Below are 72,089 nucleotides of genomic sequence, written 5' to 3' on the forward strand. Positions count from 1 at the left end.
TGGTTATAATTTTAGAGATTCCTTTTGGGAAAAATGTCCTCAGTGCTTCTCTTAAGGATGAAACCTACCCCTAAGGAGAAGTCTACCGGTGCTGGTAAAAAAATAAATTTTCAATAATTGGGTTTTTTAAACACACACACACACACATACTTAGGATCTCTGAGATTAATAACATTTGTATGTATTTTATTTTCTCATTATTGGTGTTTGTGTCTTTCAGATATTTTTCTTCTGTGAATCATGCATGTTATGAAAAAAAATGTGTACGCATGTAGATCAAGAAATGACATAGGTTAAATGGACATACAGAGCCAAGTAAGTAGCAAAATATGTCTGACAACCTCAAGTTTTGTGCTTGCTGTTCAGAACTTCAGCAGTCATTTGTCAGGATTAGCATTCTGATGGAATCCAAGGAACACAGCTAATCTCATAGTCACTATAAAGTAGCTGTGTGTCTTCAAGTCATTTCTAGCCCATGGTGGTCCTAAGACAAAACTATCATGGGACTTCTTGGCAAAAGTTTGCCTTTGCTTTCCTGTGTGGCTGAGAGTGATTTGCCCAATGCCACCCAGTGAGTTTTTATAGCTAAGCAGGGATTCCAACCCTGGCCTCCCAGAGTCCCAGTCACAGTACACTAAATGCTGTGAAGTAGTCGCAAAACGTCAAAGAGTAGTTCAGATAATGGTCAAATAGATGAAGCTTCAGGCTGTCACTATTTTCCGCAGCCTTATACTGGCTGTTAGTTGTTAGTTGGGACTCAATCATATGAAAACATCTGAAAGAAACAGGATGTTCTGATTTTAGTTGAGAATTCAAATACATTCCTTCCAAAAACTTATGTAATTATCTTTCATTTGTTTCCATGAACTAGCTGTCAGAACAGCCCTTCATTAATTACGTTGAGGAAAGCTGTTTTTCTCCCCAGTGCAAGAGTTGTCATCTCTTTTTTCCAGCCAAGCAAAGGGAGAAAATTGTGGAGAAGGGGAGTCAAAAGCAAATGATTTTTTTTCTGACAAGTCGTGCTATTTTTTGCCATGCCCATTTTTTAAAAGTAATCACACAAATCAGATGAAGAAAAGGGACATATTCTACTACATACATATAGAGACAGATTTGTAAGCCTAGGGGCTGGAGTGTGTGGCAGTTTCAAACAAATAGCGGATGTATAACAAAGAGATGATAGAAAGGGGGATTACTGTAGACAGGAACTAGGATTTTGCTGCCAATTATGTGTACACAAAGGCTCCTCTCTGGCAAGTGATCGAAGGTAAAGGTTTACATCCATTTCCTCATTAGTATTGTCAGAGGAAGGAACTGGCTACCTGCATAGCAAATAGAAAACACACCTCAGGACTTCATTTGCAAGCAACACAAAGGCACAGTCAACTCCATACCCTCATCAGAACCTTCCCAGAGCCCTTAATTACTGTTTGGAAACTTCAGCTGTGGTCAAATTTGCCAATCCATTTCCAAAGCTATAGGGGATGGAGATACGTTGCTGTTCAAAACAAACAACCTTTATTCTTCCCCCGTGTCGGGTTCCATCTGCTGCGTTTTCAGAACACATCATCTGGATCCTATCAGGATGAAATCTCATCAAAAGAAGATGAAAAATGGACTGTAGACATCGGGATGGGAGCAGAGAGGTCTAGGAAGTAGGCAGAAGGTTTGGTTCATATATAGTCTCACTTATCCAAGATAAACGGGCTGGCAGAACATTGAATAAGTGAAATTCTTGGATAATAAGGAGGGATTAAGGAAAAAGCCTATTAAACATAAAACTACATTATGATTTTTAAAATTAAGCACCCAAACATCATGTTTTACAAGAAATTGACAGAAAAAGCAGTTCAATACACAGTAATGTTATGTAGTAATTACTGTATTTATGAATTTAGCAACAAAACATTGCAACATTTACTACAAAAACAATGACTACTAAAAGGCAGACTGCCTTGGATAATACAGAACCTTGGATAAGTGAGACTCTACCGTACCAGTAAATCAGATTGTTCCAATTACGAACAATTGAGAATCTAGCCAGTCACATTCCCTTCTTTCCCTAGATCCACTCTCCTGTTACCTGCAGACACATATCTTTCTCTTTTCAAAGCAAGAAAATCTCTAAACAAAACAAACAATGTCAACTTAAGGAAGAAGCATCACCCCATGTTCTGTGGGATGCTGAAGATATTTCTCAAATCAGACACAGAGTATTCAAGGCTCAGCTCTATATCTCAGCTACCACCAGGATTGGGTTTTTTTGGGTTTTTTTGCCTCCCTTAGTTAGTAATCCCCTTAGTAAATAAGTTGCTACAACAAGAACCCCTCATGTTCCAACAATCCTCAGCCATGGCATGCCATTTACCTGTTTCTTGGCATTCTGCCTGACATCAGCCAGAGCACCGCCACACTAAGGGAGATGAGAGAGGAAAAAGGAAAAGCTCTTTTCTGCCCCCTCTCATCTCTCTCAGTTTGATGGCACTCTGGCTGATGTCAGGCAGAATGCCGAGGACATGGTAGATGGCATGTCACGGCTGGGGACCATTGTGACACAGGGAATGTGAGATAGCGGTGAAGACAGTTGGGCCACTTCCTAGCCAGAGCCATTTACAATTGTCTTCACTGACTTTGCTGCATTGAGGTCAGGATTTGAGCTTTCCCCTGACTTAGCTTAACCTGGGGGAAGGCTGCATTAAGGAGGCTTGGGTTAACCTGGCTCTGCCCCAAGTGGCATTTAGATTTATTTAGTTTTTATTGTCTCCTTGTTTTATTTTGTAATGGATATTATTTACTGTATTGTTTATTGTATTGTGTTGTGCTGTTCTTTTATATGCTGTTTACATTGTATTGTTTTGGGCGCGGCCCCATGTAAGCCGCCCCGAGTCCCCATTGGGGAGATGGTAGCGGGGTATAAATAAAGTTTTTTTATTATTATTATTATTATTGACACAACGATGTTGTATGACACAGCAAACAAGATAGACATGCTGGATTTCGTTTCACAAAACCACAAGTCGAACACTTCCCAAGTGTCTAGGACTGTGTGATGTATTTTCGGATGATGCGTGCAGATCCCAGCAGGGTGGCCTTTTGCAGTTGGCAGATCGTAATTTTGTCAATGTCTATTGTTTCCAAATGCCGGCTGAGATCTTTTGGCACGGCACCCAATGTGCCCATCACCACCGGGACCACCTGCACTGGTTTCTGCCAGAGTCTTTGAAGTTCAATCTTGAGGTCCTGATAGCGGCTGAGTTTTTCCTGTTGTTTTTCATCAATGCGACTGTCACCTGGGATGGCGACATCAATTATCCAAACCTTGTTCTTTTCCACAACTGTGATATCTGGTGTGTTGTGTTCCAGAACTTTGTCAGTCTGGATTCGGAAGTCCCACTGTATCTTTGCGTGTTCATTTTCCACGACCTTTGCTGGTTTGTGATCCCACCAGTTCTTTACTGCTGGCAGGTGGTACTTGATGCATAAGTTCCAATGGATCATTTGGGCCACACAGTTGTGCCTCTGTTTGTAGTCTGTGCAATTTTCTTACAGCAGCTGAGGAGATGATCAATGGTTTCGTCAGCTTCCTTGCACAGTCTGCATTTTGGGTCATCAGCTGATTTTTCAATCTTGGCCTTAATTGCATTTGTTCTGATGGCTTGCTCCTGGGCTGCAAGGATCAGGCCTTCTGTCTCCTTCTTCAGGGTCCCATTCGTGAGCCAGAGCCAGGTCTTCTCCTTGTCAGCTTTTCCTTCAATTTTGTCAAGGAACTTTCCATGCAATGTTTTGTTGTGCCAGCTGTCAGCTCTAGTTTGTAGTGTGGCTTTCTTGTACTGGTTTTTTGTCTGCTGTGCTTTGAGGAGTTTCTGATTTTTGACTTCAATCAAAGCAGGTTCTTCACTTTGCTTTACATATTCTGCCAGGGCATGTTCTTCTTCTTTGACTGCTTGTTTTACTTGTAAGAGTCCTCTGCCCCCTGATCTTCTAGGCAGATATAGCCGGTCAACATCACTGCGAGGGTGCAGTGAGTGATGAATGGTCATGAGTTTTCTTGTTTTTCTGTCCAAATTGTCCAGTTCCATCTGTGTCCAGTTTATAATGCCAGCAGTATATCTTATGACAGGCATGGCCCAGGTGTTTATGGCCTTGATGGTGTTGCCTCCATTGAGCTTGCTTTTGAGAATTTTTCTGACCCTTTGTGTGTATTCTTTACTGACCACAGTCTTCACATGTTCATGCTTGATGTTGTCCAGCTGTAATATGCCCAGATATTTATAGGCCTCTGGCTGGTGACACTTTATTGTTTGGCCATTAGGCATATTTATGCCCTCACTTTCAATGATTTTCCCCTTCTTCAATGCCACTGTCGAACATTTGTCCAAACCAAACTCCATGTTGATATCAGTGCTAAAAATTCGGACAGTGTTAGTCAGAGACTGGATTTCAGTTTTCGTTTTTCCATACAGCTTCAGGTCATCCATGTACATCAGATGCGAAATTTTGTGAGAATTCTTAGATGTTTGGTAGCCAAGATTTGTTTTTTGTAAGATTGTTGACAGAGGGATCATGGCAATAATGAAAAGCAGAGGGGACAATGAGTCTCCCTGGAAAATTCCTCTCCTGATGTTGACAAGTCCATAGCTTTCATTTCCAACAAACAGTTCAGTTTTCCAGTGCTCCATCATGTTTTCAATGAAGGTGCCAACGTTTTTACTAATCCCGATGGCGTCCAGGCACTTGATGATCCAGCTGTGTGGGAGTGACTCAAAGGCCTTTTTGTAGTCAATCCACGTCATGTGAAGATTATTATTATTATTATTATTATTATTATTATTATTATTATTATTATTATTATTATTATTATTATTATTATTAGCTGCCACAGGGAGTGATCTAGCTACAACCGACCTAAGTAGTCAGTTTAAATGAGCACTAGGGCTGCCTCTTAGAACCTCCTTTGTCTTTAGAGCTCACTTTCTCATCCTGCCCTCATCTTAGTAAGATTAACAAGACAGAGGTATACTTCATGCTTATTTGGTAGCAAGAATTTGTGTTCCAAACAATCTCTTACAAGGGTTCACTAAATTTTGCTGTTGTACTTCAACGTTGGGGGCCTCTGGTAGCACAGTGTGTTAAAGCACTGAGCTGCTGAACTTGTGGACCAAAAGGTCCCAGGTTCAAATCCCGGGAGCGGAATGAGCACCCGCTGTTAGCCCCAGCTCCTGCCAACCTAGCAGTTCGAAAACATGCAAATGTGAGTAGATCAATAGTTACCGCTCTGGCGGGAAGGTAATGGTGCTCCATGCAGTCATGCTGGCCACATGACCTTGGAGGTGTCTATGGACAACGCCGGCTCTTCGGCTTAGAAACGGAGATGAGCACCAACCCCCAGAGTCGGTCACGACTGGACTTAACGTCAGGGGAAACCTTTACCTTTACCTTTACTTCAACTTAAGTTTAAATCGGTAGGGAAATAATCTCATGTCATACATCAAATGGCGAGTGCTAACTCCTGTCCTACCTCCTCTATCTCCTATCCAGGGTGAGAATAGATGCTTTGTGATGTGGCAGTTTTACAGAGACATTCCTTACCTTTTTCTCTGTATAGGTGCCACATCATTTTGTAAAGGCAGCATGTTTTCACTTGTTACTAAAGAAAAGAATGACAATGCACATTTCAAAATGTGCCATTCCCAATGGTGCTCAGTCTTGCATTAGTACCCGGTGCAACCCACAGGAGTCCGTTTCTTAATAGTTCAGTGTAGTTACTATGGACGTAAGTTTGCTAGCAAATTCATGTTGTATTTTTATGATTCTCCGGTAAAATACAGTTTTGATCACCATGCTCTCTTTGGGAATTCTTTTTTTCCTTTGGCAAACCTCAATAGACTATATATAATATCAAGTATATCTTGTAATTACTACAGAAATAAAAAGGAAAGCAAGAAAATGAAAGGACATCAAATCAGAACTACAATATAATGAGTTGGAACTATGTTATACCTCTACATTAACACTTGTATAAATTTTAACCACAATGTCTGACTTTTACATATAAAACTCTAGCAACATAGGCACATCATTTTTTATGTCGCCTTGAGAACAGTAGATATAGATCAGAAGATAAAGCATGAATTTCACTATACTGTACGTTCATAAGAGAAAGAGATTGAGAGCTGCAGCCAACCAAAGTATATCCCATATACGACTTGAAAATGAGACCAGAAAATGCAGAGCGCTTGTCAAACACCTCTGGCGCTGCCATATTTTTTAAAATGGTGAAAAACAGCTGGCCTGGAGGGAAGTAATTACTCTTATGATGTGAGGAAACCACTTCATTTCCATGGGGACATTGTTCTCATTCCTTGTGCCCTGCCATGGTTGACTGTTGATCCCATATGGACATGGTGATGTTCATCAGCGCATCTCAGCAAACTGGTTAAGAAGTCCCTTGGCTCGGTTTCAATCAATAATCAGCGAATGTGGTGACCATGCCATCACCCCAGCCTTGAACCAGTTCCTGGGGTGTTTGTGTAAGCACTCCAAAGTAAAACCGAATTGTATTAACCCCTCTCCAAACTGTATTATAGTGTCAGTGTAGAACTGAATATTTACTGAATTCTAGCTTCCATCAAACCCAATCAGTCTATGGAGAGAAATCATGGGAGTAGATCACCAACAACTGAAGGGCTGAAGGTTATCTACTCCTGATCTAAGCCACTTAGGATCTTTAAAAATGACCAACAATATGTTATTTAGTTCTCGCAGAAACTATTTGGACATAAATCAATTAGAGAAGGGATTAAAGGCTTAATAGGTGGGTGAGGGGGGAAATAAGAAAACTAAATCTCACCGTACTTATGTTTTATAGAGTGCAACACTTTTTTTGGAATTTAAATATACTTGAAGAAAGAATTCTTCATTCCAAACTTGTTTGAATCAGTAAAATATTCTAGCTATTTTGAGATCTTATTTGACTTTTCTGTGGCCACCTGGGCTTTCCTTCTTTGTGCTATTCCTGTTCAGGGATTCATGTCATTACTTGAATGGTTTAAATTCATGCTTGTCAGGGAGCTCTGTATTATAAACAAAGCAGAAGTTAGCATGGCTACAAATTCATTTTCTATTTTTATGCATCCCGGGAGAAATGTATTTTAACATCTCCTTGTTCCTTTTCTGCATTTTATTTTCTCTTGGGGGAAATGCCAACCAATTACATATAGGATTGTGCATGTCTTCTAATTACATCAGAATAGAACTGGGAAAAGCTTACAAGCAAATCAGACCAAACAAGGAATACAATGCAATCTGTGGATGGCAAAGGCTTTCATGAAATTAGCAATGGCTGCCAGAATACCAGATTAACACTCCCTTCTGAAAATGCACTTCACAATAAAGCAACTAGCTGAAACTAATTGGATACATTATATAGTGTTTGCATTGTGACAGTGAGCTCCTGAGTATCTGCTTTCAGCATTTCAGGGGTATTATTTTCTGCATGCTGAGTTTAAATTTTCAGATATTCCTTCGTGAAGACACCTCTTCGAAAGCTCCAAACCTCCCTCTGAGACTAGAACAACAGTGCATTATGATAATTACCTAGATGTGACTGTCTGGATCCCAAAAATTAATCTCTGAAGAAATTGTATATTTTATATTTGTGTAGATTGTTGCTTAGGATTGTTGCTGGGATGTTTTTTGTTATTTTGGCTCATTAAAGAAAACACTTATTTTGGAATTACATCTCACTCACAAGCAATTGACACTGAGATCAGTTTTTGCTATTAACTATCGGCTTTATCTCCATCCCACTCACTTGTATCTACCCACTCAAAATGTGTATGTTTGGTATTTTGTATTCTTTAGAGAAACAATGAATAATTAGCCCACTAATTTTTGCTGATAATACCGATGATGTCTGTTCTGGGATTTACCTGAGTATATGAGAGAAGAATTTTGTATTTCTGTTGGATCTCAATATTTATCTTTCTCAAATTTCATATCTCAACCTTCCCTCCACCCCCACAAGTTCCTGGGCTTTATTCTTTCTTTTGTCCTATAGGAGAAATTGATGGGCAAGAGCCCTCTACATGAAGATGGGTGTGCACTAGCTCAATCTCTCCACTGTTACTTTTGTTATTTAACTGATGTGAAGAGCCTGCCATCTCTGTGGATGCTCTTTGCTCAAGCCAGAACATCATGATTTTTGCCTCTTTGTGCCACACACTTACTGAACAGCTTAAAAGGACATTTGTCATCCCAGAAAAAGGGCAAAAAAGTGACCAATAGGTGAGTTATAGCACAAAGCAAATGGGTTTCAGAAGGAAATATTATTGGAGAGGTAAACCTACCTGATAATGTAACTGGGCATTAGAGTTAGAGGTTAGGATGAACTAACCCCAAACCAAATAGTCCCCACTGTCATGCCCCCAACATAAAAGTCATCACTGGACAACATTCAAGGCCTCTTAAATGGCTCTTCAGGAGACATAATAGAGAAAATCCTGTAGGAGAATCAATAGCAGATCTGTCCCCAAATCAATACAGTGCTGGTCCTTAAAGAGATATGGGAAAGTAGCTCATCTTAAAAGTACAAATTACACCAGATGACCCTCAGTAGTAAAAAAAAAACTACTTCTGTGTAAGACATCTGCTAGCAATATCTGATCTGCTACAGTTATTCCATGGGAGGGAAGTTGGTACCTGCAGCAATTACCAGAATGGATCACGACAGGGAAAATGCAGAAAACATGGTTATACTCTATAGTTTCTGTATTTGACTCTACTACTTGATCTTAGGTTGATGATGGACTTTACCTCTGGCCTGCACACACTTCACTCAAATAACAAATTATACTAATTGGTTGTGACTATAGCCCTTAACATGGGTATGCTGATTTTATGTAGGGTGATCTCGGCTTTGTTCCTTGAATACTCCCTTTGGATAGGACTCGGCAATTTTATTTACTTTATGGGTGGGTTTTCAAGCTGACATCAGAACTGGCATTACCTGAATGGAGCCAGGTTGTACTTATTTCTACATATGAATAAATGATTACTACGCATTGCTATGAATCAAAGACTACTGAAATTGTATTGTGATCACAATCTGCCCTCAGCTACTACTGAGTGGTTTAGGATCCACCAAGAAGAAGGGACCCCATAGAAGCAAACAGTAAATGTAGAGAAACCCATAAAATTGATGGGGTTTATCTCAATCACAATAATGAACACTGGTAATAGTGAAAGCTTTAAAAATGTCTTTCATTTGATTAGGGATAATTGAAATTCCCTACCTTCAATTGACATAAATGCCCAACACAGCTCTCCAAATATTAACCCACTGGCAATAACAATAAAAAGTCATAATAAAAGATCTAATTTAACAGCAATCCCATTCCTGGAGCACATGACTAAAGAAGAAATTAAGAGGCTTCTAGATTTGTTCAGATGCTTTCTTTACACTCTGGATGATGCAATGCTATTGACGTTATTTTGAGGACAAGCGTCTGTTTTTGTTTCCTTATAATCAGTTCTGTCTTTTAAAATAAAATAAAAAACACCCACAGTGTTCTTAGAGAAGATTAAATCCAGTGCCTGTTAACCTTGAGCCTTAACTTTTTAGTAACTTGAGAGTCAAAATAAAACTTCTGAGTTATGAGCCAAATAGTGCAGCATTGCCTTCCTTACAGTGGTTGGAATTAATAGTGTCTGAAATTTCTGAGGGCATGCAATACATCTCTGGAATGGGCCTTCTTTTTAAACAGCCATAAAGCTTTTGATACCTCAAGGATCATGCTGTGTAATTACATAAGTTACTTTTTTTATATCCATGGCAGTTATCCTTCATTTTATAGAGTTTCTAAGCTACAGTAAGGACCATTTTCACCCCCTTACCAACTTGCAAGTGTCTTGATGTCTGATCAGTTTACTTCTCCTATTGCACAGCATACATCCATTAGAGCTATGTTGATTTGATTTATGGTACTTATGCCTTGTCTACTTCTCACATCTTATTCTACTGCAGCTCTTTTCTGTTGATTGTCCAACCTAGCTCCTGTTGAAATGAGAGTAAAGCCATCTTGAAAGCAAAGGTAGTGGAAGAAAAAGAACATAGAACTTTGTGGCTAACAAAGACCACCCAAAGGAGAATCTTCTATATCAACCTCAACCCACCTAGTGTCTGCAGACATTTTGCACATCAATTGCTTTCAACCCCAGCCAGCATGACCCCAGCCAGCAGGAAGGCTGGGAGCTGCAGCACAACATAGCTAGTGGATGCTACATTAAGATTGGTTAGATAGGCAAACTGTGATGACATGTGTACAGAAGGGATTCTCAACTAATCTACCACATATACTTGAGTATAAGCCGACCTGAATATAAGCCAAGGCACCTAATTTTACCACAAAAAAAAACTAGGAAAACATTGACCCCAGTATAAGCTGAGGGTGGTAAATTTCAGAAATAAAAATAGATACCAATAAAATTACATTAATTGAGGTATCAGTAGGTTAAATGTTTTTGAATATTTACATAAAGCTCAAATTTAAGATAAGACTGTCCAACTCTCATCAAATCATTATTCTCATCTTCTTCAATGTAAATGTGCTTATGTATCCTTTTAATAATAATAGAGTAAAATAATACATGTAATAATAATAATAATAATAATAATAATAATAATAATAATAATAATAATAATAATAAATACAGGAAAACAATACAAGTAATAATAGAGTAAAATAATAAATGCAATAATAATATTAATAATTATAAGATCAGAGTGAAATAATAAATGTATTAATAATAATAAAAATAGAGTAAAATAAATGTAATGGTAGCAACAATAATAGAGAAAAGTAATAAATGTAATAATACCAATAATAATAGAGAAAATAAATGTACCATATATTCTCGAGTATAAGCTGACCCAAGTATAAGCCAACCAGGACCCTCACCCGAGTATAAGCTGAGGGGGGCTTTTTCAGTCTTAAAAGAAGGGCTGAAAAACTAGGCTTATATTCGAGTATATACTCAAGTAATTGGCTTCCCTTGTTGGTGTGTTGAGTGTCTCTTCTCTTCTCTGTTTTTCCTGGGACCAAAGCTACAAGGCAATTAATATATTCAAACATATTGTAGCCAATCTGAGACCTGTTTATGGGTTCAAGTCCTCACTAGAGAACTGCTCTGAAAATCTAAATAAAACAAGAAAGGGTTGCCTGCAATCTAGAAAGCTTTAGCAATGGAGCTAAGTGTTAATAACCGGGTTGCTGTGATCTTTTCCTCTGAAGATGCCATCCACAATGCAGGCAAAATGCTGCTGAAACATGGCCATACACCCCAAAAAGCTCACAGCAGCTCAGTGATTCTGGCCATGAAAGCCTTCGACAACACAGTGTTAATAACTATTTACTAACAAAATAAGACAAAATAATACCTTTATAACATTAAGGGGGATTGGACTTGTGTCACTATCTCTTTGCCAAGCTTTCAGGACATTCTCTGAAGTTCAAGAATTTATAGTAATTTTGACAGTGGCCTAAATCCAATTGCTAAATTGAGTAGATGCACTCAACTAATGACATTTATTTATTTATTTATTTATTTATTTGCAGCATTTATATTCCGTCCTTCTCACCCTGAAGGGGACTCAGGGCGGATCACATTACACATATAGGCAAACATTCAATGCCTTTTAACACAGAACAAAGACAAGACAAACATGGCTCCGAGCGGGCCTCGAACTCATGACCTCCCGGTCAGAGTGATTCATTGCAGTGATTAATTGCAGCTGCTCTCCAGCCTGCGCCACAGCTTGAGCTGATTCAATTCACTGATTGATTGGAAAGTCTACTGTAGTTGGGAGTAACCAACAGGATGCCAGTCATGATAAAACAAGAGATGGGCAAAGTGTAATACAGCCCTCATACAGATTTTGGGATCCCAAATTAGGGCTATGAACCTCCCCACCAAAGCATAGGGCTTGAGCTACAGAAGACTTGTTCTGTGAGAAAAGCTTGTCAATAGGCCTCTGCCAAGAACTGTTTACTAAAACCTGAGAAGAAGTCAAACCCATGTATAAGTTGAGGGCAGGAACAGAGGACAAAATTAAGGATTTTGATATGACCTGCAACTAAGTGAAGGGGATTTTACAAAGAGGGAGGCCAGTTCTTCCTAGTTGCTGCCATCATTTTCTCACACAAGCATTCCCTCCTAATGTAGTCGGAATCTGATTTACTCACTTTTCACCACTGCCTATGGTAGGTAGTGATCATGAGAGCTCCAATCCAAAACTATCTGGAGGACTATATGATTGCCTCTTCAGGGTTCAACCGAACATGAAACAGGGTAATGGGTATATTGTGTGTACTAGAGTACCCAGGTGTGTTGTTGTTTATTAAAAATAACAAGTGTCTGTAACACCCTATGTGCCAACCATGAGCCTCAAAGATATGACTGCTGAACCTCAGGAATCCAATCCAGGTTCCAAATAAAACTGGCTTTATTGATGGTACAGAATGTGTTGTCTGCCCCTTTCAGACCCATCAGTCAGTGTTGTGGCTACATTAACAAGGCATATAGGGATGTACAAACTAAGGCAGAATCACTGCAAATCTGTATCATTTCCTCAAGCTACACCTCAGTTTTGCTCTTTGAAATTCTCTTTCACTCCTCAGGAGCTTAGCATCAGAAAACACACACACCTGGCAAACTAAATTTACAGCATCTTTGTTCCTCTTCTTTTTCAGGCATTCAAGAAAACTTCCCAGGTAAGTTACCACCTCGACATGGAGCTTGAGAACAAACAGTTCTTATACAATTACCATCTGCAAACTGCACACGGGAGGCAAGATGGTTCAGCTCGCTTTTCTGCAGGATGCCATGCAAGATACTGCCAGTGCTCTTTGCTCTTTCTTTGTTCCTTTTGAAGTAATTAATTATCCTTGTGAAAAAGAGAGAAAGAGGGAGCATGGTTGTGAATAAGCCAAACAGCAATGAAAAGGGAGAGGGAGAAAATGTCTTCTTTCTTTCAAAACTGAAAGGGAATGTTCTCAGCCCTTTCTGTATTTTAGTTTCAATGTTGACATTATATTCAGCTGCAGGTATGCTTTTCTGAAAGTACTGTGTAATTTACAGGGATAAGTCTAGGTACAGAGCTGTTGCACCAATCAGTTGTGAAATATATTTAAATTCAGCCATTAATGGTACTGCAACTTATCTTGCCCTGGGCTTGGAAGTTCAATATATCAATATATTGTCTTATCTGAACTAAATGTCCCATACAGACAAATGTGGGGTATACATTTTAAAAAGAAAGATATAAATAGCTGAACAAGTGACTGGGTCTGGGTTAAATTATGCATGAAAAGTGCACATGAAAAAGACAATTCAAACATGTGCAAAACACTGCTTCTGTCATTGAGTTGTCAGACAACACTTTTTTAAACTAAAAGCATTATTGTTTTCAAAAACCTTCATATTATTAGCATTTTATAATCAAATGGGTGGATTATCCAAAGATGCTTATCAGCTCCTGGTTTTTCAGACCATTGTAAATTAGATGCAATGAAATCTCAGTACTGAAAAAGCTGCTGACATTTTATAGATACCAATAAAGCACAGGATCCATAGGGTCAACTTCAAAGGTTGCATTTAACAAGATAGATTTTGCACCAAAGTAACTGTATATACTTGGGCATGATGTAACTCTTCAATCTTTCTATATATTAAGACTCTGTGTCTTAGTATGGATTATTTGGTAGTGAAATATTAATAGAGCACTTTACTTCCACTATTATTTTCCCTCTCAGTTACAAACCGCACTGCCATCTTGCAATGTCCACAGGTAACATTGGTCATATAAACCACTTTGCCACGAAATGGCCAAAAAACTCCTCCTTTGAGGCTAGCAGAATGCCAGCATTGGCAAACCTGTTCTGTGGTTATTGTTGGGTTTGCACTAGAAGCATAGTTTTCTCTTCACCATTATTTTGGACCGAAGCTGAGAGAAGGCGGGGGTGCATGCCCAGGTGCGTGCGCATGCGTGCATGCATGCACACCCCCACTTCCTCTCAGCTTCGGCCTTGGCCCACTCAGCTTCGGCCTGCCGAGCGGGCCCAAACCAAAGCCGAGAGGAGGCGGGGGGTGCGTGCCCGGGTGCGGGCGCATGTGCGCATGCATACGCACCCCCTGCTTTCTTTCAGCTTCGGCCTTGGCCCGCTCGGCTTCAGCCTGCTGAGCGGACCCAGACTGAAGCTAAGAAAAAGCGGGGGTGGGTGCGCATGCACACATGCACGCATGCGCATGCACCCGGGAGTGCTTCAACTGTGCCCCCCACAGAATGGCGCCACAAGCAAGTGCCTGGTTTGCCTGGAGGTTGAACCGCCTCTGATCTTAGCGTTCAAGCAGGTTCTGAAAGAAATAATACCGATCATATTGTCTGGATCAAAGACATATAAGGTTTTATAGGGTATGAATTGTTCCCAGGAGCTAATGTGTAGCCAGTAAAGCTGTTTTAAAAAGTGAGTCAAATGGTCCCTATTACTGGCCTTGATCAACATTCTGGCTGCAGCATTCTGGGCCCACTGTAGTTTCTCAACAGTTTTCAAATGTAGTCCTACATTGTGCAGTACAGTAGTCCAAATGAGATGTAATCTAGACATGTATCCCCATGGCCAAATCTGACATCCTTGGCTTGTGCAATGTTTCCATTTAACACAAGCATTGCATAGTAGAATCAACACATAACTCTGCATGTTGATTTTTTTCCCCCTACACCACCACAATGCAAAGCAGTTTACACATACAGGATTAACAGTGAGACTGAAGAACATACATTTCACAGGTCTCTCTCTTCTCCTTCCTACCATCCTTTATCTACCACCCAGAGTTTAGAAATGTACTTGAATGGAAATGGAGATAAATGTATTCATGTTGAGATTCTTGTCAAAAGTATCGATTTCATACCTCCTGAGATTTCTTGTGAGACTGAGCTCAACTGGGTCCCCCTGGGGGAAAAGAGCGGTATATAAAATAAATAAATAAATAAATAAATAAATAAATAAATAAACTTCTATCAGAAATTTTCTCATTTGCATTTTTTTTGGCGTGCTTGCTAGAAATACACACAGAACCATGCATGCCAAGTTGTACATTTTAAAAATGAGTGACTAAAAATAGATGTTATTGAAAAGGATCACATAACATACCTTATGCAATGGGAAAATACACACATTAGGAAAAATATGTTTTAAAAATGTATGATTCCCAAATATCCTGTTAATTCTGTTTGGAAGCTCTGCAAGCCTACTGCAAAGGGCAAGTGTTTGATCTCTCAGAAAATTTTAGTGACCAGGGAACTGGAGGGGCACTTGGGATGGCATAAGCAAAGAACAACTTTCTCTTCCACACTTGGGAGGGGAAAAGCTACTATTTGTGTGCCCCCCCCCCCAGTACATACACTCACGATATAGCCTTTTCAGGAAAGCTTGTGAGATCAGGTAGCAATAGCTGGGGTAATACTGAATGATGGAAAGATGTAAGATGCTATTCAATAATATCAAAACTACAGCTTAAAAGAAGTGTACAGCATTAGGATTTTTTTTTTGTTTTTTTGTGGGTAAACAGTTTATTAATGAAACGTTACATAACAAAACAGCAAATTATCGCAAATATAGTCAGATAACAATCATTTTGAAATGTGCATGCATATCTACATTAGTCAACCAGCCTGCCAATTCTAACACAGTACGTATTATTATCTGTTACTCAAAACATATAGAACTGCTCTTTCCACATGTCATCCACCACTCTCAATCCAGGTTTCTACTCATTTTTTTTTTTTAGGAATTAAATATAAGAGTTTACTCTAACATTCAAACAAAACAAAAACATACAACGTATTACACACAACAAACCCTGCACGCACCCAAAACCCCTATCCCACATAAAATAAAACCCCTTCCCCACACCCGTGCACCCTTCACCATGACTTCCAACCCTGAAGCACTATGAAGCCTTAAAGCCAATTTATCTATCCTTGTTAATAGTAACCCTAAATTCCTAATGGAACTCCTCTATGTTACTGACTCCTTATTCAGATATGCTATGGCCAGCTTCCATGTTTCTAAAAAGTCCTCATTACTTTTGTTCTTCCTATTGTTGGTAAGTTTGGCCATTAGCATATATTCCCGCATTCTTTCTCTCCAATCCTTTTTAGTTAAACCTTTTTCCCCTTTCCAGTCTTTGGCTATGGTCAATCTTGCTGCCGCAAAGCTATATTGGTATATTTCTTGGTCCTTTTGGTTATTGTTTTCTCTATGTAGACCTAATAGACACAATCCTGGGCTTTTTTTAATCTTATTATGTAGCATTAGGATTTTGGCCATTTATCTCCCTTCTGTACCCTGTCTGAGGACTTTTTCACACCAGCCTGTTGTTCCACAGCAGTTGCATTGCTGAAGCAAATTGAAACATGCCAGTGTGGAAACAATCCCTCTATGGTGTTGCTTTGGTGATATGCAATCTTTAATCTTCGCCACCTTCCTGTCCATGAAACCTCCATTCAACACATGCACACCTTTCATTTAAAAAATTATTGCAAAATGCTATAATTTAAAAAGTAAAGGAATTTAAAATAAAAATTAAATTGTATGACAAAGTGGGCAGACAACATTGAGAAATCAATCAAATTAAATGTTTGGGAACACATGTGGAATACAAAAATAAAATACACATATGCAAGAGATCTAAAAGAAAATGGATACAAAATCATGTACTGTTGGTATATGACACCATAAAAACTAGGAATTATGTACAAGAACTCACATAATAAATGTTAGAAGTGTGGTGGGCAAGAAGGAACATTCTACCACATGTGGTGGACCTGTAAAAATGCTGTCAATAATTGGAGAATGGTGCATGAAACCTGTCAAAGGATTTAAAAAATTAAACTACAGATGAAACCAGAATATTTCTTACTGAGTATGTTGGATGAGGAAATGGATTTGGATAGAAATAAGGACATTTTGTTCATCTATCTGACAAAAAGGTACAGGTACAGAGTGTACAGAATAATACAGTAGAGTCTCACTTATCCAAGCCCCGCTTATCCAAGCTTCTGGATAATCCAAGCCATTTTTGTAGTCAATGTTTTCAAATATATCATGATATTTTGGTGCTAAATTTGTAAATACATTAATTACAACATAATATTACTGTGTATTGAACTACTTTTTCTGTCAAATTTGTTGTATAACATGATGTTTTGGTGCTTAATTTGTAAAATCAATACCTAATTTGATGTTTAATAGGCTTTTCCTTAATCCCTCCTTATTATCCAAGATATTCGCTTATCCAATCTTCTACCGGCCCGTTTAGCTTGGATAAGTGAGACTCTACTGTACCTCCAAAGCAAACAGGAAGCAAAAGATAAACAAAGGCCAACATCATGCTCACAGAAAAAGCAAAAACAATGTGCATAGTTCTGCTTGTGTATCACGAATGAGGGAGAAGGATCATACTATTCACACCATAGGACTGCCAAAATATCATAACTGCAGCAGATAGGATCCATTATTGGTAGGACTTACATGGTTCTCCAGATGTAGATGGATTCAAGTCCCATCATGCTGTATCAGCCTTCCCAACCCCCACCAGTATTTTGTGTTGGGTCATAATGGATATGTGTGCCAAGTTTGGTTCAGATTGATTGTTATAGGGATTCACACAGCTTTCTGGATATGAGTGGACTACAACTCCCATCATCTACTGTCTATTCCCCAAAAATGTTGGTCATGATGGATATGTGTGCCAAGTTTGGTCCAGATCCATTGTTGATGGGATTCACATGGCTCTCTGGATGTGGGTGGATTACAATTCCAATAATTCTTTGTCAAACTCTACCAGTACCTCAAGGCGGTCATGATGGAAATGTGTTCCAAATCTGGGCCAGACTCATCATTGGTGGGATTCACATGGCTCTCCGGATGTGGATGGGCAACAACTCAGAGCAGAAATAATATTAGGAGTCATTGATGGATTTTTCCTTTAGTAAAAAGAGGCCTTTCATTAACAATTGAAAGACAAAGCGACAACATGATGTTGTGTGATTAGTACCAGCCAATTGCACTATTATCCTGCTATAATTGCAATTTTCCAACCTCATGTATTAAAGTCCTGACATAAAAAGCTGAAGAGTTCCCTTGCTATCTGAAGGAAGTTTTTAAGGTGTGTGGGGGCTGCAAAAAAGTCTGGAAGTAGATAGTGTGCCTCTCTGCCTTGTACCTGCAGAAACTGTTTCTGTAATCTCAAATCACCACATTATATACTAGGCTAATTATTTTTCTACATTTTACTTCAGTCATAACCAGTACCAGCTGATCTCCCTCTTAAACAGATTTTGTCACACTTTCGGAGGAAAAACACACCTTGCTTTAATAAAATGGACTCTAGTTTACTGGAGCATAAAATTAATAAATAAAATAAATTTGTTGGTGAAATTATTTTTAATAGCTAGTACTAAACTCCTTGTTGTTTTTGATATAAGGCAGAAATCCTTAGAACTGGTGAAGAAAGTTAGATCTTGACAGATTGCTATGTACATAGGCATTAAGGTCAGGGAGTATCATGGGAAATTGTGGAGCATTTTCATCTGAATCAGCCATCCTCAACCTATGTGTAGCATCCTCCAGAGGTGCTGGTTTACAATAATCATCAACAACCCATCCATATTGCATCAAGTTCATAAAAAAGAGCGGGGGGGGGGGGGGAGGTTGACACTGTTTTTAAAGGATGGATTTCCCAATGTATAACTCTCCAGGCTGCACAGTACATTTCTAAGACTAGACAACACATAGCCTTTAAGCCTTTAAAGCCAAGAGAAGGCTCATGCATTATTCAAAAGGGATTTCTGAAGGGCACCATTCTGGAGTGGCAAGATTATTCTGAAGTATCCTATCCCTTTGATTTGGTAGTGAGGGACAACCAGGAATTCAAGAAATGTTCTGGGCAAAAGCACTCATGTTTTCCAGTAGAGTTTATGAGTTGTGCACTGTAGTCAGCTGAATGGCTACAAAGCCCAAATGTATACCCAATGAACAGTTCCTCCAACAGTTCACTGATGAAAATTGCAACATGTGGCCAAGCAACAGCAAAGCATAGTCAGGACGGCAAAAATCAATGAAGCAGAAGAAAGAATACACAAACAAGTAGAGGCTCCAGCAGTTTGCTTTTGTCTGGGTTTACTATGAAGAGCAAAATTCCTTCTGCCTCTCTTTTGCTGAGTTAACTGAGTGCAAACTATGTATTTTTGGACTTTGAATTCAGCTACCGATGTAAGCTGAAGACAAAACTGGAAAGAGGAGGAGAAAGAAAAGCAGTTGAAAAAGTGGGATAGCAGAGGATTAACTAGAACTGTCCCTGCTGCATTGGAACATTTCGTAAGTATAATATTATTTTTGTTGTTTATTTGTTCAGTCACTTTTGACTCTTTGTGACCTCATGGACCAGCCCATGCCAGAGCTCCCTGTCAGTTGTCACCACCCCCAGATCCTTCAAGGTCAAGCCAGACACTTCAAGTATACCATCCATCCATCTTGTCCTTGGTCGGCCCCTCTTCCCTTTTCCTTCCATTTTCCCCAGCACCATTCTCTTCTCCAAGCTTTCCTGTCTTCTCATGATGTGGCCAAAGTACTTCATCTTTGCCTCTAATATCCTTCCCTCCAGTGAGCAGTCGGGCATTATTTACTGGAGAATGGACTGGTTGGATCTTGCAGTCCAAAGCACTTTTCCTCCAACACCACAGTTCAAAAGTGTCTATCTTTCTTCGCTCAGCCTTCCTTATGGTCCAGCTCTCACATCCATAGGTTACTACGGGGAATACCATTGCTTTAACTATGCGGACCTTTATTGCCAGTGTGATGTCTCTACTCTTCACTATTTCATCAAGGTTGGTCATTGCTCTCCTCCCAAGAAGTAAATGTCTTCTGATTTCCTGTCTGCAGTAATCTTCGTGCCTAGAAATACAAAGTCTATCACTGCCTCCACATTTTCTCCCTCTATTTGCCAGTTATCAATCAGTCTGATTGCCACCATCTTGGTTTTATTTTATGTTTAACTGCAACCCAGCTTTTGCACTTTCTTCTTTCACATTGCTGATAAAGCTCCTCAGCTCCTCCTCACTTTCTGCTATCAAAGTGGTGTCATCTGCATATCTAAGGTTGTTAATGTTTCTTCCAGCAATACTACAAACCCATATTAGTTTAACCAATGATATTACCAATTTGACTAACAATGTTTCTCCTAAAGAATTTTAGGCAAGGTAGTGAGGAGGATGCTGAAAATTATTAACCTTTCTGAAAGAGAGTCCCCAGAATTCTCTGGATCAAGATACTATCTATTAAAGCAGTTAAAGTTTGTGGCATAGAGATGAGCAACCTTAGAGAACAGATCTGCATGTCAGAGTTAAATGTTCTTCCTGCCCATAAATGGGAGACATGATGAAAACCAAACCATATGACAAAATGATGATTTTTGTCAAGGAAAAGCAGTGGGTTGTTCTTTTTGGTACAAGCCTCAGCCTACTTCAGGAAGTTAATTCTGGGACACAATTAAAAGGGAGCATATTGTCAATTATTTAGCAGCCCTAGGCCTTTTCAGAGTTCCCTTTTCCACCCCCAGGGAGATTGAGGGCTAAAATATGGTGGTGAGTTTGTTCAGAAGAATCCCTTTAGGGCTCTGATATCCACATGTCTCACAGCAAAAGCTTGGCTCTAAGCAACAATAACCATAGCAAGAGATGGCAATGTGCATATGCAATCATTGGCACCCTGTGTGGAGTTTAGGAAAAGGTAGTTTGAATCCTCATTTCTCTTTCTGTCAGCAAATGAAAGAGTATAGACATTTCTATTGTCCTAATACCTTTTTCTGGGTCTGTGAATTCATTAAAAATAATAGCTTATTACAATTATGGTAAATTAATTAAGCAGGAATTAAAATTATATTATTCAGGTGTTTTCAAACTGAGGAATTAAATCATCATCATCATCATCATCATCATTTAATTACTTATTAATCGCCCTCCATCCACGATGCTCTAGGCGATTTACAAGATAAATGAGTGAGGAGACAACCCAATATTTGTCCAAATAAAGCAGCCTCCTGTATTCTTGAAGGATTTCTACATTACTCTAAATCAATGGTTTTCAACCTGTGGGCCACGAGAACAAAAATCTGGTCTGCGAACCTCCTTCCTCTTTTTTTTATTTTGTTTTATTAATTTTATTTTGGAGCCTCCGGTGGCTCAGTGTGTTAAAGCGCTGAGCTGCTGAACTTGCAGACCGAAAGGTCCCAGGTTCAAATCCAGGGAGCGGAGTGAGCAACCGCTGTCAGCTCCAGCTCCTGCCAACCTAGCAGTTCGAAAACATGCAAATGTGAGATCAAGAGGTACCGCTCCGGCTGAAAGGTAACTGCACTCCATGCAGTCATGCCGGCCACATGACCTTGGAAGTGTCTATGTACAACACTGGCTCTTTGGCTTAGAAATGGAGATGAGCACCAACCCCCCAAGTCGGACATGACTGGACTTAACGTCAGGGGAAATTTTATTTCTGCTCCTTTCTGCAGAGCTGACCATTGCATTGGATAGATTACATCATCTCGGTATTATTAAATGTGGTTTTCTGTGGGAGAGCAGATGGTGACTACTGGACAGCATATGTTCTGTATCAGAAATTAGAACTGATGTGGTCTGTCCAATGCAATTTTTTGAATCAGCACCCCCAATAACCAAACTAAATCTAAAGTTGACCAAAAACTTATTTGTAATCCATTTGGTGATAATGTTGGAGAGTGGTCCCTGTTTAAGTGGTCCCTGGTCAAGTGGGCCATGGTCAAAAAAAGGTTTGGAACCACTGCTCTAAATGTTGAGTCTTCAAAGTGGCATAGATTGCCTCCATCAATACAGGAGACTCTCCCTTTCAGAATGCCACCCTCTACAGATAGAAGTGGTCAGAAATAATGACTGAGTGTGAATGGTTGGCACATTTCGTACTCCCTTCATGTTTAACTCACTCAATTTTTGAACACCCGAACTGGATCAAAATGTCATTCCATCCCTATTGTAACAGAAGCCCTTTTTGGTCTTTTTTTGCCAGAAAAAAAGGAGGGGGGGGGGAAAAGCTTCCAAAGTTTAATATAACACGGAGGTTTAATGTGTACGTACTAAATAATTCAACAAACATACCAGTCTTGGGAGGACCTTTTTTTAAGACACAGAGGGGTAATGCTTTAGCACACCATCTGTTCTCATGGCGCAATCCCAGAAGAATGTGAGAACACTTAACAGAATGCTATGAACATGCTTTCCCTCCATTCAGTTGAAAAACATCGCAATTGGGACATTTAATAGCAAATTGTGCACTGTGTTTGCACATTCTTAAACAGAAATATTAGCACAATCCAATTTTAATTTCTGCACTTGTCATTTGTTACTATAATTACACTGGAATACAATTAGGTGCTTTTGGATCTTTCAGTGTTAATTAAAAAACCAATAACTTGAAATGCTATAAATATTGAAGAAGAAGCTACATGTATAAGACAATTAATCCTTTGTCACTTACTTTTAAAAATCCTTTTAATTGGAAGATTATAGCTAGAGCACCTGTGATTTTACTCCCTGTACCGGTTAAACTATAACCTTTGAAAAGACACAAATGTCAGGAAATGCTGAAGATCTCCAAATTTCCCTGCAGAAAGGCCTCAGTATCCCCAAGGAGAAAAGATTCCTTTTTAAAACCTCAGAGAACTGCTGGCAGTGTCCATAATATTGAACCAGAGGGACAAAACTTCTCACACAAAAGCAAAGACGCTGCCTCCTCATAATGCATTTTAAGGCTGCAGTCTTCAAACCACTTACTAAGGAGAAAGCCTCATAAACCATAATGGATCTTACATTAATTAACAAACATGGAATTGCATTGTAAGTTTACCAGAGATTTAAAAGGGCTACCATACAGAGTGGCCAAAGAAATTCCAGACATGATTATCATTCATCTGTGTGATAAATTCAGCACAATGGACCCTTAGTATCTATTCGGGATTGGTTCCAGGACATGCACACCCATGCATATACCACGCCTACTCCCATTATATTAAGTGGCATAGTAAAATGGGGTTCCTTATATAAAATGACAAAATCAAAATTTTCTTTTGGATTTTTTTAAAAAAAACTTTCAGGCCATGTATGGTTGAATTCATGGATACAGAATCCATGGATACAGAGGGCTGACTGTACAAATATACATACACACAAACACATACTGTTTCAATAAATGTACATATTTCTGAATGCAAACAGTAGCCAGATCTTAGGTTCTGTGAAGTGAGATAGGTAAGAATCTTCACGATGCCAATTCCTCCTAAGTTCCTGATGGTAATGTTTAAAAGTAAACCTGTGATCTTACTGTGTTCTGCATTTTCCAGCATCAAACTCCACTCCATTGGCTTCTACTTGTGGAAGGAATCAGAACCGCTAGTCAATGCATGGCACCAAATATACGATGGTATAGTAACATGGTGTTCCTTATATAAAATGGCAAAACCAGAGCTTGCTTTGGGAGATTTTATTTTCAGGGAGAATGGTTGAATTTATGGATCTGGAAACTGTAAAGACAGGCTGTACCTATGGATCCACGGGCTGCACACCTTTGTATCTTACGTATTGATTTGCACTTTGTGGCCAGAATCCTTTTGCTTACTTACACTAGTATAACTGAAGGTTACACCAGTTTAAGCATTTTTTCATTACACAAGGTATCCAATAACCCCTTGTGCATCATCCCTTCTCTAGCTGAGAATAGAAGCTTGATATTCCAGAGTACACCCCTGCAGTCAATCAAGAAACTAAATTTACCAATGGTACCATTCTGATGGCCGAAAGCGAAGAGGAGCTGAGGAGCCTTATCACCAAGGTGAAAGAAGAAAGTGCAAAAACTGAGTTGCAGTTAAACATCAAGAAAACCAAGATCATGGCAACTACACCTATTGATAACTGGCAAATAGAGGGAGAAAACCTGGAGGCAGTGACAGACTTTATATTTCTAGGCATGAAGATCACTGCAGATGCAGACTGCAGCCAGGAAATCAGAAGACGTTTACTTCTTGGGAGGAGAGCAATGGCCAACCTTGACAAAATAGTGAAGAGCAGAGACATCACACTGGCAACAAAGGTCCGCATAGTCAAAGCAATGGTATTCCCCATAGTAACCTATGGATGCGAGAGCTGGACCATAAGGAAGGCTGAGTGAAGGAAGATAGACGCTTTTGAACTCTGGTGCTGGAGGAAATCCTAAGAGTGCCTTGGACCGCAAGAAAATCCAACCAGTCCATCCTCCAGGAAATAATGCCTGGCTGCTCACTGGAGGGAAGGATATTAGAAGCAAAGCTGAAGTATTTTGGCCACATCATGAGGAGACAGGAAAGCTTGGAAAAGATCACGATGCTGGGGACAATGGAAGGAAAAAGGAAGAGAGGCCGACCAAGGGCAAGATGGATGGACGGTATCCTTGAAGTGACTAGGTTGACCTTGAAGGAACTGGGGGCGGTGACGGCCAACAGGGAGCTCTGGCTTGGACTGGTCCATGAGGTCACGAAGAGTCGGAGACAATTAAATGACTGAGCACTGGTTATTAGATGTCAGCGTTTTATTGCCAAATCACTGCTTCTCATCTTGAACACTAAAGAAAATGCTATAGAACTGATTTTTTAAAATGCAGCTTAGTTTTAGTGGAAGAAAGATAATTGGCTCATCCTTGCAATTAGCACAGCTGCTGTTTTGTGCAACGCCTAGTTATATACTATTTCTCATCCAGAAGAGAAAAGGGCAAAGGTCCTATTTGATGCAGGTCATACACCTGTGGCCAATCAAGAGTCAAGGAGGTAGACCTGCAACTCAATTCAGTTACCATTGCATATTGAGGAGATAAGGAGTAGCTGTTGCCATCTCCATGTCTTGGAAGACAAAGGCTGCTTTCCCAGTCCTGGGGATAATGTTCTCTTATACTTTAAGGCAGAAGTGAATACAGTGGGATGCTAGAGCCTAACACAACTATAAGACTTTTACCGGTTCATATTCCCAATTTTCAGACTTCCTTGGGATCCTTTTCTTCTGAAAAAGAAATAAATGCCCCTCCTAGAAACCATCAAATATCCCCCCTGCAGGGCTTAACATTAAACAATGGTAGTTTTTTTTTCCAAAAACAAATGTGTACTTCTAGTTAGCTTTGGGTTTATCCACACTGTTGGCATTCCATGTGGTCCTCAAAGTGGAGAAAACGACCCCCCAGACTTTCTTTAGTGGATATAGGTAAGTATTCCAAACTGTCCATTCCAGTTACTGCTCTTGCCACTGGTCTGCTGCTGCTGAACACCTTCAAAATGAATCTAGTGCATGGTGCCCTATTCTGGTTGTGTGTGGGGTTTTTGTGTGCTTTTTGGAAAGTTTTATTCAGAGGATATTTTTCATTGCCATCCTTTAAAGCTAAGACATTGCAGCTTGCCAAGGACATCCAAGCTTTTCCAAGGCTAAGCAGAGAGTTGAACCTTTACAACATTTAAACTACTACAACATGCTGCCTATAATAATAATAATAATAATAATAATAATAATAATAATAATAATAATAATAATAATACTTTATTTATATCCCACTACCATCTCCCCTTGGGGACTCGGGGCGGCTTACATGGGGCAACGGCCCAAACAACATAAGGACAAAATATAAACAACATAGTACAAATCACAACATAAAAAAGATAAAACAGTAATATATCAAGTAAAACAACAATACATCATACTGGGCAAAAATATGTGCATTTCCAATAGCTAGGCTACAGAAAAAAGAAACTGGCTAATCAAGACAATTGTCGAACTTCCTCCATCTTCTTTCTTGGGTGCTGAGGAAGACAGGCAGAGAAAATCTGAAATCCTAAATATTCCATAAGGCAAACCTTCTGTCACCGATTGCCACCTTTGGGGAAAGGGGGTTAGTCACACTTCCAGTGTCCACCAGTTGCAGTTCACAGCACAGCAAGTGCCCTGGAAACTAAATGTGAGAGTATAAAGCAACCCCATTGTCCATTGCCTGTATCTTGACACAAGGTGTAGGAAGGGAATGTTCTCTTTTTTCCAGCTACTTTATTAAAAGGGCAAAAAAAGTGTGCTGATATCCAGAGAATATCTTCATAACATCATAGACAGTTGCATTTTACAGGGGCTTTGTGTAAGTGGAGTTCTCTTTCCCACTTTTCCTCTTTTCCCCTTCACACATTAGAGCTGCTTGAGTGAAAACTCAGGGGGCACTGGAGGCATGATTGGCCCACTTTCTCCCTTACTCACTATCTATATGCAAATACAGATATTCCAATATCCAAAAAAGTCCCAAATCCTAAAAATTTCCTTGTCCCAAGCATGTCAGATAAGGAAGATTTAACCTGTATAGACCTGTGTATAATCCAAATTGGAAGCAAATTCAAATAATATAAAGATGTGCAAAATCAAGGGGCATCTAAACTTTTGTTACAGTAGTCATTAAAAGAGCACTTAAAATTAAACTAAATTGTTCAAAGCAAAGAAATAAAAAGCCTCCATCTGAATGCTGAAATACAAGATAACTTACCAAAGCGACATCCCTTTGCAGCATTTCAGATGAGTGTAGCTTTACCTTTAAGGAAAATTATCCATTTTTCTGGGCACTTGAGCTAGGGCAGCAGGGAGAGGGGAGAAGTGTTGTTTGATGAGCCTCCTAAAAGATGCTCCAAGGAAACATCAGTTTCCATCGTCCCTTCAAATTATTTAAAGTTTGTCAAGCTCAGATTGTTGTTTGAAGGCAACATTTTGAATAATGGGTTTCTCCTGCTATTTACACATTGGGGTAAAGGCAAAACAGCCATTATGTGCTGCGCTTTATTGCGCTGCATTATGTATGAGATAGTTTTGTAAGCAGGTACACACGAGGGGCGGAGAGAAAAAACACAGGAAAGCAATTTCTTTTATTGTCCAATATAGAAGAGTTAGGAATAATCTAGGGAACATTCAAACGCCTCCGTTTGTGAGACCCGCAAGCTGCAGTGATGAAATGAGTTATTTACTACACTATTATAAGCATCCACATTAACAGTACAGTGCAGCTACCAATCTTTCCACTGGGCTAGTTTATAACCATACTGTTTATGATGCTGGATAACTGAGTGGCTTCTCTTAACAAGTTATAACCTTCTTTGAAAGAAGAAAAGGTTAAGAGACTTAGAAGCCTTCCTGTTCCTCTGAATAAGGATCCAGAGAAGTTACCACCATGCACTTTTCAAGCAGATTCAGAAGCACATCTATTCACCTAAATCTAATCTGCAAGTGCTCTATAGTCCCAGCTTTATCCTGTACTGGTTTGACTTCTAGTGACACACACATCTGTTTGAATCCGAATTCAGTTTTGTATTGGGTCACACACTTTTTAAAACAGAAGTTAATACAGACCATATGAGGTTCCCTGCCTTTTTCACACTCTCATCTTGGATTATTATCAATGACATGAACACATTTGTCTATAAATTATTTATTCCCACCTTGCATGCACACATACATATATCAATTCAAAGGGGCATTTGACTTTCAGTAATGTAAATCTAATTAAAATATCCGGGTTTGAAAAGCAAGCTGCACCAGGCAAGCAGATGTTCACATATAAATTCAACCACAACCACAACAACAACAACAACAACAACAACAGAAAAGGACGGTAATTTGAATTTCAAAATAAGAAAGACAAGCAGATGTTTGCTTTACTAATCACACTCAAACAAAAGATAAAATGGAGGGGAGACCACACTTTCCAGTAATATTTGAAGAAATCAAAGGGAAGGGTGGTAACTTTTCCATGGTGGGAATACCTTTTGGAAAACCGGAATCTCCATAGCCTTTTGGAGAAAAAATGTATTCACAATCATTTTAAAATCATAACCTTTTGTAAAAGTATGATCTTCCAGAGAAGAACCAAAAATTCGTTTAAGTAAAATCCTCTCTTCAGTGGTGTGCATCCACATGTACATGTGCAAGGCAATTTGACTTTCAGTCATTAGACTAGTAACCTAGGAACAGAGATTGTGCCAATGCACAAAATATAACAGTTCTTCAGAAGCGTTCTTTTCAGTGCCCAAAAACATCTACTCTCCCATAAAATATCTTGTTTCTATATCATGCTCTCAAGAGACAAAAATAAAGAAGACTTCATTAAAAATAACATATCTGGTTTACTCACAACCTTCATGTATTCAGCATACAGGTACATAACTTGTCAATCTGGTTACAGATAGGTTTTGAAGTTTTTCTGTGCAGATAACACAGCAACATGAGTTTGCTCTTAACAGTCCCATGGAGTGTTTCATGGAGTCTGTGCTCTAATGGAGTCTGAAGTCAAAAAGCATCTCTGTGTTCTAACATGGAGTCTGAGATCCCAGCAGTCCCAGATCTGATCATGTGGTCTACAGCCCCTCCTACAACCTCAAGAAACAAAGAGTAAAGGGAAAGCTGCATACCAAAACATACATATACAATACAGTAAGCAAACAAAATAATATACAAACGAATTACTAGTGGAGGCTTGAAGAAGGTTGCTATTTCCAACAGATATGACCCCAGTCCCAACTCTGAATGAAGGATACAGATATGCTGAATCCAGATTTTCAAAAGAAAACATTGGAACGAGTAGGTTATTTTTTAAAAAAAATGGAATTGAGTCCTTGGATAAAAGTTGATTCACTGTGAATCCAGCAGTATGTCAAGTGTTCCTGTAGGCAAGTTTTAATTATTTTGCTGGTGTAGATGAGAACCAAGTGTTGGGATTTGCTATAATAAAAACATTTTATATTGTCCAAAATCAATATGGAAGATAAAGACTTGGGCTGGGAAGATCTGAACTGAGGTTCTTGCTTGAGGCAAGGAGGCTAGTAATGGTGCCTCAACTTAGCCTGTCACACACAACTGCTGCTGCAAGAATGACATGAAATTACCCCTACTTGTGTTTTTTGGGGAGAATGGGAAATTTCATTTTATTTTATTTAAGAACAAAAATCTAAAATATATAAAACCCCACCACAATGAACCTTTTAAAGATTGCATCAAATCAGAGATAGACATGACAAATACTTTTCCATTTTTTGTACCTCCATTGCATTTTTTGTTTTTTGCTAATGCGGTGGAGCAATGGATTAAATCCTTGTGCTGCTGAACTGCTGACGTGAAGGTTAAGACTTTGAATCTGCGGGATGGGGTGAGCTCCAGCTGTTAACCCTAGCTCCTGTCAACCTAGCAGTTCAAAAACATGCAAATGTGAGTAGATCAATAGGTACTGCTTTGGGGAAAGGCAAAATGACACTCCAAGCAGTCATGCCAGCCACATGACTAGGAGGTTTCTACGGATGCAGACTTTTCAGCTTGGAAATGGAGAAAGAGCATCTTCCCAGAGCTGGAGATGAGCACCGCCTCCTGAGCCAGAAAGGAAGGGAAAAGCCTTTGCGTCTGTATGTGGATTTGTGCCTCATTGTATATCACTGTAATCAAGACATTGAATGTTTACCTGTGTCTGTTTATATACTGTAATCTGCTCTGAGTCTCCTCAGGGAGAAGATGTACGTTTCTTTGAAAGAAAGATACACAGGGACCATGTGTCTTGATTTTAAGATCAAGAGAGATTCTGGAAGTTTCCCAAAATTGCTCTTCAAGCACCTCATATTAAAAGTACAGTGCAGCTATTTTGTAGCACATTAACAAAAGGAGTGGCAATAGGGTGGTTTTAGGGAGAACTCTTCCACTGAGGAGTTGCCCATCACTGCAGCACATGCACCACATCCCAGGGCCCCCAGCCCTTCTTTCAGGAGAGCAGCACATTTTTCTCTCTATGATGACAACTGGCTGTCAGTTCCCATTTATTTTTAATCAAACTACTCTTGCTGAATAACCATGCAAGCAAGAAAAAAATGTTGCTCTGTAAGAGAAAAACCCCAGACATGTAAATGACAGAAGAGGCATATAATGAGGTGTGACCCAGAACAAGCAGGTGTTTTTATAGCTCAGATATATTTTTGCTCATCTAATCATCTGTTTTAGTCATTTGTCAAAGGGCTACAGAACCTCTGGTTTCATGGCTGCTGGGACCTAATTCATTCTCATTATTATTACACCTGTTCAAGCATTATTAAATTTAGGAAAACATAATAAGATGAGGAAGAGAGACATGCTAGCCCCCCTCCACCAGCATGTCCATTGCCTTCTATAGCTGAAGAACCATTTTCCAAAGAGGGGAATAACTTTTGGGCACAACTCACCACATCAGAGTTCCAAACACTTCTTTTCAGAAAGTCACTCTCCATGAGACAGAAATGGCGATGTAGCAGAGAAGGGCTAGAATGCTTTTTCACACACACACACACATCTTCTCCTTGTGAATTTTTACTGTTGTGTGCCTTCATGTTGCTTCTGACTTACAGTGATCATGAGATGAGCCTCTCATGGAGTCTCCTGGCAAGATTTGTTCAAAGAAAATTTGCCATTGCCTTTCTCCAGGGTAAGAGAGCATAGCTTGACCAAGGTCACACAGTGGGTGTTTATGACTGACTCATTTATCTGACCCAGTTTAATAGGCAAACAAGCATAGGAGATATTTGCAAGCCTGGATTGGGCTTCAAAAGTTCAAATGTAGTTTCCCTTGAAGAGATTATTGATGTATTACAGAGGCATTTTATGCTTGGGTTTTTTTTAACCGCAAAACAAGGTTCATTGGCATTTGTGTACAGGGGGAGGAGAGAATACAGATCACACAATTATGGGAGGAAATCCACAAACAAGAAAAGAAGCTGCAACAACAAAAAGCATAATCACATGGACCAGATGAATTTTTTTCAAAGCCAACCTACAATAAATCAACCAAGATTGTAGCACTCACTTCTCCTGCCCTGAGATGTCCAAAACCTCAGCCTCAAATCCATGTTCTTTTCAACTCCAATCCAGTTTCAGCATCTTTTATATCCCTTCCTATTCTCCAAAATAATCCCCAACTCTGGCAGCGTATACCCACACATCCTGATATCTTTTGTGAGAAAGATATAATGGGACTGTACATGTACATGAAATATTACATACAATACCAACCACAGCACCTGGGCAAAAGATATGGGTATTCCTCTTTCTTAACTAGAAATGGTGAGGACTGATCCTGAAGGCTTCTGCTCCCAAAGTATGCAATTTGTCACTAAGCTAGGATCCTCTCTAGAGACTGCTGCGTGAAGCGTTCCCAATTAAAATTCCCAACTGGCTGTTTTAGAAATACAGGAAATAAATAAAATTGGTGGCATTCATGTAGGTTAGGGCTCTGAATAATACTTCCATGGAAAGCTATTTTGCTAAAGGAATTTATCAGTTTTAAAGAGCGTTTGAATTACATACCCAGGCATGAGGATTGATGATAGCCCTTGCCATTTTTTATCCAGACTTGGAAGCACTGCATGTGTTGCTCACAGAAGCATTCAAATCAATCACGGAGACTCGAGATTAGCATTTAATTGGGAGGCAACTTTGTCCTTGTTCTTAGCAGGAGGAGCACTGAGGAGGGAAGATAACAGAATTTTTAACAAGGAAAAAAGAAGGCTTTCCAAAATTGGAAACACAATGATGTGGTGGGGGTGAGCAGGGGAAAGTCACTCCACTAGCAGTGTAAAATAAAATTGAACCTATATGTTGTGGTTTCTGGAACTAAGGAGCAAGAAAAGGGTTACGAAGATCTAATGCTCACCCATGTCCTCCCCCTTACTTTAGTTTCCCTGTAATCTTTGAAGCACAGAGATAGTCATCATGACTGGTTCATTGTGTCTAGTGAGGATGGGTATGTGATGAACCAAGCAGAAAACCCCAAAACTACAGACATGTGCACTTTGTAAAAAACACTTTCCAACAAGAATAAAGAAAAGGGCAACAACGTGAGACCATGCATCGACTGCACTCCTTTATCTTATATGAAAATGGGAGATTCGTGAAAGCGCACTCTGTAGACACCAGAATCCAGAAAGCTGGAATAGTCTGGTACATGCCAATGCACACATATATTATCATTAATCATGCAAAAGACATGCATTGCCTTCCTGTCAAACAAAGTGCCTACAGTGTTGCCTCTAAAGATTCAGCCAGCTATAAAATAATGTCAGTGACTATACTCTCATATATTTATTTAAGATACTTTTACCCCGCCTTTCTCACCCCAGAGGAGACTCAGGACAGCTTGACAATGTGGCAATAATTCAATGCCTTTAAGCAAAATACAAAAATAGTCATTTAAAATAAAACATTAAAGACAATTAAAACACAATTAAAACAATTAGTATTTAACTCTGACTACAAAGTAAATCACGTGATCCAAGACTAAAGCCCGGGCCATTCCATTGGTCAGTTCCATATCTTTCATGTCTATTGCTGCACCAAATTTCTGAAGGCTTGGACAAAGAGCCATGTCTTCACTTTTTTGCAGAAGATCAGGAGGGAGGGGGATGATCTAATCTCCCTTAGGAGGGAGTTCCATAGCCGAGGGGCCATCACCGAGAAGGCCCTGTCTCTTGTCCCCGTCAGACAATCTTAGACTCCAAGATAATTCATATAGGTAGATACTTTTGGACACGTAAGCTGGGCCAGAACCGTTTAGGGCTTTATAGGCTATAGCTAGCACTTTGAATTGTCCTCGGTAGCAGACTGGCAGCCAGTGGAACTAACACAACAGGGCGGTTGTATGCTCCCTGTACGCAACTCAAGTGAGCAATCTGGCTGCGGCCCGTTAGACCAGTTGCAGCTTCCGAACAGTCTTCAAAGGCAACCCCACATTCTAAGTAAGCTATTCAGGATGTAACCAAAGTGTGGACCACTGTGGCCAAGTCAGACATCCCAAAGTACGGGCGCAACTGGAGCATAAGTTTTAATTGGGCAAAAGCTCCCCTGGCCACCACCGAGACCTGGGGTTCCAGGCTCAACGATGAATCCAGGAGAACCCCCAAGCTGCAAACATGCATCTTCAGGGGGAGTGTAATCCCGTCCAACATAGGCTGTAACCCTATGCCCTGTTCGGCCTTGCGACTGACCAGGAGTACCTCTGTCTTGTCTGAATTCAATTTCAATTTGTTTGCCCTCTTAGGGGATTCTGGGAACTATTATCCCAAAACATAATCTTTCTGATAGCCACACCAGCTAAATTCAGGTCTGACTGAAGTTTGACAACAGAAGAAAGAAGCATCATTACTTTGCTGACTTTTTTTCTTGACCTCTCCATGGCCAAAAAAGGCGAGTGAATATCTGCCAGCATTGTGATCCCTCCAGACCAGCTAAACTAAAACAGAGACAAAAAAAGAGGTCTCTGACTCTCACACTGTTACACTGTTACACTTTTTCCCTTTCTTTATGTTTTACTTTTGTGGGATAAAGCCAGTGGAGCTTCAAAAGCTTGTATTGTATCTTTTGTACATTTTAGTTGACCAATAAAGGTATTGCTCCTTTGTGGATTTTGTTTCATTACCCTTAATACTGCTTAGATTTGGGGAAAAATATTCTGTTCCCAGGGCACATGGGTCTTAAATTGGAGAGTGTGGCAGAAAGGAACAGATGCCTTTTCTTCTGCACTATGAGGTCAGCTCTTAATCTGAGGTTATGATTGATCTCATTGTCCCTGCTGCTTTCTAGGCCAGAAGGTTGTATGGAGCACAACAGCCTTCAGTGCCTGGAGAGTTGAAAAGAGCCCTGGTTTGCTTCCTCAGCCTGAGCAGTATGTCAAAGCTGATGATCTAGAAATGCCTCAGCATTGCTGCAAGCATAGTTTTACCATTCCTGTCTCTAACTTGAGGGGAAGAGAAAAGTAGCCGGTGGCCTTCTAGATCTTTTTAGATTGCATATTCTACTGGCCCTTGCCAGTTGAGTGAATGGTAAGGGATGGTTGAAGTCCACATCTGGAGGACTAGAAGGAGATAGGAAAATCAGTAGAAATTGATTACTTAACAGAAATAGAATACAAATTCATGTTAGAAGAGAAATTACAATTTACATTCAATGGACACACTAAAATCCTGTCCAGGATTAAGCTTAAAAATCTAATCCAAGTATTTTATACACTCACCCAGGGCCGTAGCCAGAAAAAAATTTTGGGAGGGGTTTTGAAAATTTCGGGGGGGGGGGGTTGAACCCCTAGCACATACCCCTCCCCGCTACAAACCTGTCAATATCTGCTTGAGATAGTGCCTGGAGGGACTCTTAATGTTTTGCATCTCATAGACTTAACATGGGGATTTGGTTAACCAGGGATTTGGTTAAAATTCATGAGTAAACGAGATTTTTTTTACAACTTGAAAAATTTCGGGGGGGGGGGGGTTGAACCCCTAACACCCCCCCCCTCGCTACAGGCCTGCACTCACCCCTCACTTTTGTCTCCTACTTTGGCTTTACAGAGAAGGAAAGAAATGCATTTTTTTTGCAAAATCCACTTCTCATCCACCCAACCCAAACATTTTCTCTTGCTTTCCTTTTCTCCCACCATCATAATCTCATTTCCTCACTGTTTCCCTTTAGTTCACTGGAGTCTAGCAGAAGCTCAATGATTCCAGAAAGAATCCTAGAGTTAGAAACTTGAAAAATTCAGTTTCCTGAATCATGTGATGTCAGGTGCAAAAAACAAAAAGACGATCTCAATGAAATGATCATCTTACTCCAAGATGACCTTACTGGTTTTTTTTTTAATTTAAAATCTTTTAACTTTGGAATTAACTAAATTGTCATACTCTAACCATGAACTAAAACAACTAGTTTAGAGCTTGAAACACAGGGTGCCTCTACATCGTAGAATTAATGCAATTTTACACAACTTTAACTGCCCTGACTCAATACTATGGAATCTTGGGAATTGTAGTTTGGTACAACTCTTTGGCAGAGGAGGCTAAAGACCTTGTGAACTAACTTCCCATGATCCCATGGTATTGAGCCATGGCAGTTAATGTGAGCGCCGAACACCAAGATGTAGCATTTGGCACTCCGCTTCAGGATCTGGCGTGCACACACGTTTTGGGCCTGCTCACCTGATGCACTCTACTTGGAAAAAGACTGTGTCTGGCAGGCAGGCCTGCCAGCAGGACCTGAAGCAAAACATTGAAATAACACATCTTACTTAGTGCTTCACTTATTCACGCGAAGATCCTGAAGTGCCGAGCGTTGAAGATGCGGTGTGTCCACACACACACAGATGGAGTTACAGTAAGGTCTTTTCCCCTTTGCTTTACACAGTTAAGGGGGAAGAAGAGAGAAGCACACATGCTTCCCAGGGTCTGCAGCCCAGGCAGGCACAAAAATATTCGTTTTTTTCAGACCTTTTCTGAAACGCCAATTTTTATAGGTGCCCATTTTTGGAAGCAGCGCCCAAAAACTTAAATGGGGCCATACAAATGGAACATACAGAAATGAATAGCAATTCCATACAAATGCACAACTCTACTATGGAACACTTCTCATCTCAAGCATTTTAGATAAGGTTTATTCAACTTGTATTTCATTCTGACTCCTTCAACAGACTGCAGCTTATATTCCTGTGCCTCTTGGCTGGGCTATTCCAAACAATAAAGAGGGGCTAAGTGTGGCCCTTCAGGTCCCTCCCAGGATCCCTATACTGACCAGCACTAATGGATTTTGTAGTGAAATAATATCTGAAGGGCCACAAATTCTCCACTCATGCCATCTGAAAAGGTCTCTGGATTTGAGTCATAGAAAATGCAAGGCAGTAAGCTGCCTTATTATTCAGTGGAAAATTTACTCCACACTTACTCTTGCACACACAATCATGTCTGCATTCTATCACAACCAGATAACAACTTGATGTATGGGCAACTTAATACTCTAGAGCATACTAGAGTACAATTACTCACACAGAGGCCATTGTCAGAATAAATGTGAAGGCTGAATGAGGCTTAATGTGTCAGGTATAAATTATTGTCCTAGAGCTTGTGGGCCAAGAGGTTTTCCCTGAAACTATAATAAAACTGCCCTATGCAAATCCCAGAAAAAGAAAAAAAAACAGCTGACCATCCTGCTCATGATGTGGTATATAAAACCAACTCTTTTAAACCAGGGATGAAATTCATGCAACCCTTCAGATGTTGTTAGACTAATATGTAGACTGTCTACGTGGACCCCAAAACCCATATTCACCACGAATAGATCACTGGCAGTCTTTATAATGCACAGTGGCTTCTGGTGGATATCCAGGGTTTTTTTCCACTTTAAACTAACTTTGCCCATCTTTCAGTCAAGTCAGATGATACTCCAGAGCAGGGGTCCCCAAACTAAGGCCCGGGGGCCGGATGCGGCCCATCGAAGCCATTTATCCGGCCCCCATGGCACAAGGGCAGAAGGGGGTTGGGCTAAATGACCCAAAGGGTCTCTTCTTCTCTTAAAGCCCTTTTTATTATTATTATTATTATTATTGGATCATACGTCGGACACTTCCCAAGTGTCTAGGACTGTGTGATGTATCGGCAAATAATGTGTGCAGATCCCAGTAAGGTGGCCTTCTGCAGCTGGCAGGTGGTAATTTTGTCAGTGCCAATTGTGTTTAAGTACAGGCCAAGGTCTTTAGGAACTGCACCCAGTGTACCGATCACCACTGGGACCACCTTGACTGGCTTGTGCCAGAGTCTTTGCAGTTCGATCTTTAAATCCTCATATCGTGTCAGCTTTTCCAGTTGTTTCTCCTCAATCCTTCTGTCACCTGGGATTGCAACATCGACAATCCATACTTTGCTTTTTAACACAATTGTGAAGTCAGGAGTATTGTGTTCCAAAACCTATTATTATTATTATTATTATTATTATTATTATTATTATTATTATTATTATTAACATTGAGGCTGGGTGGCCATCTGTCAGGGGTGCTGTGCTTGTGCTTTCGGTGCACAAAGGCAGAAGGGGGTTGGACTAAATGGCCCAAGGGGTCTCTTCCAACCCTCTTTATTGTTGTTGTTGTTATTATTATTTATTATTGCTTGGTGGCCAACTATAGTCTGGCCCTCCAATGGTCCGAAGGATCGTGAACTGGCCCCCTGTTTAAAAAGTTTGGGGACCCCTGCTCCAGAGTTTTCTTGAACTTTAGAGCTAGCCTGCACAACCTATGGTCCTCCAGGCATTTTGGCCTCCAACTTCCAGAAGGCCTCGCCAAATTTCCTAATGATCAGTAATTCTGGGAACTGAAGTCCTGTCATGAATACTTTTTTAAACAAGAGTTTTTTTTAATTGCAATTTCCAGTGTGAGAGGTTATTTCAGAACCTTTACGCAAAGAATGACATTTGACATACAGACATACAGATTCTATGTTAACTACATTGGATTCACAACCAACGTATTACATTGGCTAACAAACAAAGGGTTTTTTTTTACATTTTTACTCAGCATTCACACACATGTACATTCAGTCATCCTCGTTCATCCAAATATTACCACATCCTTTTCTCTCTCCTTGAAGAAGCACCTGCTTAGGCCAGACCCTGCTTTCCATGCAGCCTGCCAACATATAGTTCCAAAATGCCAAAACGACAAACCTCTTTTTCCCTAAGAACAATGCCTAGGATCAGATCTGTTTTCCCTACAGCAGAACCTGACTCCCTGCAACATGTGTCATGACTCCAAAATGCACTTCTTCCTATTCCCTTGAGAAAAGGAGCCCAAAGTGACCAGACTACATTCCATTGCAGATCTGCCGCTCCCAAGGTACACCATCTTTCTCGAGCATGCCAGATAAACAGGTCACTGTCTGTCACAAATCAGAATTATTAGATTGAGTCTTTTATAAGAATATTCTGCTGATGTAGTAAATAATTCTCCTATTTGTAATTATATTGAGTCTTCACCTCCTGACATAGATGTTTGTCTTCAGGTAATGAACCATTGTGTTCTGGGTTTGACTTGAAAAAGCATTGTCTTTGACTAATGTAAACAGAGATAATTTCCTTTAGAGTTAATCCAGTTTTTGGTCAGCAAATGTGGACAGACGTAAACAGATGTAAACATTTCTCTCATCACTGTCACAGTTCTTATCACAGTTCAGCAAGCAGGCAGGCAGTCATTGCATGCCTTAATTCCTTAGAATTGTGTCTCCAGAATTGTTAATTCTCATTCATGCACCTTTCATACAATTCATTCATACCCACACATATTAAATCCATGTTTATCAAATCTCAACATCATATTTTATCATGACAGTCCAAGACACTTGGATGGTGCCACAGGTTTTGCACGCCTGCTCTAGAGGATCCCAGAGCCTTGGGGCCAGCTGTATCAGGTCTGATTCTGTTCAATCCCCTTTCCAGATGGACATTGCCACCATCACCCTTTCCCTGAACTGATCAGTGCAGCAAAGAGAGATGGCTCATGGCCATGTTGTTACCCCCATTCCTGGCCAGACATGGAACTCCATCTGAGCTCCTGGCCATTGTGGATTGATGTCCTGGATGGCCCATGAGGTCTCTTCCAATTCTACTATTCTATGATTCTATTACTCTTTCTTGCTAGTCATGCCGGCATCCTGTTCTGACATCTGAAGCACCCAAGGCAGCCAGGAGTTCAAATGGTGCTCTGTAGCTAGCCAGCTAAGGGTGGCAGCAACACGGAGGAAGTGACAGCTCAGTGGGACCAATGCAGTCCCAGGCGATCTGGACAATGGTCCCCGATTCAGCACAAATGATCCAGGGCTGCTTTGATTCAAATTTACAGCAGGCTAATTTGCTCACTGTAGACTTGTCCTGAATCCCTCATAATACCTGGCTATTTAAGATAGTAAGCTACCACATCTTTTGCTGGCTTTCATCCTGGGCTTTTAGCATCAAGCAGAGACAAAGAAATATAGCAAAAGGAAGCTTATGTATGTTGCCATACATAGCTTCAGGAAAGGGGGTCGGGGAGCTACTAGTAACAAGATTACTGCAGAACAGATAACAGACTAAGGATAATATTCACTTTTGAATATGATTTACATAATATCCTTTCCAGTCTTCTTGTTTTTATGCTTTGTTTACTTATATGTTTCTTTAAAATGTATTACAGTAAAGATATCATTAATGAATAAAGAGAACAGGCTAAACAGGATAATCTGCCTCTTATGAGTATAACAATAAAATATCCTTGATTGGAAACATCGAGCTTCAAATAGAATTTATAATCTTCAAGAGAACTCAATTTTTGATGGCATCTTCAGTTATTTGTTATCATCCCCACCCACTCTTTGTGTGTGTGTGTGTGTAATCTTCTGTGCATTGAATTTCTGTGCAGCATGAGCATCTTCAACCACATAACAATGCAGCATCTCTAAAATAATGACAAAGCTCTAGTATGGTGGCCAGATGGATATCTGGTCTCTGGCACATTTGGTAATTGTTCAAAAGAGGGCATTTTAGCAGGTGCAATTTGACATTTTGCATCTGCTAAAACTCCCAGTTCTGCACAAGCATTAAAGGGAAAATCCCTGTTCTCTTTTGAATCTAGCCATCTCAGGTCTGCTGCCATTTCTTCTTCTTTTCTGAAACTGGGACTCTGAAACAAGAACAGATGAGAATTTGACAGCATCTTTGGAAGCTGAAAACAATAAGTTTTCTCTCTAGAGAGATCATTCTTCTAGATCAACTTCAAGCTTCACATGGCAGGCAGAACTCTGGTAGATCAAATGAAATGAACAGCTGGTAGGTATCAGTTTAACCCAATGCTATACAAGCAGCCAATTTTAGGTTCTCCTTTGGGGGGATTACTAAATACAAAGCAATTAGAATTTAATATTTTCCACGAATCTCACTTGAAAAATAGCTGTAGGCTGTAGAGCTGAAGGCTTCATTCTATCTAATGTAGATGCAGTTTTTGGGGTGTAGTTATAGGTTTTAAGCTTCATAAAGGTACTGACATTTCTCACCTCACAAACATTATACTGACCCCATTAATTAAGCTACAGACTAGACTTATGAAACATGAAAATTAACGTTATAATATCCTACGTTTCCACTAAGGAGCTGAAGAGAGAACACAAAATTTTCCTCCCAACAGCCATATGAGAAAGGTTGGGCTTTAACTTGTGATGTTCCTGGGATGTCCCTAAGGCCCCTTCCACACAGCTGAATAAAATCCCACATTATCTGCTTTGAACTGGGATATATGGCAGCATGGACTCAGATAACCCAGTTCAAAGTAGATACTGTATTGTGGGATTTTCTGCCTTGGTATTCTGGGTTGTATGGCTGTGTGGAAGGGCCCTAAGACTCAGGACCTGAAAATGCTTCACTGCTAGCACCCTCTCATACTGTTGTAGTTGAGTCAGGTAGTAATGCTGCAAGCAGTAGTAGCAGTACCAGTAAGAGACAAAGGGGTAATTGCGGGCAGGTGTCAGATGAGGAACAGCAAAGGGAACGGATCTGGGATATACTTATGGCACCTACTGATGAAGACACCTTCAAAGGGTTTTCAAGTGGCGGGGAGTCGATGAGCATGGAAGGAAATGTGATGGATGGGAATAGAGGCACAAAGAGGGTTACTCATGATCAGGAATCGGATGAAGAACGGGAGAGGAAGAAGCCCTGGGATATATTTGCTGCTCCCACAGATGATTAATCGTTTATGGGTTTTTCTGGGAGTGATGGGTCTGAGAGTGATGAGGATGGGGGGAACACAATGGATTGGACTAGGATACAAGAGATTGGGAACATATGTGCAGAACCAGCTTCTAGCAACACATTGGTGGGACGGGAGAATTGGCAAACGGGAGGTACATTGGAATCATGGGGAAACCTAAGTCTTGACAGGAGATGGAAGAACTGGAGAGATGGAAACAGGGGTTCGGGTGTGAAGACAAGGACAGCTGCTAGAGATGATGATGGGGTGGAGGCCAGCTCATCATCGGATAATGATGTGTAAGTTAAAAGAAGGCTCTGAAATGGGAAATCTTTGCAGAAGGCAGTGTTGGTTTCGTATCATGTGGGTTTTGTCGCTGCCTGTTCTCGTGTTGGGTTTTGAGTTCGGGTTCTGCAACTTGGAGTTCTGTTTCCTGTGGATTCTCAACATTTGGACTGGCTTATCGTGAGTGTGGCTTTCTCCCTTCCTGGACTCTTGGATTGATTTGACAATGGCTCTGCTTGACAACTTGGTGACGACGTTTGGACTAGCTTATTGTGAGTGTGGCTCTCTCCTTTCCTGGACCCTTGGATTACCTCAACTACAGCTCTGTTTAACCACCTGAGAAACGACGTTGTTTGGACTCCTTTTTGGCGGCTCTGGGACTTCAGTTTGGCTTTGGCAACTCCTATTTGCAACTGACTCTTTGGATATAGCGCTGTCTAGTAGAATCCCTTGGTACAGCGCTGTTTGCCTGCTGTTTAATTAGAACTGAGTTTAAATCCGGATTTTCTCCCTGTTTAATCTGGATTTTCTTTCTGTTTAATCCAGATTATTTTCCGGTTGCTTTTTAAAGCCCAGTTTGAACAAACTCTTGAGTTTTGGCTAGGGAGACTGAATTTAAGTGTCTCTAAGCATATTTTTGTTACTTTATAATAAATCTTTTGTTGGACTAAACTCGTGTGTGGCTCTTTAAGGCCTCTGTGTCTCGACACATACACTAGTGTTTATTTATCTATCACATCTACCAAGGTGCTTACGGAAGATAAGAATATATGACAATTGTTTATATAATCTAGGTTTTATCCAAAATGGTCAAAAGAATGAAAGAAAGCTGTTTAACTCATGATCAGTCACACTGGCATTTCCCATCACAAATGTCTAGCTTTTGGAGTGACACATTTGGAGCTTCTCTACACTAACAAAAAGAACTTGGACTCACCTAAAATCCAGTGCTGGCTGTCAACATGGCACATGGGCACTTCCAGTGTTCTGCCCTTAGCCTGACTTTGCTCCACTTTTGACAAGGACAGGGTGTACTTTGGATTTTAAAAGAAACGCAGTCATCACTCATTCCCTGCACTTACCATAGCACTCCCAGAAACACCTGGCTGTTGCCTATTGCTGTCAAGCTGAGGTATGTATGTGATCCGCAAGAAGAAGGTCACCCTAAGCTTTCCCTGCTTATTGGATGGGCATCCCACTCTGACCTCAGCAGACATGACAAGTGATGGCCAAGAGCTTGAGGGGAGTTTCATGACTGGAGGGAAGGGCTGGACCATCTGGACGTTGACCCCAGATTCTGCAGGTAGGTGCTAGATTTGGGGCAGTTCCAGAAAAGAAATACCATGAAATAACTTGCTCCAATTACCACCTCATCACACAGGAGGGGTGGGGTTGGCTCCTTGCTCCTCTTCATCAGATCCTGATGAATGCCATCATATGACACAGACCGTGGCCCCACCCCATTGATGGTTGAAGTGGCGAGGAAGCATTGCAAGAAGCTTCCTCACCAACCACTATGACTGTTCAGTCTTTTTAGTTTTTAGGCTTTCCCCCCATCTGATGGGGGAAAGGCAATGCGCTAATGCATCTTGCCATGCTTTCCATCTGACGGAGGAAGAGACAGGGCGCTAACATGCCCTGACCTGATATGCCACCCTTCCTGTCTGATGGGAGAAGAAAGAAGGGTGTGGCACCTTTTCGCAAGGTGCCACATGCGCTTTCCGTTTCACTGGTGATTGCTAGTGAAATGGGACAAAGGGGGGGGGGGGGCATCAGTATGATGAGATCCTTAGACACAACCCTAGGTAAGATTGAGGTGAAAAAAAGTGAAATGTTTTTTATTTTATTTAATGAAAGCTTAGACAAACACATGGAACATGCACTACTAGGGAACAAGAGGCACTGGGGAGTAAGAGCAGTAGAGTGTTGTTGCATGTCATCTGAAAGCTTCCTGTAGCCATCTGGTTGGCAACTGCTGGAATGACTGAATAGGCTTTTGGTCATATCCAACATAGCCCTTCTGGCGTTCTAATGTCCAGAGCAGAAGGTTGTATTTCATGATTCTAGAAAAAAACTATACCAAAAAGAGTACCAATCTGGCCCCTTTGCTTCTATCACATTTCTTGAAATGTGGTTATGCAGGCAGAAACTGTCTGATTTTAAATAAATAATAAATGAATACATTTTATTTGTACCCCGTGCCATCTCCCAAGGAATACAGGGTGGCTCAAAACATAAATAAATACAATAGGATACATAACAATAAAATAAACAAATAATCATGCTTCAAATCAATATAGAAACAAACACAATAAACCAAAGCACAAGTAACCAAGTTAACAATAAAAATGATAAAACATTAGTTAAAAACAGTCATTCCACTTCAAGTGTATATGCGTCTGTTTGTCTGTCTTCCTCCACCATTGCTTGAAGACCCTAAAACCTAAGAATCTAAAAACCTGATTTGCATATTAAAAGAACCTTCAGGGTTATTTTGGTTTTAATTAGATTAATCAATTTTAATTAAAAAGAATTGTAGACTAGGAGACCACACTGAGTTTGTAACTAGATGATAGATAACAAGCTGTTCAGAAATAAGACAACTCCTAGAGTATTTTCTAAAATAGGAAGCCTTAAGCAAGTTCTGAGGTTTGTCCCAAACATCTGCAGCTGGCATTATTTATTTGTATACCTATTTTATTTACTTTATAAGTATTCAAACTATATTTCATATATACTTAGAATCAGGAATCTGTTCTCTCTGGCGCTTCTGCTACTGTTGTATAACCCAGATGCCTGGTGAAACTGAGACCCCATCTACATTGTCATATGATGCTGGAAGGGGCAGGACTGATTTCAGCTACAAAAACTAGTAGTCTGGCAACCATCAAGCTGTAAATCCTGATTCTTGCAAAACCCAGGTCCACATCCTCTGACTGTCTCATTCTGCGTGTATTTAAACCCGGAGTTCTAAAAGTTCATAAATTATCTAGAGATGTTGTTTTGTACTGTGTAACTTCTTTCTAATTACAGTTAAGCCACTTTGAACAATTTCATCATAGCAAACAAATAAACATGACTCTGGTATCAGTACAATCATATACTGATGAGCAAGCATTGAAAATCCAATAATGGATCTCCCTATTAGTATTCATCCAGTGGTTTTTAGTGGAACATACTATTCAGCAGTTTCACTTAGTTCTTTTCCATAATTCTTTCTTTAGTTATAAAAAGTAGGCTGACTACCTTTAGAAGGAAAATGCCTGCAGTTTTAAAAATAAGGTAGGAGAAAAAATATTGTTGCAGGATATGAATATTGACATCTTTGACATCTAATATCCTAACAGCAGTAGGCATTTTAGGACCTTTCTTATTAAAAATAGCCCCCAAATGTGTTGTCCGTACTAGAATCCTGTAATGTGGGCAAATGCTAAACTAGTACAGTCCCAAGCCTGATACACATCTGCAAGGTGCATCAGGGGCGGGGTTGTTCTTTTTATATGCCATCAAGTCTTGTGATTACAATGACTGTGCCATTTGCAAGATCTACTCAGAAGAGATTTGCCATTGACTGAGGCTGAGAGCATGTGACCTAGCTAATAGATACTAGTGGGTATCCATGGCTGGGTGGAAATTTGAACCTTGGTCTCCAGGAGTCCTTGTTGGTGGATATATTTGTGGAAAGTCCAGAGAAGAAATGTTCTGGACTGCCCCAGAAAATGATCATCACTTTGAATGCGATTTTCCTGCTTCTTGGCAGGGGGTTGGACTGGATGGCACACAAGGTCTCTTCTAGCTCTAAGATTCTAGGATTCTACATGCTCTCTGCCCAACTGACTGTAGTGACAGTAGTGACTGTAGCAACCCAACTAGGCTGATGCTACTCTAACTCCACCTTCTGTCGCTGCCACCTCTCCCTCATAATCACAGAGTTCTATGTAAGTTCCTGGCCATTGTGGATGACACATTTTGACATCACCGGGTCGTGTAGGTGCCTTTGTTGATGTCAGAATGGGGAGTGGCAACCTGAGAATGGCAACAGCAAAAACACAAGAATGATCCATCCTCTTTCCCAGTGCAGATGAGTGCAGGGAAAAGGAGATTGCAATTGTGTCTTATGCAGACATCAGACTTGTCCAAATTGGACCTGATCCAGCAGTCTACACTGTCCTAAAGCTATGGGATACTCCAGAGTTTTAAGCAAACTCTAGAACATCCCCCTACTCTGCCGGGGACGGGGCAGCCTGCAATATTTACTAAAAGTAGCAGAACATCATGAAGACTGCCAGGATCCAATTTAGGGTGAGTATGAGTTTTCATACCCTTGTAGGCTCACCCCTAGGCCAGCATTCAAACCACTATGCCCCTTGGGCACAGAATGAATGGGAGATCCCATTAAACAGAATGTTTTTTTTCTCCCAGGAAAATGGTAAGGTGTGTTTTCTAATTTGTTTTTGTTCCATCTTAATCTAACATTAATTTCAGATGTGGCACTTTTAAAAATGAAGTAGACAGCCAACCGCATAGTCCAATGAGTTTGGTTAGGTTTGCTACCTGGATCAATTCAATATCACAAGCACAGCTCCACATATAAAACAGGAAAGGGAGGGATATTACTTCATAGAATAGTAACTTCATACATTTATATCACTCCTTTCATTCATGGAACTCAAGGGACAATATATGAGGTTCTAAATTACATCCTATTCAAATGCTCATCAGAACCATTAAGTGCTTATCTTCAGCAAGACCTCTATATCCTATGACTTAGGAATGTATAGTCATCGTAGTCTCTGAAAACTAATAGTTGTTTGAGACTTCAGCTTTTTTATCTACTAATAGGCCTGTGATCAGCTTCCTGGTGCCACTCTTTGAGAGTTCTGCATATGAGAACTGCACAGAAATCAGATCCAGCGTTCACCTTCATAGCAAAGCACCTGCAGGCAGAGTCATACCTGGTGGACTTCCCTCTGTTCCATATAATTCATAATGGAGATGTGTGAAGCAGCCAATCCATGTTCAAGGAGACTGTGAAGGGGCCCTGCAGGGAAACAGAATGTATCAAAAGACAGAGACTTGCCTCTAAACCATATAGTTTTGAACTGGCACCGACTGAGTTGGAAGTTAACATAGACAGAGCCTTCCGTTTATAAAGACAAGGATTGGGGATGAAATAGAGAGATTTGGATTTGAGAAAGAATGGAGAACTACCTATGGTTTTGTGGAATATTTAATAAACCTATCCTTGTTCATTTAAGCCTATATTCACCTGTCTATATAAAGGATGAGTAATCCTTATCTGAAATATTTGGGGGCAAAAATATCTTGGAATTTGGATTTTGGAAGGTTTGCATATACACAATGAGAAATCTTGGAGTTTACAGATGAAATACATTTATGTTTCATAGACACCTTATACACACAGCCTGAAGTTAATTTTATATGCAAGTTTGTGTACATTCAACCACCAAAAAGAAAAGGTGTCACTGTTTCAGACATCCATATGAACAATTTGTAAGGGAGCATTCTAGATTTTCAGATTAGGGATGCATAACTTGCATTTTTACCTTGCCCTATACTTAGAGCTTAGAATCATGTATTCAGTCTGTCCCTGAGTACATTGCTAGGGTTTAATGAGCATAAGTAGGAGACAGCGAAATAGTCTGAGTGTAGAACTCCAGGATCCCTGGGTTCAAATCACTGATCAGTCTTGAAAAGGAGCCACAGTGGCGCAATGGGTTAAACCTTTGTAACGTCTGAACTGCTGACCTGAGGATTGGGTTACTGACCTGAAGGTTAGCAGTCGAATCTGTGAGATGAGTTGAGCTTCTGTCTGTCAGCTCTAGCTTACAGGTACATGAGAGAAGCCTCCCAGCAGGATAGTAACACATCCGGGTGTCCCCTCGGCAACGTCTCTGTAGACAGCCAATTCTCTCACACCAGAAGCAACTTGCAGTATGTTCTCAAGTCGCTTCTGGCACAATAAAAGCCTTTGAAAAACCACTGAAGGAGAAGCTTAGGAAGAAAATTATATACAGATGGGAGAGACTGGAAGAACTCTCTTTTTATTTCAATAACAGAAGACTCTGGATTACAACAGTGCAACAAGGGAAATAATTCTACAATATTCTCAAACATGATCCAGAAGAAGAGGAACTGGAAGGAACTGGATAAATTGACCGGTTCTCATAAAGATAAATCAACACAATGTTTTTTTTAAAAAAAACAACAAAAAACTGGAATCCTTGTGTGGAGTAGATGAGTAGGATATTTAAAGATTGGCCTGTAACATTGTTTAGTGATTAAAAGATACTGATAGAAAGAAGAATGTTAAGACAAATGTTAGATAACAAAAATTATTAGTTGTTTACTATAAGTAATCCTTTCCCCTCATCTTTCTTATGATACATTGCTGGTAAAGAGTGTTGACAGTACAGTATGTTGTATGATATTATCCTGGGGTAGGGCCGGGGAGACTAGAAGGTTCACTAATGTTAGAAAGCTACTTTCTATGAAGGAAACACTATTTGACAGTTTACAGATAACTGTAATTTAGTAGCAGTTGACATTATACAGATGCAAATTTTGGTAGTTTTGCGTTGTTGTATGTTTTCCGGGCTGTATGGCCATGTTCCAGAAGTATTCTCTCCTGACGTTTCGCCCACATCTACCTCACAACCTCTGAGGATGCCTGCCATAGATGTGGGCGAAACGTCAGGAGAGAATACTTCTGGAACATGGCCATACAGCCCGGAAAACATACAACAACCCTGTGATCCCGGCCATGAAAGCCTTCGACCACACCTTGGTAGTTTTACATATCATTTGTGTATTCTATTTTGTCTTTAAAAATAAAATAAAAATGTATTAAAAAGAAAAAATATTGGGTAATTTTGGCCAAATCACATACTCTGTTTCAGGCCCCTTATACACTACCGTATAAAATCTAGATTATTTGCTTTGATAATCTGGATTATATGGCTGTGTAGAAGGGGCCTCAGAGGGGAATGGTAAACTTTCTGCATGTAAATCTTGCAAATACAACCCTAGGATAGGGTCACCATTAGCTAGAGTTGGCTTGAAAGCACATCAGTACAAATCATAGAAATCCTACTCAGATGACTAGGTGTCTCCCTAACACAGCTATAAGCGAATGGCTTCTTGAACTTGTGGCAGAGATATTGTGGGGGCAAGCCATTTGTCTTTTTCTTCAGGTAGAGAAATTCTCCTATTTTCTGAGGTTACAGCTTCTAAATAATAATAATAATAATAATAATAATAATAATAATAATAATAAATTCAAAATTCCAAATTTATTTAATGCTTAGACCATAGGTCTTTTGCATGCATAATAATAATAATAATAATAATAATAATAATAATAATAATAATAATAATAATATAATACTATCTCCCCAAGAGGACTCAGGGCAGTTTCCAAAATAAGCAAAACATTCAATTGCCAATAAACCACACAACAAAAGAAAGCATAAAACAAAAACATACAATCCTGCTAAAACAACCACAAAAATTAAAATCCAGTTTCAGTCTAATCCACAAGATGGGTTCAAATATGCCAATGGCCAGAATTCCAGAATTGGCCGTAGCAATTTATTCCATCCTTCAGTTCTTCACTTTTCTGGAAGTGACAGCAGCCAAAAATGCTGCCTTTCAGTATGGATCTGGGGCACAGGACTGGAAAACAGCAACTCCCATACCAGTCCCATTCAGCACCCTACATGGCATGCAATATTTCAAGCCCCTTGGAAGTTTCTGATCCATTTCCAAAGGCTGAACTACACAGTATGATTGCAACTGGAATGTAATGAAGCCATATGTCACGAGTAATGGGTCACTCTAACTATTGCACCATGCCGGCACTGCAACAATAAACATCACCTAACCCAAATAGCTTGCTGAAGGCAAGACAAAGTGGAGACCTTGCTTGTTAAAAGCAAGACCTTATGATATACATGCTTTTCAAGCAATAAATGAAAGGCCTGGCAGCTGAATAGAGATGTACCTGAGAGGCTCTCGGAAAAGACTAACATCTTAGAAAAACCATTTTGCCACGAGCACTTTTATCATAATTGCATTTAGTTGGAAATAAACCCCGTGGATTTCAGTGAGATATCCAGATAAATATGCATAGGGTTGCAGGCTGAGATCTATTTTCTAATGTCTCTCTGGTCCCTTTTCGGGATGTCAGCCTGTCAGTCCAATATCTCTTGACCTTTTAGATCTGACAGCTGAGTTTTTGTTAAAGCTCACAATTGGGAAGGCCATGCTGGAATGAAAAGGTGAACACAATTCAGAAGCAGTCTGCAGTACAGCTGCCAATCTCTTCCATCATTCTTATCTAGCTGAACAATAGGCTGTGAATGGATCTTAAATGGCTATGAAGCAAATATGATTGTGGCATGCACTTCATTTGCAGAGGTAAGCACCATGGCCCTATGCAGATATTTTGTGTTTTAATTCTTACAATTCCTAACTGCTGGCCATGTTTGTGGCTGATGGGAATCATGGTCCAAATAACATGCATAGCACCAAGCTGCTTATCTGTGTTTATTTGATTTCTATCCCATGTGGAGGGCTGAATGTATATCAAAACATCATGACTTTTTTCCTTTACTATCTCAACAGAATTCCCACAAGAAGATTATCCATTCAGTAAAGTGTTTTAAATGGGTGGTTTGACCTCAGATATACTTTTTTCAGAGAAAAATAAAATGAAGCAAGTGAGGGAATATTTATTAGGTGGTGACAGACCATTAGAATGATAAAATAAAAATTAGCTGACTAAATGCTACAAAATTGCATCGCCATATGTTAAGATATCTTTTTAAAGGAGTTATTGCCTTTCTCTAGCACATTAAGCAGCATCTATCTAAAACATTAGCATCACAATATTGCAGAGAGCAGATATTTTTTCAAACCTCTGCAGGTTTAGAATAAAATGAGGATACAGGAACAGATTGTATTCCTCTAAATGGGGCTTAGTTCCAAGTAGCTGTGTGTAGTAAAAGGTAAAGGTTTCCCTTGATGTTAAGTCCAGTTGTGTCCGACTCTGGGGGTTGGTGCTCATCTCCATTTCTAAGCCGAAGAGCCAGCGTTGTCCGTAGACACCTCCAAGGTCATGTGGCTGGCATGACTGCATGGAACGCCGTTACCTTCCCGCCGGAGCGGTACCTATTGATCTACTCATATTGGCATGTTTTCGAACTGCTAGGCTGGCAGAAGCTGGAGCTAACAGCGGGCGCTCACTCCGCTCCCCGCATTTGAACCTGGGACCTTTCGGTCTGCAAGTTCAGCAGCTCAGCGCTTTAACACACTTCGCCACTGGAGGCTATGTGTACACAAGGTTATATTGTAAAAGCTATCACCTTATACCTAGTTACTTTGAGTAGACCTCATTGATCTCTATGGCACTGGAGAATTAATGTAGAATTACTGCAGTTGGATACCATGGTTCAATGTTATAGAAACACGGGAATTGTGGTTTTACCAGCTCTTTAGCCATCTCTGGGTTCATCTACCATGTAGCATTTATGAGACCACTACTGCTATGGCTCAATGCTATGGAGTCTTGGGATTTGTAGTTGATGAGAACCCAGCAGCTGGCAGGGAAGACTAAAGACTTTCTAAAACTACACTGTATCATGAAAAAGCAATGATTTCCTTATCTCAGCCACCATATGGACAATTCTAAGGATATCTGCCATAGACATGGGTGAAACGTCAGGAGAGAATGCTTCTGGAACATCGCCATATAGCTGGAAAACTCACAGCAACCCAAAGCACCATTAGTCAGGGTTGACTAGGGATCAGTGATGAGATTTCTCTGTGAAGGAATGGTTTCTTGAAACTGTGGCGGATATAGGGCGGGAAAGGGGAGACCTTGGCCAAGGCACACACTCTCAGCCTCAGCGGACTTTCTCTATAACAGGCATGAGAAACCTTCGACCCTCCAGGTATTTTGGACTTCAACTCCCACAACTTCTAACAGCTGTTAAACTGGATGGGATTTCTGGGAGTTGAGGTTCAAAACAGCTGGAGAGCTGGACTTGGCCGATGCCTGCCTTAGAGAGAAGGGCAAGGGCTCCCCACCCTGCCTTCCAGCCAGCTTCCCCTCAGGCACTGGCAGGAGAAGAGCCAGGGAGGTCTCCGTGACTGGCCCTTAGCTACCTGGGGCTGCGCTTGTGACGCATGCGCTGGGGCGCGCGGCTGGCGCGTGGCTGCGAGGCCGGCCGGGGCCCCCTCCGTCCGGGACATGCGCGCGGCTGCCCTCGAGCCCCAGGCGGCGGCGGAGGAGTGCGGCTGCTTGCCTTGGGGGCCCTCGCGCCCTCCCGCCGCCTCCCGCTTCTCGCGCTTCCCGCTTCTCCCGCGCATCGGCAGCGCCACCGCCGCCCAACCCCTTCCACCGCCGCCGCCGCCGCCGGAGCCAGCCATGGCGCTCGCCTTTGGGGCCATCCAGCCGGGTGCCTATCTGGAGATCAAGCGGAGCGACGGGCGCATCCACCCGGCGCTGGTGACGGCGCTGCACGAGGAGAGCGGCTGCGTGACGGTGGAGTGGATCGAGCGCGGCACCAACAAGGGGAAGAAGGTGGAGTTGGCGCTGGCCTTCGCGCTCAACCCGCACCTGGCCCCGACGGCGGGGAGGTTCAGCCCCGAGCAAGGCGACCGCTCCGGCCTCACGCCCCGCTTCGGGCTCAGCCCCGTGCCCCAGGAGAAGCAGCCCGGTGGGGATGCCGCCGAGAGAGAGCAGCAGCTGCCCTTGCTGCGAAGGCCGCCGTCGGCGGGCGCGGCCGGCAGGCTCAGCCCCAGCCCCAGCCTGGCCCGCAAGTCGCCCTGCGTCCTGGAGGTGGAGCGCCTGCGCGAGAGGCGGGAGAAGAGGCACCAGGAGGTGCTGGAGAGGCGCGCCCGGCGAGGGGCCCGCGACGCCCACCCGCACGCCGACCTCATCGACATGATCGCCCAGTACCGCGCCACCTTGCAAGGCGAGGGCGGGACCGAGGCCCTCCTGGCCCGCAGCGGCGCCCTGGAGCCCAGCCGCTCCCTGGTCTCGACCTCCGGCAGCAGCACCCGCCGCATCTGCGTCTGCGTGCGCAAGAGGCCGCTCAGCCAGCGCGAGGCCGAGCTCAAGGACATCGACGTGGTCAGCATCCCCTGCCCTAACGTGGTCATGGTCCACGAGGCCAAGCAGAAGCTGGACCTGACCCGCTACCTGGAGAACCAGGCCTTCCGCTTCGACCACGCCTTCGACGACTGTGCCACCAATGAGAGCGTCTATAGGCACACGGCTCAGCCCTTGGTGGAGATCGTCTTCCAAGGCGGCATGGCCACCTGCTTCGCTTACGGCCAGACTGGCAGCGGCAAGACCCACACCATGGGCGGCGACTTCTGCAGCAAGCGGCAGGACTCTTCCACTGGCATCTACGCCATGGCGGCCCGGGATGTCTTCCGCCTGCTGCAGGAGCCTGCCTACAAAGCCCTCGGCCTCCAAATCTTTGGGGCTTTCTTTGAGATCTACTGGGGCAAAGTCTACGACTTGCTCAATTGGAAGACCCGTCTGAGGGTGCTGGAAGACAGCCACCAGCAGGTTCAGGTAGTGGGGCTGTTGGAGCAGGAGGTCCTCTGCATGGAGGATGTCATGAAGTTGATCGAAGTGGGCAATCGGTGCCGGACGTCGGGACAGACCTCAGCGAACTCCCACTCCTCACGCAGCCACGCCGTCTTCCAGATCATCCTCAAGCGGAGAGGGAGGCTCCATGGCAAGTTTTCCTTGATCGATTTGGCTGGCAATGAGCGAGGGGCGGATACCTCCTCCGCAGACCGGCAGACCAGGCTGGAGGGAGCAGAGATCAACAAGAGCCTCCTGGCGCTCAAAGAATGCATCCGAGCCTTGGGACGCAACAAAGGCCACACGCCCTTCCGCGCCAGTAAGCTCACCCAAGTGCTGAGGGACTCCTTCATCGGAGAGAACTCCTGCACTTGTATGATCGCCACCATTTCTCCGGGGATGAGGTCCTGTGAGCACACCCTCAACACCCTCAGGTATGCCAACCGAGTGAAAGAACTCTCTGTGGACCCCAATGCCTTCAGACAATTTCACCCCATCTTGCCTCGGCCCATCATCCAGTTAGAAGACTTGACAAGACCATGGACCATCCAGAGTTTGCCAGAAACAGATGAGTTCAAGGTGTTTTGTGTACAGAAAGAAGACCAAATCTCCCCGCCGGCACCATCGTTTATCACCAGCGGTAAGGGTCAGAAGAAGAGGAAAGAAATGGACGAGAGAGCTCTGGTGGAAGAGCACCAGGAGTCTCTCAGGTGGTTGAAAACTTTCTTCCAAATGACAGAAGATGCGGACTATGACATGGAGTTTTATGCTGCCCAGTTTGAAACAGTCCTGGCCCAAAAGATTGCCATCCTGTCGGACATCCAGGACAAAGTGAAATCTTTTCGTACCAGCCTCTCCAAGGACGAGTTGGGGGCCAATAGGCACATAATCCTAAAGAGGTCCCGCATGCTGTGAATTGCAAGGATGGGAGGATCCCATTCAATTTTTACTGTCAATCTATGTCAGTTTTAGGAGGCTGTGCATCTTCCCATAATGTTACAGCTTTAAAAAGTATCTAAGATCCTATATATGTGTGGGTGTCCTAATAGATTGTTTCAGTGGAAGAGTTTTCCCCTTCTATGTTGTCTGAAACTCGTAACAAACGTCTCCTGAGATCATCTCCATATGTTTCCTTTAGCATCTTGAGATAACATCCTGTCAAGTTCAGAACACAAATCCCTAGACATTTGCCATTTTGATTGGTCCTTTTAAAAAGCATAGGGAATTAGAATATAAAATACTATTTTTGTAGTGTCACTTTGAAGACATCCAAGTTGTCTTGTGGTGCATGCTGACCAGCATCTGCCAGCTTTTCACCTATTTATTTATTTACTGCATTTATATACCGCTTTTCTCACCCCTGACGGGGACTCAAAGCAGTTTACAACAATAATGACAAAATTCAATGCCAAACATACATGTGAAAACACAAACAGATCATATCATAAACAATAAAATAAACAACATCAGATGTACTTAATAGAACAACTCAAAAATAACAAAAATAGAAATGTAAATATATAAATCAAACATTTAGGACATGTTAGATCTAATATTCGTAAACAGTTAAAACATTGAACATAAAAAGCATGGATATATCTTTGCCATCCATGCTTATCAGCACCTTTTAAAATATATATTTGGAGGCAACCAAACTCAGGCAACCATATTCTGAAAGTAAGATAAAAAGTACGGCAGTCCAATGTACAAAGGTCTAATCAAACAGAGGATGATATATGGGTGCTTTTAAGATTCCAGTCTAAAAGAGTGAAAAGACATTTGCATGTCCAGAAACTTTCATAAGAATGACCTACCTATAAAATTACAGACCTGTTGAAAGTCTTAAACTGGGAGTATAAATTTTATGACCAGTCTTACCAAACACAGCTTGCCACCAAGGACTCAGTAGGAGAGCGTATTCCTTGCATTCCAAAAGTCCTAGGCTAATGCTGGTTGTGGTATTGGTTGAGGACGACAAGAAACTTGGAGCATCCATATATTTCTGAGTTCTCTTTCCCATCATCCTCACCAGGCTGACTAATTATATAATGTGAATAGACACTTCAACAACATCTAGAGTAAAAAAAAGATTCCCAGCACATCCCTGGTTGCAGACAATGTGCTAAACAGAACATGGGCCTTAGAGCGAATGCAGTATGACCCCACTTTAACTGCCATGGCGCAGTGTCATGGAATCCCAGGAATTGTAGTTTTAGAAAGCCTTTAGCATTCTCTGCAAAAATTTGTTATTGCCTCACCAAGCTACCACCAGCCAGCTTCCATGGTTCTATAGCATCGAGTCATGGCAGTTAAAGTGGTGTCAAATTGCATTAATTCTATAGTATACATACACTCTGGATTGTGTGTGTGGCCTGCTAGGACTTTGGTGGTTGCCTTATATTTGCAGTTCTAGATAACAGGATTTTACGAAATCCTGGTATTCTACCATGCATCTTTGGTGGGGGGTGGTTTTAACACATTGGCCCTAATCAAAAGCCCAACAAACACATTGGAAGCGTTGGTCTCTGACAGATGAAAAAGTTGTTAAAAGTAGATAGGGCACATTTATTCCTCTTCAACACCACAATTTGACTTGATTTCCAAATTACCTGCACAAATGAGTAAGGGAGAGTCATTCTAAACAGGCATATAGAGTTCATTAACTGTTCTTTCTCCGTTCTCATTATAGTTTAACTTTTGACACTATCTGCATATTTTCCCGAGTGTTTACTTTGCATAAAAGCACAACAGAAAGATCTGGGGTTTCCATTACTTAAGATTACACAGAAGAAGCTGCCACATTTGAGTCACGTTACTAGGTTAGTGTTATCTAATGTCACGAGGAAACTTGTACTCTTCCATGCATTTTTTGACTACAGCTTCCAGTATGGTAGTTGGGATGATGGGAGTTTGCATCCAATGTATTCAGAGGGATGCAAGTTCTTTGCTCCTTCTCTACACCATGGCTTTCCAGGGTTCTTATCCAACCATGAAGGAGATCTGGGATTTTTTCTATATGTAAAATGTGTACTGCTGAGCATGTTTTATTTTGGAATCACTATTGTGTAGCACCATTCACATATGTTTGACTACAGCTCCCATCTTCCTGAACCATTATGACCAATGAGTTGTTTGGATTGGGGCCACCTGGGCTACCTTTTAAACCAAGTTTAAATTATTTTTAACTAAGCAATGAAAATGTTGTTTATCAGCACTGTCACAGCACAATCTGATTTAAATTAATGACACACACATGCTTTCCACAGAGCATTCAGTGCTGTAGGGCGCTGTCACCAAAATTCTACATTATTAACAGGGAATGGTATGAATTCCCATGACATCTTAGAATGAATGTTAAGTAGTTCTCATTATATTTCATATTTTCCTACCTAACAAAACATTCCCTGCTTGTCTCTAAAGATATGATTTAGGAGATGTTTGCAGCCTTCTATTGGTAGAACATCTGCCATTTCTTAACAGACTTAGAAGCATTCTTTTTGAAGCTGTTCATCTTCCATCTTATCGCTCTTCTTGCCTTTAATGTTACTTAGGCTGTAGACAGAGAAACACGATTCTTCGAAAATGTCCTTTTTATGGTTTAATGCTTTATGTTTCTGTAGCATTTCCCCCGTCATGGCATTGACAACAATCCATGTTGAATGGTACCAGACTGCAATGTCAAGTGGAGAACAGAGACTTTCCCCCCAAAACACACATAGATAAGGGCAATTCTCCACACCAGGAAATTTCATTTGCAGGAGGGAAGTCATGTGAAAAGCATAGAGAGACAAATTTTCTACACTCAATATTTACAAAATTGATCTACTATGACATGGTTGTCAATATGAGCCTTGAAACAATTTACACTCGGACGTTCCAGAATGATTCAGTGAACCTCTGTGAGGGGTGTGTGAATTGTGCATCCCCCCAGATGTTGTTGAATTACATATCCAGCATTCCTTACTACTCACTGTTGTCAGGGAGGAATGCAGGATGGTAACACATCTGGGCATCCCCTGGGAAACATCCTTGCAGACGACCGATTCTCTCAAACCAGTAGCAACTTGCAGTATGTTCACTTCTGACATGATTTTTAAAAAGGGAGGAATGCAAAAATACACTGTCTGCAACCAAAAAGAAAGATGACTTTAAATGGATGACACATAATACAATAACAAAAGAAAAAAGTATCAGAAATAGTGTTAGAACTCAGAATGCAATTGTTCAATAACTTGTGCACAGGGATAATGAGAGCTACTATAATAATGAGTGCAAAGAAATAAAAGATGACAAGAAAAATAGAAGAACAAGAGATCTCTTCCACAAGTTCCAAGAAAGTGAAGAGAAATGTAAATTGAAAGTGGGGGTGCTAAATGACCAACACATTACATAACCAAGTACAAATAAAAAGATGGAAACAATACACGGAAGAACTTTATAAAATGCATTAAAGGTTGACAGATGTATTTAAGAAAGAGCCATTTGAATATGAAGAACAGAACAGTAGCCCACATACTGGAAAGACAATTTACATTTTATTCACCAAGAAAGAAGACACCAGGGATTGTAGGAACCACAAAAGCCATGCAAGGAAAGTGATGCTCAAGCTTCCACAATAAAGACTTTTGCCATATATGGGGTGAGAAATGCCAGATGTTTAAGCTGGCTTTAACAAAAGAAGAGGCACTAAGGATCACAGAAATGAAGAGCACCAAACAATATAGGCCTATGCTTTATAGATACAGTAGTCTTGGATTGTGTAGCTCACAGTGGATTTATCTTAAAGAAATGGGTGTGTTCTACAACATTTGATTGTCCTGATGTGTAACTTGTACTCAGGACAAGAGGGTACTGTCAGGACAGAATACAGATAAACAGATTTTTTTATTTGCATGGGAAATCAGGCTAGGCTGCATCATCACCTTATCTCTCCAACCTGTACACTAAATAATTATATGTAAAGACTTGGAGAAACGGGGCATGAAAACTGGAGAAAACAGCAACAATTTAATACAGTAGAGTCTCACTTATCCAACATAAACGGGCCAGCAGAATGTTGGATAAGCAAATATGTTGGATAATAAGGAGGGATTAAAGAAAGGCCTATTAAACATCAAATTAGGTTATGATTTTACAAATTAAGCACCAAAACACCATGTTATACAATAAATTTGACAGAAAAAGTAGTTCAATACGTAGTAATGCTATGTAGCAATTACTGTATTTACGAATTTAGCACCAAAATATCATGATGAATTGAAAACATTGACTACAAAAATGCATTGGATAATCCAGAACATTGGATAAGTGAGTGTTGGATAAGTGAGACTCTATATTCAAAAAATAGCAAATTGTTGTCATGATAATTGAAGAAAGGGCAAAAATTGCAAATGCAGGTTTACAGTTGAAATGATAACGGCTGGTTACATAAACTTTAAAGTAGCTGATGAAGACAATGAACAGTGAAAGATATGTCATACTTTGAGTCATTATTCAGAATGGAGACTTCAGTCAAAAACTCAGAAGAAGACCAGAACTTGTGAGAGAAGCTATGAAAGATCTAGAGAAGATACCAAAGTGTAGAGATATATCATTGAATAGTAACATTCACCTGGAAGCTTTCTTTGTCATCTTATTTCTGAATTCTACAAGGATCTTTGTAATATAGAAAACCTCTACAAAAATAGAAGCTTCATATGGATTCCAAGGGAAGACAGTGATGATTAGGGTTGCTAGACTGAAAATTCAAGATGGGGCCATGTACTTTTGATAGTTAAATGTAAGATGGAATTTCAGCAGTAGCTGCTTGTTACGAAATGACAGTTCTGAAATTTCTTCCACTACACAACCAAGTATAGTATTGTTCTCCAGTTTTCAGTCTACCAACCCTAGAAATAGCAGGGGTGGAAGGGCCTGATAGCATTTTCCTAGTAGGGAAAGGTAAAGGTTTCCCCTGACGTTAAGTCCAGTCGTGACTCTGGGGGTTGATGCTCATCTCCATTTCTAAGCCGAAGAACCGGCGTTGTCCATAGACAACTCCAAAGTCATGTGGCCGGCATGACTGCATGGAGTGCTGTTACGTTCCTGCCGGAGCAGTACCTATTGATCTACCCACATTTGCATGTTTTCAAACTGCTAAGTTGGCAGGAGCTGGGGCTAACAGCGGGTGCTCATTCCGCTCCCGGGATTTTGAACCTGGAACCTTTTGGTCCACAAGTTCAGTAGCTCAGCACTTTAACACACTGTGACACCAGGGGCCCTTAGCATTTTCCTACTCCCTTGTTAAAAATGTGATGGCCAGTACCTGAAAGGGCTAATGCCTGTTGATGATCATTATGTTTTTATTGCAAATTGCACCCATGCCTTAGGAAGTAGAGAAGCAGTAGTTGTGAGAAGACTTGAAAATACAGTATACCACTTTCTGAGCTAGGGTAGCCCGAACCATTTTAAAAGGTGGGGTAAAAGACAAAAGGCTCCAGTCAACCTGTAAGTCTGATTGGATAATTTCACCTCAATTATCACTGGATTCATGGGTACAGTGGCAATTGATGACTTCAGAAGTACATTTAGCTCAAGGTTTTATTCCAGACTTGAGTGCTAAGTCTACACGTGTAAAAGGCTCGGCATCTTGGATAACTTCCTTTCAAGCCTTGAATAAAATGAATATTGGCTCTCTGCAAGGAATGAGCCTGAACCTAGTAGGGGAGCCTGAAAAACAACTGGAAGGAAGGCAGGGTTTTTGTTTTGTTTTGTTTTGTTTTGTTTTGTTTTTTACAAACTTCATTCTTTTTACAAACCTCTGTAAAACCTCCCACACCTTTCTACCAGTATATTTTGGAGCATATTCAGGAGGCTGTGATGGCCAAGAGGAATTAGCTCATGTTCCCTCCAGCCTTTCTGCACCTTGAAAACACTGCTGAATTTTTCTGTTAATCAAAGAGCTGCATTGTAGCACCTTTGGAAATAGTCCATCAGAAGGGATTGAAAATAAAATAAGAACATATAACTTAATTTGTTGGATGGTACCCAAGGCTATGCAATCCAGAGATGGGAAACGTGTTAGACTGCAAACCCCATCCTCTTGCACCAATTACCACGCTGGCTATGCTGGGAGATGCAATCCAATAACATGGTTCAGGCCACCCTATCTTTTTATCAATGACTTACATAACACAATAGAAGGCATGGTTATTAAATTACCAGAAAACACCAAATTGGGAAGGATAGCTAATCTCCCAGAGGACAGGATCAGAATCCAAAACCATTTCACCAATTAGAAAGCTGGTCCAAAACTAACAAAATTAATTTCATCAGGGAGAAAGGTATGCTACTCTTGGGCAATAAAAATGAAATGCATAGCTATAGCATGGATGACAATTGGCTTGAAAAAAGTCCATGTGAAAGGGGACCTAGGAGTCTTAGCGGACCACAAGCTGAACAGTGTGATGCAGCAGCTAAAAAAAAGCCAATGCAATTCTAGGCTGCATCAACAGGAGAATAGTGTTGAGATCAAGGGAAGTCATAATCCAGTTCCGCTTTGATCAGATCACATCTGGAAAACTCCAATTCTGGGTCCCATAATTCAAGAGGAATATTGACAAGTTGGAAGTGTCCAGAAAATGGCAAGCAAAATGATCAATTTTTTTTTGGAAGCAAAGCCTTTTGATGAGCAGCTGAGGGAGCTGGATACGTTTAGCTTGGAGAAAAGGCTGAGGAGACATGATGGCTATGTTTAACTATGTTAAAGGATGTCACATTGAGGAAAGGACAAGCTAATTTTCTGCAGCTTTGGAGATGGAGCAATGGGCTGCATGTAGGAGATGTGATTCCACATAAACATTAGGAAGAACGTCTTTACAGAAGAGCTGTCTGGCAATGGAATATGCTTCCTTGGAGTGTGGTGGAGCCTCCTTCTTCAGAGGTTTCTAAGCAGAGGCTGGATGGTCATCTGTGGGGAGTACTTTGATTGCATTTTGAGTTTGGACTGGATGATTCAACCCCATGATTCTAACAGCTGGAAGGACATGTGTTAATCAGCCCTGTGTTCAGCACCCTCCAGCACACCACCCTCTGAGGCATCTGACTCACTCTGCCTCATGGCAGGACTGGCCTTCTTCAAATCAATGCTCAGTTCATCTTTTCAGTAACACCTGCAGCAGACAGGCAAAGTGGGTCAGAGTTATTCTCTTCCTTGTACTGCAAATGCATGACTGACATTGAGAAAGACTGCTTAAGGCTCCTCCATAAGTTCATGGACAAGTTGACATCTTATTCAAAGGCTTCCTTCATCGTATTATCATGACACTGTCTCTTAGCGACTTAGTGACAGTGGCTCTTTTTGCAAAACACAACCCTGCAATCACAGTGCCAACCTAGGCAGGTTTTTACAGAATGACATCCTAACAAGTCCAATGTGAGTTACTCTTTTCAGAAGAGTTTAGGATTGCAACATGATGGGAACTGGGTGAACACAACTAATGTGCAAATATAATATGTTTGTGTGTACAACATCCACTGAATACATATTCTCAAGAAAACCACAAAATGGGGTCAGAAGTGGTTTGAAGGCACACAACAACAAAAATATCAACTATGAGAACGTCTGAACAGTTTCAAGAATTTAAAGGAAAAATGGGAAGGTCAGGAACTGATTAACCCTTTCACACGGAATTTTTCTCTTTAGCCAAGTTCTGACCAAAATTGCCTTCTGAAGCTGCCATTTCCATTTCACGGGAAATTGTTATTCGTGCCATTGGAAAAAAAATAGCTTGGTGAGTTTCTCAGTAAGTATGTATATGAGGCTATACCACCTCCATAGTATCAAAGCATCCAAAGTTTCCCCATGTTTATTTTTTTAAAAAAAACTAATAATACTCAACTGCATTCATGCAAGCCACTTTCGAAGATTAAATGATAAAGACGCCCCGGACTGATTTACGGCTACAGCACGAGGATTTTGGATGAATGGATTTTTAACCATATGTTTTATATTTTTATATTGTTTTAATTGTTTTAATTGGATTTTCATGGCTATGTTTTAATTATGTGTAGGCATCGAATTGTTGCCAATTGTGTATGCTGCCCTGAGTCTCTTCGGGTGAGAAGTACGGGATATAAATGTTGGAAATAAATAAATAATAATTAGCACACCTTGAGATCCTACATTAAATCCAAGAAGTGACCATAGGATCCAAGTTAACAAATTTGAGGTGGGGAGGGGAGAGTCTAATTAATGATGTTTCTTACAGCTTAATGAATGCTGAAGATGGTTTCAGGCATTTTATATTTTAGTGCTTGTTTCATCCTTCCCTCAGAATGCACCTTTTATTAAATTTTGCCAAAGAAAACACACACACAAGCCCAGCCCTGCCTGACCCATTTATGGATTAAAAGTCATGAATGAGGTTAATGTATAATTAATGAGCTGTGCCACTTCCCGATGACAGCTCCGAATAATGATGGATGAGCAGGATGTGGGATCCGACTTGCAGTCCAAGGTCAAACCACATGTGGGATTGTTGCTATTGCCCAGTAAAAGCTTGAGTGCTTTGCAGTATTCTTGCTTTAAAGAACTTTGTAGCAATGCAAAAGGAACTACTGGATGCCTGAAGGACTGAAAAGACCATGTTACCAGGTATTGGTAGTCCACACAGAACTCTATGCACCCCTCCCTCTCTCCCTCCTTCCCTGGATCTCACCCTCCCCACCATTTGTATTCCTTCACCAAGAAAAGCAGAAACTTCAATAATGCAGAGGTAGAACACATGTACTTGGACTAACAGTTCCATCAGCCCTGGCTGGGAACTACATTCCAACAACATTTGGAAGACTAACACCACCTCATACCTCTGGCCATTGGCAACAGCGGTGCTCTACTTCACTTCAGGACGTAAGGAATCTGGTGCCCCATGCCTCATATTGCCTGGATGCATGGGGAGACCACCTGGGGGAAGTGTGAGTCCACGTGGTGTGCACGGCTCACCCCCTCAGACTGTATGGCAACACTGGAGCTCTCCCATGTTGTCCTGCCGGTGGCATGCACTGGCTCCGCCCTGCTTCACCCATGGAGCTGGCATGACATCATGTGATGGGAATCGGCTGGCTCTGTGGTGACCTGGGCTAAAATTGTTGCATGCCGCCAATTTTAGCCCAATGTGACGAGGTAGCAAGTAAAGAAAAAGGGTGAAAACCTGATTATGCACTCAGGCTTTTGGGTAGTGCAATATGAACTTCGGGAAAATAGAACAATACTAATAATGGTGGCAGGACTATGTATTATGTTTTAAAGTTTTATTATATTGATATGTTCCAATTGTTTTATTGCTTGTGATTTGCTTTGCTATATATTGTTGAACTGTGGCATTGGATTGTGCCAAATTATGTAAGCTGCCCCTTGGGGTGAGAAGGACAGGATATAAATAGAATAAATAAATAAATAAATAGTAAATTGTGCAAATAAAGCTTGTTTACCGAGCCAGCCCTACCATTAGCCAGAATGATAAGGCTCTGATCAGTTGGTAACATTTAGGATACCAAGACAAACATTGCATTGTGGATTATTTGGAGGAGTATATGGCAGATGCCAATTTGCATTTTCTGCTTCAGATACTAGTGTTCTGGGCAGTTTCCATAAGTTTGACCATATCCTATTATTTCATCAATGGTAGGCAGCAGTAGCAGTAACATATTTTAGAGCTGGTATCAATAAGTGTTGCCAGGTCCCTAACACCCCAGATAACTCCTTACCAATTCTAGACTGGCTGAACTGAGAGAGACTTGTCTGTCACTGTTGTTGCCTGTTGTCTCTCAAATGCCATAAGGATTAAACAAAGCACCATGGTTTGTTAGATGTTGAGAAAAGTACAAAGGGAATTGTTTCCACATAGCGGGGAGAGACCCCCAGTTGTAGGCTTCCTCAAAATCAACAATTATTTTTGTAACTATGCATCACAAAACAACCTTGTTTATGGCTTGTTTATGAAAAATAGGTTAAAACCTTTAGGAGTAAAAACATTGTTTTTGATGAAATCTGTTTATCAATCATTACAAAGGTCAACAGTACAGTTAGTGGCAACCATCAAAACATTTTAGATGAGACTAACACAAAATTAGCTATTCATCTGGTGCCAGGAACTGTAAAGCAGGTCTGGAGTAGGAATGAATTTGTTTCCACTTCCAACCCTGTGAGTGGGGCAGGATGCAAGATATTCTGTATTCCCATGAAGCAGATTTCTACCAGAGATCTATTATTAGTGTTTCATTTATAACAATCCAAGAGGATTTGTATTTGTGTCTGCCTCTGCATCATGAAGCATCATCTTAAATGTGGCATGGGAAAGAATCCTATAAGTGTGCATCCCAGGATTATCTGGGGTTTTTTTATTTAAAAAATGGAGTGATACCTTTTAATTAATATTCATCTGTACCTTGCTGTACCAACTTGTGCCAGTATATGCTAGACCTTCTATAACTAAAAAAAATATATACATACTATAAGGCTATTGATAACTCTAGAAAGGTCAGATGTAAGCCTGGACTAACCAATCCATACCTGAGATTATTCCAGCAGGTTTGAGTTAACATAAGGCTAAGTTATATGGTTGACTTCACAAATTTGACATCACAACAAAAGAGGATTCTTGGTGTCTTGTTTTTTAAGCCTCTTTCTGGGTTTATTGAGGGTACTAATTCAGAAAATTGCATTGCATAGACCATATCAGCTCTAGTTTCTTAAATATGGTGTGTTGCATAACTGGAAAATTTGTATAATAAATCTGCTTCTGGTATGAAATAAGTAGATTTTCATATAATACGCTTTTAAAATATTTAATGTTTCCTCATATTTTTTTGTGTCAGGTGTGATTTGAGAAACTGCAAGTTGCTTCTGGTGTGAGGGAATTGGCCATCTGCAAGGACGTTGCCCAGTGGACACCCGGATGTTTTACTATCCTGTGGGAGGCTTCTCTCATGTTCCCACATGGTGAGCTGGAGCTGACAGATAGGAGCTCACCCCGCTCCCGCAGTCCTTCTGGCACAAGGGTTTAATACATTGCTCCACTGGGGGCTCTTTCCTTCATGCTTAAAAGATATTAATTTAAATACTACATTAAAATATCCTGATTTTTTATGGACAAGCAGAGTGAATGGGATATGGCATATCATCTGTATCTCAGGGCCCTTCCACACAGCCATATAATCCAAAATATCAAGACAGACAATCCACAATATCTGCTTTGAATGGGATTATTTGAGTTCATACTGCAATATAATCCAGTTCAATGTAGATTTTATACAGCTGTATGGAAGGGGCTTCAAAAAGAATTGATAGGGAAAAATTGGTACCATTTTTGGAATCAGCAGGTCAAATATACCCAGAAATAGAACTAATGTTTATGGTGCCTACAGTATCCTAGCCATGTAATATGTCCAAATATATTCCTAAAAAGAAAGATTGGGGGAAAGGCAGATTTGTCACAAGAGGTGAAAAGACCACTGCAAACCAAGCAATATTAACCCATGATAATTAATTTTAGTTCTTAGGTTACAGTCCTAAACCCACATACTAGGAAGTGAGTCACATTCAATGTTGTGGGACTTTCCAAGTAAATATGCATATATTTGGTCCATTAAACTTTCAAGAGTCTATGAAAATCCAGATCAAGATCTTGATAAATTTGCATAATTCTTTTTACATCTTTCCCACCCCACTACTTCACAGTGATTTTTGTCAGCCTGCCCCCTTATTTTCAGAAAAGAAATTTGGCTATCTGAATGAACAAACAATGAGTATGTGTTGTTGCTTGTTGCATCAAACAAATACAGAACAAAACCACATTGACAAATTCTTGGCAAAATTATCTTAATTATAAGGACAATTAGGACAAAGCAATTTATGTTGAAGGGGAGAGTATTCTGGATTAGCAGTGATTTGCAAATGAACTAATGCAAGTCTCTAGTGCTTCAAATTTAGAAATTGTTTTAATTCTCTCTAAGCAGATAAACCATACTTGCCTAGATGAGCATGAATCCGGTAAGAGTGTTACCTGCTGCTGGATGTGTGTGAACAGGATTGCTTAATAGCTTAAAAGAAAGTGATTAAAATCATATAATTCTAGGGCTAAAACAGACATTTATTCAGTGCATTTACTGTACTAAAGGAGGATTAATTATCCCTAACTGTTCTAAAGAGCATTTCAAAAATAATCTAAGCAAGGGTTATTTTATTTCTCCTTGTATTTCAGTCAAGGAGAAACTTTATGTGATATTGTTTGTATGGGAAACTGAAGCAGTGGAGATGTTAAGTGGAATCTCCCTATACCTAGTTTTCCACAGGAGGGAGCAGAGAAAAGAAGTAGTTTAGAGCAAAAAGAAAAAGCACTGAAAAAGAGCTAGGGCCCTGACACAAGATGATTGTAACACTATGATTTAATATGGCAAAAATTAGCATCCTATAGAATCACCATATTTACAGCTTAAGGAGAAGTATTTAAAATTATCAACCACAGAGCTAGAGCAACTCAACAGACTACAAGATTATGTAGGAGGCAGTTACCGTATAGCAATTAAAATGCTTCAACTGTGAAGTGTAGAAAAGCATATAGGACAAAAGGAGTGGTCAATGTCATGTTCCCTGCAAAAGGTGGGTTTTTTACATTCAGAAACATGATTAAGAGGGATGTAGGTGGTGGATCTGCATGCCTCCAGCTATTGTTTGAAGTTGGTTGCTATGAGGAACCTTAAATACTCAGCCAAAGTGTTACAATTTTTATGTCTTCAAGAAATTTTTGTACATTTTGTCTTTTTCATGAACTCTGCCTGAAGAACTGAGACAAGAGAAGTATGTGACCCCCAAGATTAGCACGAATCTGAGTGTGATTGTTATCTAACCCCCCCCCCTTCAAATGACCTGAGAAGATCTCCTGACCCCCAACTCTAAAATTCCCCAAAGGACCAGACCAAAACTTGCCCATTCACCCACTAACAACCTCATCACATGGGGCTGATTTCATCGGCATATGCCGGCTCCTCGGCAGTTTTGCGACAGAGCCCACTAATTCCCATCCCATGACACAGAACTACTTTCGGTGGGGCTCCATCACAAAACTGCAGGCAAACCGGTGTATGTTGTCACAGCAACACAGGAGGTTTCTTGTATTCATTGGAATAAACGGGGGAAGCCAAGCAGCAGATGCTTCCCCCTGTGAGATGAGGTAGGGAGGAAGCCAGGCAATGCAGGGCATGGGTTGACGGGTTCCCTACAACAGGCACTGCCGGATTTGCCATGATCTGTGGTGATTCTGGCAGCACAAATGATGAGGCTGTTAAGTGTGCATGGTCACTATGCATGCTCTGACTCACACCTTCACAATAAACAAGATCAGCTATCAGCTATTTCTCCTATCTCACAAATGCCCATGTTGGGCAAAAACTATAGGCCCATCAAGCTGCCTTCTCACCCTTTTATGATAATCTTGGAAGTCATCAGGGCACCCAGCCATTCATTGTCCCACATCTGGAAATCTCCTGGGACCCATGTCTCAGGTATAAGTCCACGAGCCACCCTTTTTTGTTCCCTCAATCCAGCCCTACATTCTTTCCCAGCCCTCCACCCTATCAAGAGGCGGGCACAAACAGACAGCAGACAGCTTCAAATACAACCAAGAACAGTTTATGAAATTTCCTGCCAGACCGCTCAGCCAATCAATGAGTGACTGAGATTCACATCCCTTTCAGTTTTCAGCCAGTAGTATCCAGAAATGGATGAGCCCCTGCACCCAATGGAACACAAATCCTGGAACTGCACCAATTGTCTCTGTTCTCCATGTTCCCAAATGTGCATAAATTCACAATATGTTACCCATGCTTGTAACTGGGATTTTGTTCTCCCCAAGCATTGACCTTGGCCATTGCTGAATAAAGGTTTCTGCCATGCCTTCCCTACTTCATGTGTTCATTGACAACAATTAATGCTCACAACCACTTGAAGGACCCAATTTTTCAGGGCCCTTCCGCAAAGCCATATAACTCAGAATATCAAGGCAAATAATCCAAAATATCTGCTTTGAACTGGATTATCAGAGGAACATTGCCATATAATTCAGTTCAATGTGGATTTTATACAGCTGTGGGGAAGGGGCTTCAGACAACATGATGAATTAGTTAAGTTATCTCAGTAGTAAAGGCAAACATGTGTTGTTTTTTAGGAGTTTTACTCATACTGTTTTTGAAAAGTGTTTAAGACTTGAGTGCAACCCAGTAAACCTGCTCCACTCACTCTCAGATTACAGAAAGTCTTTGAGTTACAAAAATCCTATTTACAAACCACTCATAGTTAAGACAACAGCGAGACAACAGGAAAGCAAGAGAAATTGACTCCTGGAAGAGCTATTATGGGGAAGAGGTGTCTCCACTGAAGCATTCTCACCAATCCTTATTTCCACAACAAGCCACATTTTTTCAAAATCCAATCATCACAGGGACAAAAAGTAATGTTAAGTCTTTTGAACAGGGGCACAGACAGCAAAACAAACACCTTCCCCATGCTACCTAAAGCTTACATATATACTTGTTCCAACTTACAAACAAATTCAACTTAAGAACAAATCTACAGAACCTGTCTTGTTTGTAACTTGGGGACTGCCTGTATATAGCATACAGGGAGCAAAATCCAGTGTGTGTTTCTTTTCTGTTCAGCTTCAGAGTTTCTTAATCAGTTTCATGCTTACTTGAGGTGTAGAAGTAGATTCCTCAGAATTGCCTGCGTTATGATAGTTGGATTCTAACAATTGTGGAGTTTTGATTCTTCCCTTGAATGCCAAGATATTTTTGGATCACAACTCTCATCATTCCTGTGAACTATGATGAGTGAGTATTATGGCTGTTGGGATTCAATAATACTTTTCACTGGAATTTTCCCTTCATTTTCATAACACAGGCAGCAATTCAGCTGATTGACAATAGAACCAGAACAAAGAAAAGAAAACTTCAGTGTGAAATGTAGTTTATTTGATCAACTGCCACAGAAAGCAGTGGCAATAATGACAATTGGCTTAAATGGCTTTCAGCAGGGATTAAACAAATTCACAGAAGATAAATCTGTCAAATGGATTTTAGCAATGACATCTGCATTGACATCTAAATGGAACGTCTATGTTCAGGGTTAGCATCCCTTTGAATAATGGGCAAATGTTACAGCAAACTGCCCTATTTTTGTAGCCATTCCAGAAATATCTGGTTTGCTATTGTTGGAAAATGAAGATGGGCATAGGTGGTCACCATACTATTTATCATAATCAGATTTTAATTTGTAGTTCTAATTATGATGTCACTGACAAGTTACACATGTGACTACAAGTTAGTAGGCCTCCTAATCACAAATAACATCCATATGCATTGTCACTGGGTTTGTATCTGATCAAAATTACATTGAAGTATGATTTTATATTGAAAAAATGTAGATATAAATTGTACTTGTCTTGACATGTGAATAATAGAAACTAGGGCTGTGCAAAAGTTGTTTGCACCTCATGTGTCAGATCTATTTTGTAGGACTCGTATATACAATGCAATATCAAGAAATATGTGCAGCACCCATGCAAAAAGCTAATAAGTGTCTGTAGTGGGCATCGCTTCTTCCTAAAAAGGGCTTGGTTTGATTGCCCCAAAGTGCAAGGTGGATGGCAAGGTCGGAGTTGAGGGGGAAGCCCGGCTCTTTCCCCAAAGAGAATGGCAAGGAGTGGATGAGTAGGAGGGAGGGATGCCTGGCTGGTTGGCCAGGCAAGGAAGAAGCCCATCCGGCACATGGACGGCCCAGAGAGACAAGCAGGGATCATCCCGTTCAGGCTTTAACAAGGGCAATTCCAATAATATGACATGAGCCCCCCTCCTTTAACCTGATTTAAGCTGGGTTATAATGCATGTGTAGAAGGGTCCCAAGTTGTGAAGAATCACTTTTTCAATATACATGTAGGGTTTTGTAGTCATATAATTCTATACAATGCACAACAAGTTGAAAGACTGGTTAAGGAACCTAGATGCAGGTCAAGTTTATTAAATTTAAAACACCTCAGACCAAAGTGTTTAACAATGTAACATTTGAGAGATTTAAAACAGTTATGTCCTTTGGTTAAGACGTGCTATACATCAGTCAGCAGTTTTGATTCCTCTGGCTGGCAAGCAAGACAAATTTGTATAAACGGAACTGACATTCTAGTTTAAACTTTCCATTTTATTTTAGCAAATAATTTATCTTAATCCCGGTCCCTTGACACCACTAGGTTAGACTTATTGAATAAATGAAAATCTCATATGGGGTTGACATATCAAGTACCTACTGGAGTAGATGCAAATGCATATGCAAACATGACTGCCCTGCATAGCATGGTGTCAGTTTCTGTCTTCATGCAAAATAAAATCAAGCCACAGTATCTTGTGTAACATGACTTAAAAACAACAACAACACCATAAGTGTTGTGGTTGCTCTCTCTCACCTACTTCTTTGTGACCAATTACAAGACAATCATATAGCACAGTATCAAGAACCTCACTAAAGCTGAGATCTCTTAAGAGACCTCCCAGTGATCTCCTCTGATAGCTAAAAATCCCACTAAACGTCTTCCACTTGAGTTTCATTTATTTCTAGCCACCCCATTGACAACGAAGTCACATAAATACACATAAAGGAATTGCTGGTGATATGTCTAATTTGAATCTTTGTAATTCTAATGTAACGTGGCACACAATAATAAGTATGCCAGGAAGGAACTCTTCCACTGAGGTCTATTATTTCTGTTGTTCACATTTAGAGAAAAACTAGCTGTGCCCGGCCACGCGTTGCTGTGGCGTTGTCTGGTGGTGTTGGTGAGAAATTGTTGAGGTAGTGGTGGTATTGAATGTCTGTTGTATGGTTGTCTTTATGTTTAGTATGCACACTGAAGTGGATTATATGGCAGTGTGGAGTCAAGATAATCCAGGTCAAAGCAGATAATATAAGACTCTAAATGGGTTATATAGATGTGGAAGGGCCTTGAGTCTACACTGCCATATAATCCAGTTAAAATCTGATAATCTGTGGAAGAGGCCTAAGTGAGGCCTAAGTCTTCCTGTCCCCTGGGCTGAGTAGGTTTGCTAGGAGACCAAGTGGGCGGAGCTTAGCCCTCTAACTGGCAGCAATTGGATAAAAACTATTATTCCTCTCCCTGTAATTAGGACTTTATTTTTCTTTTCTTTTTGTTGTATCAACCTAGAGCTGTGAATGATGGGTTGTGTTGTCAAATTTTGAGGTTGGGGGGCCTGTAGTTTTGTTGTTTTGTCCGCTGCCCTGATGCCATCACTCTTTTGTATATATAGATATCCTTCTTCATCTTTTATTTCCCTGTGGTTCTCAGCCAAGACAGAGAAAACATAGTTCAGAATCATGCATAATCATGCTCTTAAATGTGCAAATATGGGTGATATACTTCTATAATATAGTTTAAGAGCATTTTTCCTATGACCACGTTGATATATGTAAGGATATATATAGTGCTCATCATTTGGGGGTACAGGATATTGTTGTTGCCATCTCAAATGAGAAGCAGTAAAAGCAGAGAAGAAGTGACTTTATGAGTCAGCCCAACCTATCCAAGTATCTTTGACATAACTTTACAGCATCAACCTTCATGCCTTGCGATGCAGTAAAGATTAGACTGGTCTCTTTGGAATTGAGCTAGATTTAAAGAAACCCCTTGAGAGCTATGTGACTTAGAAACTGAGTTTCTTTTCATAGAATCATAGATTCATAGAATCTTAGAGTTGCAAGAAGTCACAAGAGCCATCTAGTGCAAGATCTTGCTATACTTACTCTGTACTTTAGACAGCAGTAAGAGGATTGGGGTTGTATTGTGTTTTAATCTAATTTTAAGTATCTTTGACTAGGTCACATTATAACTGTATATTAAGCATGGACAAATTCCTCAGAATCGTCGTAAATCGGAATAAAATCGTATCTATTTTGGGTTCCAAACAGGATTCTGAGGTGGTTTGGCACCGGAATTAACCTTCCAATTCAAAGTGTTGGAGCCCATTTATTTAATGGTCTCAGAAAACCTTTGGATATATGAGAAAGCATTTTTAATTCAACCAAACTTTGTTTGCAGGGAGGAGCAGTCTAACCTGGGCTTGCCTCCTTGCCCAATCGGTGCTGATTGTTATAATACAATAGAGTCTTGGCAGAAAGGGAAGAACATTTTTCTCTCCTAGCTAGCATCGGGCTTAATAACAGCCCCATAGAAACCAAGCCCTGAGTGTTTTCTCTCCTGGCTAGCATTGGGCTTAATAACAGCCCCACAGAAACCAAGCCCTGAGCGTTCTCTCTCCTGGCAGCATCAGGCTTAATAACAGCCCCATAGAAACCAAGCCCTGAGCGTTTTCTCTCCTGGCTAGCATTGGGCTTAATAACAGCCCCATAGAAACCAAGCCCTGAGTGTTTTCTCTCC

At 40.7% G+C, this 72,089-nt stretch overlaps 1 protein-coding gene and 3 long non-coding RNA genes across 4 annotated transcripts; 3 read left to right on the forward strand and 1 right to left on the reverse strand.

Annotated features, from left to right (window-relative positions):
• The first annotated feature begins 5,925 nt into the window (after positions 1-5,925).
• Positions 5,926-14,138, forward strand: LOC134296325 (uncharacterized). Its single transcript, XR_010003029.1, has 3 exons — positions 5,926-8,286; positions 10,025-10,091; positions 12,750-14,138. It is a non-coding gene; the product is annotated as an uncharacterized LOC134296325 (long non-coding RNA).
• An 11,536-nt stretch (positions 14,139-25,674) lies between these two features.
• LOC134296327 (uncharacterized) lies at positions 25,675-46,771 on the reverse strand. The gene is made up of 3 exons (XR_010003031.1): positions 45,947-46,771; positions 31,496-31,651; positions 25,675-28,548 (listed from the first exon to the last, which is right to left on the reverse strand). It is a non-coding gene; the product is annotated as an uncharacterized LOC134296327 (long non-coding RNA).
• Positions 44,521-46,248, forward strand: LOC134296326 (uncharacterized). Its single transcript, XR_010003030.1, has 2 exons — positions 44,521-45,293; positions 45,834-46,248. It is a non-coding gene; the product is annotated as an uncharacterized LOC134296326 (long non-coding RNA).
• A 4,478-nt stretch (positions 46,772-51,249) lies between the features above and the next one.
• LOC100566379 (kinesin-like protein KIF2A) lies at positions 51,250-53,640 on the forward strand. The gene has a single exon (XM_062970984.1). It carries the CDS (start codon positions 51,265-51,267, stop codon positions 53,527-53,529), a length of 2,265 nt encoding a protein of 754 aa, XP_062827054.1. The 5' UTR covers positions 51,250-51,264; the 3' UTR covers positions 53,530-53,640.
• The last annotated feature ends 18,449 nt before the right edge of the window (positions 53,641-72,089 follow it).

Source organism: Anolis carolinensis, chromosome 2 (assembly GCF_035594765.1).
Source record: "Anolis carolinensis isolate JA03-04 chromosome 2, rAnoCar3.1.pri, whole genome shotgun sequence".
NCBI lineage: Eukaryota > Metazoa > Chordata > Lepidosauria > Squamata > Dactyloidae > Anolis > Anolis carolinensis.

What these genes read in the sequence shown, in the direction of transcription:
- LOC100566379 (XM_062970984.1), top strand. Translation starts at nt 51,265, where the DNA reads ATGCGCGCGGCTGCCCTCGAGCCCCAGGCGGCGGCGGAGGAGTGCGGC.